At 37.1% G+C, this 72,089-nt stretch overlaps 4 protein-coding genes across 5 annotated transcripts in view; 2 read left to right on the plus strand and 2 right to left on the minus strand.

Annotated features, from left to right (window-relative positions):
• The window catches only part of LOC136232459 (protein STICHEL-like 3), a 6,603-nt gene extending 2,817 nt beyond the window's left edge, over positions 1–3,786 (minus strand). The window contains exons 1-2 of the mRNA XM_066021639.1: positions 508–3,786; positions 176–395 (exon numbers count right to left, since the gene is read on the minus strand). Of these exons, the coding sequence (XP_065877711.1) occupies positions 176–395; positions 508–2,595 (2,308 nt within the window). The 5' untranslated portion in view covers positions 2,596–3,786. The remainder of the gene's footprint in view (positions 1–175; positions 396–507) is intronic.
• Positions 3,787–21,622: 17,836 nt separating this feature from the next.
• LOC136233563 (ER lumen protein-retaining receptor A-like) lies at positions 21,623–26,319 on the plus strand. The gene is made up of 6 exons (XM_066023267.1): positions 21,623–21,880; positions 22,183–22,448; positions 22,972–23,087; positions 25,627–25,700; positions 25,791–25,854; positions 25,948–26,319. The coding sequence occupies exons 1-6, from the start codon at positions 21,790–21,792 to the stop codon at positions 25,982–25,984; spliced, it is 648 nt and encodes a 215-aa protein (XP_065879339.1). The 5' UTR covers positions 21,623–21,789; the 3' UTR covers positions 25,985–26,319.
• Positions 26,320–28,151: 1,832 nt separating this feature from the next.
• On the plus strand, positions 28,152–30,932 carry LOC136233444 (uncharacterized). Its single transcript, XM_066023101.1, has 7 exons — positions 28,152–28,293; positions 28,653–29,024; positions 29,188–29,415; positions 29,534–29,888; positions 29,970–30,097; positions 30,245–30,380; positions 30,486–30,932. The coding sequence occupies exons 2-7, from the start codon at positions 28,681–28,683 to the stop codon at positions 30,723–30,725; spliced, it is 1,431 nt and encodes a 476-aa protein (XP_065879173.1). The 5' UTR covers positions 28,152–28,293; positions 28,653–28,680; the 3' UTR covers positions 30,726–30,932.
• Positions 30,933–35,628: 4,696 nt separating this feature from the next.
• LOC136232777 (ubiquinone biosynthesis O-methyltransferase, mitochondrial) lies at positions 35,629–47,472 on the minus strand. 2 transcript variants are annotated; one of them, XM_066022174.1, is made up of 9 exons: positions 47,210–47,472; positions 46,789–46,878; positions 46,040–46,118; positions 44,907–44,984; positions 43,845–43,893; positions 37,215–37,264; positions 36,924–37,073; positions 36,171–36,251; positions 35,629–36,091 (listed from the first exon to the last, which is right to left on the minus strand). In XM_066022174.1, the coding sequence occupies exons 1-9, from the start codon at positions 47,431–47,433 to the stop codon at positions 35,984–35,986; spliced, it is 909 nt and encodes a 302-aa protein (XP_065878246.1). In that variant the 5' UTR covers positions 47,434–47,472; the 3' UTR covers positions 35,629–35,983. The 2 variants fall into 2 exon arrangements, with proteins under 2 accessions (XP_065878246.1, XP_065878247.1); XM_066022175.1 differs by lacking the exon at positions 37,215–37,264 and having other exon boundaries at positions 36,924–37,024.
• Between the last annotated feature and the right edge of the window lie 24,617 nt (positions 47,473–72,089).

Here is a 72,089-nt window from a genome sequence, read left to right on the forward strand (position 1 = left end):
TTGTTATTGAAGTTTTATATAAAAAAATAAGATACTGAAATACACAGATTCAACTTTATATCAGTCAATACACCTAATATACCAATAACAATTAACTAAGCCGAATTTAAGATGCACATAGATTACTCAACCGGTTCTCACCGACATAAGAACAACAACAAACTTTCAAACTCACATGGTTGTCTTCTAAAGAACTTCCTTCTATTCCTGTCTTTTGTGAAATCATAACTACCAGCCAATATATCAGTGATCACTGTAGCAAGTTGCGACATTAAAGCTAATGGCTCAACGCCAGTTTCCATTATCACTCTCAAATTCTTCACAGTGTTTACCGTGTCTGCAGATAATGCTAAATCAAGAAGATCTACCAACTTTTCATCAGAGATAAGCCCAACCTGTATCGTACATGCACGGTAGGAATTATTAGGCAGCATAGTAAAAATGCCAAAAAAAAAAAAAGTAACACAAATGAACTGAAATTCTGGTTGAAAAATGAGAAATTCTTACCAATTCCTGAACTAAAGGAACGAATATCTTTAGGCCTAACAAACTCAATTGTTCTAGTGTCATCTCTGCATCCCTCAACGAACCATCTGATCGGGATGCAATAAGCTTAAGAGCATCCTTCTCAATATCTATAAATTCTTTGGACGCAATCCACTGTAAAGTGTAGATAATATCTGCATCTTTCAGCTTTGGAAAAAAGAATTTCTGACACCTGGATATAATTATATGAGGCAAAACATCAAGACTTGAGCTGACTAGGACAAAAACTACACGTCTGGGTGCTCGATCAATGACCTTTGTTATGGCACTCCAGCAATCAGGGGAAAGAGTATCACAGTCATCAAAAATAAAAACTCTGTACTGTGAAGGGAGGTGGGAAATAATCATATTGTCAAGCAGATCCATAATGCTCTCAAAATCAAAATTACTGACGGGACCAATTTCCCTTACATTTCGACTCTTGCCCATATCATGTGCAACACAAGAATTACAATAGCCACAAGGTTTGGGATGTTCAGTAGACTGACAATTCAAAGCCCTGGCAAATATGCGAGCACACGAGGTTTTTCCAGTACCATGAGGCCCATAAAACACATATAGCAACCCAATCTTTCTTCTCATGACCGCATTGGAAAGAGCTTGTGCTACCAGATTTTGGCCAACCAGATCTCTGAAAGTTTTAGGCATGTATTTTTGAGTCAAATTTTGATGCCTGCGAGTGTGATGACGCCGAAGGTTCCGTTGCCCACCAGACCTAGCTTCGGAGGCAAGGTCAGAATCGACATCGTTCTTCAGTAAATGATCAGCATATATACCAAGCTCACCGGAATAGTCATGCACCCAACCAGCATTGTCCGCGCTTTCTAGGGATCCAGAAGCATCAACTAATAGAGGCAGAGCCTCAGCATCAGATTTGGTAGATGAACCAGAATAATTAGAAGCCACAGGCATATTCCGACCATCTCTCTCTTGGGAACCTATGCCACCTCTCCTTAGCCTTGATTCTGACAGACCGCAAGACAAACTCCTACCGGCCATGTCGAGAAATGTTTTACCTCGGTTATGAATCCTTGACCAATTCCAGGGAATCCCACATCCATTTTTAGGGATTCTTGTGACATTATGATCCCCTAATTCTTCTTCTTCCTCCTCCAGGTGATACCTTGGTCTGGCTGATCCTTGAGCCAGTGAATTAGAAGCCACAGACATTTCATTCTGAGCTCCAACGTCTCGAGAAGATGGTGTAGCCCTAGTTCTTCTGGCACCTCGAAACTTCCGCCTTTTAACCCTTCTGGGTCCAGTATAACCACGAACACTAGTCTCTGGCTCTTCGCCAATATGTTCCTGTTGGGACAGCCTTCCATGCCGATGAATATTTGAAGAAGCTACATCACTATCCAATATAACCTCATTCAGCTGCTCCGAAAGGGTCTTAATATGAAAATCCTGACTATGCTTCCCCTTTTGTTTGCTTTTTCTAGATTTAGATTCTGAATTCCTCGAAACAACATCATTAACCAAACCATTAACATCATGATCTTGCACAAGTTCCTCATTACTACCTAAAAGTTCAGCCCTGTTGCTCTTCCGGCTGGATTCTTCTCTTTTACTTCTCCTGTTATCCCAAGATCCGCTCTTGCTACTATGGTCACTCAAAATAGCTGCTACCCCATCATTTCCACCACCAAGTTCACCAGGAACAACCTTTGATGGTGCTAGACTGAAGGATGGCGAGCCACCGGACAATCGCCTACCTTCCCTTCGACGATCACTGCCAACTGACCTTCTACCCTCAACTGACCTTCTACCCTCAACAACTGTGGAATCCACGTCGCCTTTCTTTGGAAGCAAATCAACAACGGAAGGCGAGTGCCATGAAGGAGGACTCGCAGAAGGGTCCCTTAAAGATCGGGACCTCTGAAGAACTATGAGGTCTCTCATTAACGACCTATCAGTCAGCATTGGACTTTGTTTATGCATATGATTTTTCAGATGAATGCAATTAGTTAAATGGATGTGGTTGCGAAGATGATCACTGATATGACCATTTGCATCCTTCAGAATCCTATTACGGACAGCCTTGGTCATGATCAGAAAGTTAATGCATATTATAGCAGAGCCTCTTGTAATTTAACAAAACAATCAAATAATATGGCAATTCCCCCCAAATCTTCAAAATTAAGCAACTTACCATTAACTGGAAAAGCCCTTAAAAATGCCAAAGTTCCAGCAATTAGAGATCGTTCATAGCATTTATTGGCAAGAGTGATATCCTCTTCTGTAATGATTACTCCAGAAGTCCACAAGCATCGCCCTAAGAACCAAAAATTCTTCGCAATCACCGTCATTTCCTTCGGATGAAAAACTAGAGGAAAGGCAGAAAGACCCCAAACCCATGGAACTAAATTTTTGATCTTAAGCTTTTACCTAATCCCCAACTTGTATATATCACTACTCATCAGAATCTCATGCTACTCCAATGTATAAGATTCAAGAAAGAAAACCCTTCATCTAACCACACAAATCATGTATGCTAAGCAGCTACAACATACCCAACAAGCAAAAACTCGATCTTTCCATCAAAAGAGCAAACTTTCTAACAGAATGGGGAGAGAAGAAGCATAAAAAGAAAGAAGCAAGAATCACACTTCATTCACCTGAAAATTCCCAAAAAGCAAAAACGACCCGTTTGGATCATTAAAGCCACCAGATTAGATCTCTCTCTCTACTCTCTGCTTGAACAACCAACTTCACATGCACTTCACGAGAAGAAAGAGTTCCTTTTCACAGAAAACAATCACTTCAGAAACCCACAAAGCCCTAGAAAGAGAAACTAGAGAGTGAAAAAGAGAGCACAGTATGTTTTAGTGAGAGAAATGAGATCTATTAGAGAGAGAAAGTCTGGGCACACTCCCACAGAGCCACTAAAGCGGTGTGTCTTCTTGTTTGAGCATGCAGGTGCAGAAATTGGTTAAATATTCATTAAATTAAATAAATGCAATTTTATATTTATGTATTTGGCATTGCCATAAAAGAGAAAAAGATAGAAAATTTTGAAAACTGAGATTTTGAAAAGGGGGCAGAACAGAAGAGTTCCGTTCTGTTTTTATCTCTGGCTGGGGGTATTGTATATAGCCGTTTTTTTGTTGGGTCTACAGTTTATATATAAATAATTTAGGATTAAACTGCTGATGATGGAGATGGAGATGGAGATGGGGACCTCAAGAAGTTTCAAAGATATGTTCTTTTTCTTTCCCTTTTGGTTTACTACTCTGCTTTAATTTTTTACTGAACAACTTTTATAAAACTGAAACAAGAGTCTGTTTCTATATTTGCTCACATTTATTCAAACATTCCAATATAAATTTGAAAACTTTACCATTAAAGAGAAATAGAATTAGAGAAGTAAGTAAGTTATTGAAAACAGGAAAAAAGATAAGCAGGAATCTTCTTGACTTGGTTTCATTCTTTTTAACAAGTTTTATTATAATAAGCTCCTTTGTTGAAGGTGAAGACAAAAAGAGTTACAGCCTGTTGCCACCATAAGAATACATAGTTCTATTTTTATCTTTTTACATATCAATAATTTATGCCTCTATGATTAAGCTAATTACACTTGTATCTTTTATGTTTTTTTAACTGTAATTTATATGTTCTTACATTTTGATTATGATATAATCTTCCTTCAAAATGACGGAGACAGAAACACCACATAAGGCTACATTAGGTCGCTAAACATTTCGGAAGAACGACTCTCATGTAATCTTCTTTTGGAATGACTTGAATGACATCAACCGTTTGCGGAAGGACCGTAACTCCCATTTGCCTATCATGTGCAATCCTCGCCAAGTAGTCGGCACATTTATTTTCTCTCGAACTTCCTCAAACTTATGTAAAAGCAGTTGAATATTACGAATCAAATATGTAGATGGATGATGAATTGAGCATTTATGATTAATAATATTAACCACTTCTAAGCAATTAGATTCAACAATTAATTGAGAAACATGTTGCTTAACTGCCACCCTCAAACATGAGTAAATGCCTCACAACCTAATAAAAGCAGCCGATTTCAATATCATGCAGAAAATCATAAACCTATTTCCCTCCACCATCACGGATAACCCCCCCTGCAACTATCTTGCCACTAATCTCCTTTCTATATCCATTTTTATTAAGCTTAAACAAATGTTTGTTCGTTTTAATCCACCCAAACCACAACTACTGCTTCTCAGAGCAATTAACAACATCAGACAAAAGGGACCAGCTACAAATGATTTCTGCCACACGCGTGTTGACAACAACTCCTTTCTCTCTGGGATAGTAAAATCCAATAGCTTTAAGAACCATTTATTCCCAATAGGTTTGCGTCCTCTTGGTAGATCAACGAGTTGCGAAACTTAGTTTGATCTTGTAGAAGTCATCTCTTCTTCCATTTTCGTAATCTGTTTGTCCGTATCCGGGCATGAGAGAGCCTCTTTGATGTTACTAGGCTCCACATCATCCTGAGGAGTAACTAAAAGAGTCGTGCCTTTGATATTGAATCGTCGACATTCAAATGTTTTCATTTGAGTACAACATGGCTTTAAATCTTGACAAACATCTTGTATATATTTATCATATTCGAAATACTCCCGCTCGAACCAAGTTTAATATTCTCATAAGAACTATGAAGCACGCTCCCACTTAAGGTAAGATCTAAATCATTCGTAATGTATTGAGGTGTTGGATCATAATATTGTTTCTCAATATTCCTCCCACATGAATGGAGAAATCTGTTAGAATCTAATTCCTTATTTAAAGTGAGATCTTGGTCCACTTCCATTATCTTATGAAGCTCATTCTCTAAGATAATGATATCTCGTGATTCAATTTATGTTACTTGTCTTTCTTCATTTTCTCCCACTAGGACGTATCCCTTTGATACGTCTAGGTATCTTATGAAGATACACATTTTGCCTCTCGCGTCTAGTTTTCCAAACTTTCTCGAGGTGTCGTGGGCGAAAATAGTACAATCCAATGGTTTAAGCATACTCAAATCGGAGCTGCAACATGTTCATAGCTTGTGTGAAGTGGAGGTAACAGTTTTAGAGGTTGCTCGGCTTAGCATATAGGTGATTGTTAGAAAGACATCTCCCTAACATGAACTGGGTAAATTTGTCGGTCCTTTGTATTGTTAGAGTTAAATTACAAGTTTTGTTCCCTTGTATTGCAACCCCTTGAGTTGTTTCCTAGATAGATCCACTTTTATCCGATTGGAATTCGTCGAAAATCAACAAAGGCCTCTCTATCCTTTGTCATGTGGTTTGTTGCACTTAAATCAACAACCTATATAGGATTGAATTTTGTTTAAAGAACATTACTAGATTCATTTATTTCACTCGCATATGAGTTAGTTATTTGTACCTTAGGGGTAGTGCAATATTTTGCATAGTGCCCTTTCAATTGACAGTTGAATGATATGTTCACTTTCTTCTTTTTCATATGCCTTTTGTTATTTTCTATTCCGACTTCTTTATTTCCTTAGCTTGCACACTACCTTTGCCATTGTAACGCTCAATTAATCTGAAAATTTGGAATTATTTCCCATTGAGTGTGAACCAACATAGTTTGCCTCAAGATTAATCTAAATTGATACAAGGTGTTCCTCCTCAAGTTCTAGGTGGAGAATGACAACATCGAAGATTTCATCCCATTCGGAGTGTGTCAGATGCATCTTCATATGCCCCCAATTATTCAGTAGAGAGCGGATAACAACTTGAGCCTTTAACTCATCTGCCAACTGGTGACTTGCATTATTGAGCTCCTAATCATGTTCGACATCTCTCTTAGATGCTTCACTTTAGTGATATCTACCTATTTATTGTTTTTTTTGTTTATTGTTCCCTTTCTGTTCAGATTTTTCATTCTGATTGTCTTTACCGTTGCCCTTGCCCTTGCTAAAAATATGTCTATGTGTTCTTACCTTGTTTAGTTGGAGAGGAGACAATATAGTTTATTTCAGTAGTTATCGTATTTGCGAGTAAACGGTCCTCTTCCAATTCGAGATGTTTTCTACCATAATCAAAGGTTCTTATGGTAGTAGAATGGGTTAAGTGCATTTTCATATACTCTCAAGTATTAGGCAAAGAGCAGATAATTGCCTGGACTTTCTGCTCATCAGTCATCATACGTCTTGTTTGAGTTAAGCTGCATGATCATGTTGGACATTTGTTCGAGATGTTTCTTCATGTCATGATCAGGTCATTTCTTATAATTATCAAACTTGATGGTCAGAAATCTAAGTTTTATCATGGGAAAACCTTCAAAATCTTGTTCTAGGGTTTGCCAGAGATCCCTATCAATTTGATGAACACAGTATTGTTGTGTCAAGTCATCTTCCATAGCACTAAGTATGATAAGAAAAGCAGTAGTTATTCCCATTCATTTTGAGATCTTTGTTCAATTCAGCAATGATTGAGGATGCAGTTGCCATTGTAATAAATTGATCAACATTTAATCGCACATATTAATAGGAAGTTATCTTTGTCAATATGTTTACGTTCTCTATGCAACTTATACTTAATCAACAAATTTGCTCACTAGATTTAAATTCGAAAAAAAAGACCTAACTAGACTCTAATCACCTTCCATTTTCTAATGACCACCTTTACTAATAAGATACAATTATGCATTGAGAATGATGTTTTATGGATTAACATGCATCATATACAAGATGGATACTAATTCTATTGTTCTATGCTTAGTTATCTAAGTTATAATTTCTGGATATAACTAGTATTTAATATCTAAATAATAAATAATTTCATATTTAATATCGTCAAACTTTATTAAGAAAAATGAAACAAGAACAATAATTAATATCTATATCCATAAACTAATAGAAACTATCTCAAAGCTTCTAATTAACTCTTATTGTACCTAACCAATCAAACTAAGTTATAAAAAAGTTTGATTTTTGGTCACGTGACCATATCTTTCTAACTGGGATAGCGTTTCGAAGTTTCTCAGTTAGTTCATTCGGGACTCGACCAAACTTTCTCTTGTAACACGAAGTTGCAATTTTTTTTTCCAGATCTTAGTTCCATGTAGGAATTAGCTTTAGGCATAGTTACTCCTAGGAAGATTAAACATTCCATGAAAGTCACTATAGTTGGCTTATAGCTCATTCTGATGAACCTTCAACATTCAGCTAATAAATTTCTCAAATTTGGAGCTAAAAGTGACTTTCTTAAAGTTCTAAACAACAGTCTTTGGTCTAACCTAGGTGCTAAACCTCCTGCCATTATTTCCCTTTGCATCATGATGATATGGGATGATATTTCCTGAATATCATCGCGTCAAGCAAACTGACTCATCTTGCAACGTTTGATTTCCTTCACCAAATTATTTAGCATGTAATCTGAACATGATAGTGAGCGATAATGGAAACTATGATAGTAAAAGTCGTATCTGCTAAAAAAAATAGAATCAGTAACTAAAAATTTCTTAACCTTTATTATCACGAACGAATTTTGAACAATTCTATATGGTCCAAAATATTTTTTTTTGGAATTATTCAAATTTTTCTTAAATATTCTATAATTTCTATGAATTTTAAAAGTATTTCTATAATTTTAAAATGATTTTTTAATCCACTTTAATTCAAAAATAAATATTCTATTCATCAAAAAATTAAACAAAATATCCCAAAAAATAAAATAAAAAATATTTAAATAAGGTCTAAAAAAATGGAGATAAAAACACCTTCATAAGATATTGCACACGCTAAATAACGCATAAGCATCTGCGATTCATGCGCTGCCAGGTGGCACCCTATGATTGGGCACGTGGTGCCCGCGAACCAATCATGAAGCGCCACAAAGACAACGAGGTGGTCCGAGTGGCCCATGTGATGCCTTTTCGCCTCTTATTCGTCACCGAGTTTGTCCCGTCCTAGGATTCTTGGGGTCTCTAGTCACGTTGGTGAGGTCACATTTTCGAAACGATAAGTCGAGTTTTAGATATAGACATCATATGCTTTGTCTGAGACTGAGATAGTGTTTTAAAGTAAAAAAAAAAACAGATTCCCTACTGCAGGAACACCGTATATTGCGATTTATAGTATATTTTAATGTAAAAACTACAAAACGCGTTCCAATTATATAAAAATTAATCCTAACATATTAATTTTTTATATGGATATATTTATCGTTTCGACTATTAATCCTAAATTAATTAACTAGAACACAAGTTCTAGCGCTCTGATACTAATAAAGGATTTTTACTATCCAAATAATCAAATGAATTCAAATACGAGTTTGAGGCTTTCCTTTTAGAGCTTTGATTAATCTTGAGTAGGTAGCAGAATAATCTTTTAGAACCACGAACTTGTATTACCAGTCATGTATTTCCCATGCCAAAATTATTTGGGAGGAAGAATGATAATTAATCCACGATCTATGTATTTCCCATCTGATTTTTTTATTATTTATTATGTCCGACTTAACCTTCTATTTATAGGTTAGGCTTCCTTATCCTTCAAGAATTAGACAATAATTAATTCATGTTCAAATAATGATTCTAATTCCTGACTAGATTAGTATTCTTAATTAATTAACCAATTAGCTAGAATTAATTCAAGTAGGATTCTTAATTATCTAATTTCTTAATTAGATAAATATTTGAATCCAATAAGAATTTCACCCGAACTCGACTTTAATCCGGGTGGAAATTCTTATATTTATCTGTTTTGTATATATGAAATTACACATGAAAAAATTTATATTTTGTTAATGGGGTTTAAAATTGCTCCGCATACCGAAAAATATTATGGAAGAAAATATTTTTCCGTTTTTTCGATTTTTGTTTACTTAAGAAAATAAGTCAATGAAAAAATTTAAAGTAGTCAATATAAAAATATATGAAAAAAGTGAGGAAAATATTTTACTTTTTACAAAGAGTAAAACATTTTCTTAAGTTTTTGTATTTATTTCATTCATTCTTACTCTTTTGAAAATGGTAATCATCCACTACTTTTTCACGTTTTCTGATATTATAGTTAAATATTGAAAAATATTTTATTTCCAACACACAAAAAATCATTACCTAATATTTCCTAAAAAAAACAATATTTTTCTGATAAACAAACAGACCCAAATTGCAATATTTTATAAGTAGATCTTTTCGGAGGTGCCAACCTGGTTGGGATGTCCGCTGGGTTAGGTCCGTATTTCAATAAAAAAAAATAAGTAGATACTAAATTTATATTTTTTTTCAATAATTATAGATTAAATATACTTTATCCCACTATAGTATATAGATGTTGGATTCAGATCCTCTCCCATTCAACTTAAACGGGAGAGGTTCTGTTTAATAGATTCTGGTCCTTCATTTAAGATGAAGGGCCAAGATCAAAACCCTATGTGATTATTAGATATTTTCAACGGAAAATTCATTTTTTTCTTTAATCTCTTCTTTTCTTTTACTCTATTTAATTTTTTCCTTTTTCTACCATTCCTCCTCTTCTTCTCCACTTTCTCTCAGTTTCTGTAAATTGAACAAGTTAATTAATGATAAGAGAATATAAAAACACCAAATTCATTACCAACTAAACATGTGTCCTGCCTCATTTTAAATTCTTTTGGCACTTTTTATTAAGTTAAAACTCAACAATTAATTGGGACCAAAAAAAATAAAAAGCATCATTAGGATTTTGGTTTTTTATTTTTTGGTTTATTAAACATTTAATTTTTAATTTTAATTTTAATTTATATACATTAAGTTCCTGATCATTTATTTTTTTTATCTTATTAAATCATTGATTATCAAATTAGTAAGTTGTGAACATCTAATTCTGTTAAAAACACGTTATTAATTTCATCCGTATTTAAAATTAAAATATATAATGTTTACGGTTTGAATTAGGATTCGTACAGTTTACCATAGCTACATTACACATCCAAAACTGTTTTCAAACAGTAAAAGAATACAAATTTTGAATGCAGTGAAATGAATAAGACTGTGTTAACCGAATTTTATGTTCAAAATTAATTTTAAGGGTTTGAGATAAAAAAATAAATAAATGATAAATGACTTGTCAAAATAAAAAATTAAGAGCTTAATGAAAAAAATAAAAAATCAAGGGCCTAAAGATGTTTTTTGCCCAAAAAAAATCAAGAACATGAAATGAAATCTATAAAATACCCCTCCTTCCTGAAACTAAATTGAGAGAGAGAGACAGAATAGAGAAGAAGAGTGATGATAGCTAAAGGAAAGGAGTGGGTTTGATGGAGAGAAAAAATGGATAAAGGAGATTAAAGAAAAAATGGATTTTCGATAAAAAAAAAAAAAACAAGAAAACTAATAATCACATAGGGTTTTGATCTTGGCCCCAGAATCTATTGAACAGGACCTCTCCCGTTTAAGTTGAACGGGAGAGGATCCAAATCCATAGATGTTAACTGTTAACTAGAGGGTGTCTAAAATACTTGAGCCGTACTTGCTTGTAGATAATTTAAAGTTTCCAATAAACATATATATCTAAATCTAATTGATATTACATAAATACAGATTAAAATATGGTTTGATTCAAAAAAAAAAAAAAACAGATTAAAATATAGTTTTTTTTTTTTTGATGAAAGATTAAAATATAGTTACATTAATATAACTAACGCCTTTTGTACATTGAATATACAATTAACAGACATATTTTATTAAAAAAAAACAATAAGGTATTAATATTATAATTATAGGGAGTATGAGAGTCACGTGCAAGGATCCAGTAGATGATGAATAATGAGGCATATTGAATGATGTTTTTTCTGATTCTGATGATGCTACTGATTCCTTTTACTATGTACATTGTTTTGTCCTATTCCTCTTCAACTATTCTGACCTTGAAGAGACCTTAGTATGTTTTATGTAACCACCATGCTGATTTTCTTTTTATTCTCTCTTCGTGTAGAGGTATAAATAATCCATGATGTGATAGTAATTTTAATCCCTCCAATATCAAAAATAATTCAGGGATAATCAACAAATTCATCCCTAACATTTTATAGAAATTACGAAGTTAGCCATAATGTATAAATGGTATAAATTTTATCTTAATATTTTTAAACATAATCAATTTTAATTATATGTTACTAAAAAAGTTTAAGAATTTATTTGACTACTATTTAGTTTGCATTTTAGAATAAAACTTTACAAGATCTATAAAGGTATAAAAACGAATATAAAGAGCAAAAATAACCATAAAATGTATTAAAAATATAAAAGAACAATAAAATATATACTTCTCATAAATCCAAATCAGTAGAAAAGCATATGCAATCCAATCATCATTTAAGCCGATCTGAACATTCGGATATGAATCATTTTTTTGTTGCAACCACGTAGATCCATTGATTTACGAACAAGATAAACCGTTTCCGCTCGTGTTAAATTCGAAAAAAATATAATCGAAAGAATAATAGACAACAGATATAATTTAGATGAATAAGGAGATCAGATAAAAATATATGAACACAGACAGAAAAAACACAAAACAATAAAAAAAATACAGAAAATCTAACCAGGTGGGAGGAGGAAGAAGGATGATAAACTTCCCTCTTCCTTTTCAAAATAGATTCACAAAATTAAAAAGGTTGTGTATTTGATATATGATGATGCTCTTAGAAAAAAGGGGAAAGAGATGAGAAGATTTAGCGTGTTATTAATATAATTATAAAACACATGTTAGAATGTTAAAACTAAGTCCGACACATATAAATTAATCATAAATTTTTTTTATCAAAACATTTAAAATATTTACCGTGTTACTAATATAGTTAGAGAAGTTTAGATCTTAAACCTAACGTTTTTAGACAATATCAATTTTACCAAAATTTTGAATAGACTGATTTAATTATTATTTAGTTGTTATATCGGACATTTCAAATATCAATTATGTCTAAAATATTTAATGTGTTACTAACACTGTTATAAAAAAAGTGTTAAAATGCTAACAATTAAGTTTGTCATGTATAAGTTAATCACAACAAAATTTGTCAAAATGTTTAAAATGTTTATGTGTTACTAATATAGTCAAAAATATACAATAAAAAATGTACTAAACTGCTCTAGTTTATCGACAAACTTATTTAAAATGTCTGATCTAACAATTTAATAACAGTGGAACCAGTTTTTTAGAATTTTGGTTAACATATGGCTAAAATTGATCTTGTTTGGAAACATTATGATTAAATTTAAACAATTTCGTACGTTACGATTAAATCGGCACTTCATCAGAAACGTTAGGGTCAAATTTGGACCTTATCCCAATATAGTTACAAATAAGCAATTAAAAAAATTAAGAAATTGCTTGAGTTTATCGACACACTTGTTTGATTAGAATGTTTGATGTGACAATTAAATACAACCAAACCAATATTTTCAAATTTTGATAACGTATGGCTAAAATTAATCTTGCTTTGAAATGTTAGGGCTAAATTTGTACAATTTCATACATTAAAGCTAAATCTACACTTCTCCTAAACTGTTAGGATCGGGGTCGACCCTGATAATTTACGGGTCCTAGGCGGAATAATAAATAAATGCCCCTTTAATAAAAATATTTTACATAAAAAATTAAAATATATTTTAATCCATGATAAATAAATTAAGAATTTTATTAGTAATTATACGGTACGTATTATTTCGTTCACTAAATACAATTGTTTATCCAAAATAAAAAAGATGTTTCACAATTTCTTTAAACTATGGATTAAAACTCCTATTTGACCCATGTGATATCCAAAATTTTATCTTTTGGCTAATGTGGTATTAAAAAAAGGACGGGTCCGGAGAGGGGTCCCACCACAAGGGTGTACTGGGAGCAAGTCTTCCCCTGCCAATTTATTTGGCAAGAGGCCGCTCCTAAGACTCGAATCCGTGACCTCTTGGTCACACGACAATAAAAGACGGCCCGGTGCATTACGCGTCCCCGCTAAGCGAGGGTCCGGGGAGGGGTCCCACCATAAGGGTGTACTGGGGGCAAACCTTCCCTTGCCCATTTTTTTGGCAAGAGACCGCTCCTAAAACTCGAACCTGTGACCTTCGGTCACACGACAATAACGTTTTACCGTTAAGGCTCGCCCTCTGGCTAATGTGGTATTATTTGATAACATTTTCCCCTTAGAGTATTTTCATAAGGGACATTTAACTCATTTTGGATTAAAAAAAAGCTAACCGATTTGTTAATATTTTTTTGCCAATAATTTTTTTATTCTATTTTTCTATATAGACTTAATATGTGGATAAATAAGAAAAATAATAATTCCTTATTTATCTACATATTAAATCTATATGGTAAAAAATTAAATCAAATTTCCGCATGTATGTATCGCATGTCAAAAATTGTGTGACAAATTTTTTTTAGCAAATTGATTAATTTTCCATCCAAAATGGGATAAATGACACTTGTGGAAAATACTTCAACGAGAAAATGTTACCAAATGATATGACAAAATTTTAGATATCACAAAGGCCAAATATAAAAGTAAATTTTAAATTAACCATCAATCTATATTCAAAAAATCAATTGAGCCTCTTTTGAGTTTAAAATATTAATTATTTGAAACTTTTAAAACCTAAACAGATCTGGGTAGTTTAGGTTTCATTTAAAACCCTCAATCTTTATTTAAAACCCTTAATCGATCGGGGACCCTTGTTACCGATCGAGGATCACCCCAGATCAGTAACAGGGAACAGACAGGCAGACTCATGTTTTTCAGTCTGGATAGTTTAAGTTTCATTTTTGGTAAGTTTGTTATTTCTCTTTATGAATGAGGATAAAAGCAATTCCGGGTATAAAGGTATTTTAGTCATTTCTATTAAAATATATTAGATGAATGGATTAGGCTTCAGAATAATTGCATGTTGACGTGTTAGATCTTAGGAATAAATGAGTCTTACTTGATTGAGTCCGACATCGTAGTTAAATCCGAAAGACGAGTCCCAATGTTCCACAACTAACGTTTATTATCTTGCAAGTTTAATAGATTTATTTTCATAGGGCTAGATTTGACGTATTAGGACAAAATGGTGCTATGTAATAATTTTACATTCCAGTATTTATTTATTGCTTTTGAACGATTAAAATGATATCTAATTAATCTGGAATAAAAATATAATGGTATTTTAACAAAGACAAGTCTACGTGTTTGTTAATCAAGCCTTTGAACCGTTTAAGTCACGAACCTAACTCTGAAGAGATGACATGTTGTGGGCCCGTATGTCATCTAATTATTTAACATGTTCCTGAGCATTAAAAATCGGGTGGAAAATCCGATCTAAATATTCTAATCTTCAAAACATGATAAAAGGTTAGAATATACTTAAAAGAATGCATGTACCGGAAGGGGACACGCTAAGCTTCGTCCTTAAAAATGGTAAGTGATGGTGACATGTAAAAACAGAACTCTATTTACCGAAATTGCCTCCTTGTAAGAGTAGGGTAGTCGGGTTCCACGGCCGCTCACAACAGCCAACTGTCTACAATCTTCAGTATCATGCCCTTTGCTCTTGTGAAACTCACAATGCAAACCACTGCACCTTCGACCTGAAGACTTTAACTTTGGGAGGATACTGAATATGTTGTTTGTTAGACTCTACCCAATACAGAATCTCCTTCCTAGGGGCATTTAGAGGTACATAAATGTGATCTACATTTTCTTTAAAAAAAATTATGTTCCTCTTTACCCCTATCGCTATTCCCCTCATTCGGTTGATGCACGGAACTCAACCTCTCCTTTAGTAGTGGGTTCAAACGATGGCTATCCTATTTAACAAAGTCTATATCCCTCCTCATCAAATCTGGAAATGTATGAGGTCTTCTTATTGTCAACTCCTTAGATACATCCTTACTCCGGCAATTACATACCATGGCCTCCATCATTGCATTGACATTTAGATTCTTAATTTGAATTTCCACCCTCTGAAACCTTTCCATCCATTCCTTTAATGATTCACTCGGATCTTGAACCAGATAGTTCAAATCTTGCATTGTTTTACTTTTAGGAACGAAAGTGATAAAGTGATCACAAAACTCCTGAGACATTTGCCTAAAAGATCGAATAGACCCATGTAGCAATTGATCATACCAGTAGGAAACCGAATCTCATAATGTTCTTGAAAATAATCTAAACATGACCGCATCCGTTGCCGTAGTGGTTTGTAGAGCCCTTTGATTTTTTTTACATGAAGAGTGGGAACGGTCATCCCATTGTAATCCTTCAGCACTGGATACTTAAATCCTCTAGGCATTGGCTGGCCCATGATTTCTGCACTTAAAAGAGTTTCAGTCTCAATAGCTACTGAACCTTTAGTTTGAAAACCTTAATCTTTCAATACTTGCCGAAGCTCTCATTTGATGAGATTCAATATTTCCTCTTTTAGTGATAGCTCTTTCGGTTTCTGTCTCGTAAGCTCCAAATCACAACGATTAGGGGACTTAGATGTACCAAAACTTCTCTTATAAGGATCATAATGTCTAACCAATGATTCAGGGGAATCATAATGATCATATCTTCGTCTCTTCGGGCATCTTGAATTTATTCCCTGTTGAAATACATTTCCACATGATTTTGATTTGACAAAATTTTTTAAGTACAATTAAATATATTCTAAACACACTAAGTTTAAATGCTTTGATTTATTATACTAATGTGTTTGTTCAATGTTGAGTTATATTGTTTATAAGACATAAAGACTAAAAGGCTTTAAGCCCAATACGGAAGTCAAAGCCCAAGTCAAACAGATCAAGACCACTCGGCCCGCGTGTGCAAAACGCTGCCATTGTGTACAAAACGCAGCTCAGCGAGAGAAGGTTCGAGAAGACCTTCGTTGAACAACTTCGGAATGAAGCTGCTGAGTTGTATCGATAAAGAGTACAAGAAAGCAGCTGAGCAAGAACAACTTCCAGACAAAGTATTTCTACTTTGGGTAAAGTTCAGAAGACACAGAAAGTTGTCTAGTTGACCTTACCATAAATGGAGAGACATTCTGCAGGACTGACTAAAAGCTGCTCAACACTGAACGAAGATAGAAGATACTTGAATCTGATTGGCCGAGAGCACTGAGCAGGACTGAGTGACAATGACAGGAAGCCGTTTCCCTCCAACGGTTATTTCGAAATTCGAAATGACTGATGCCTCAGACGTCTCTATAAATAGGGCCTTTCAGTTGCTTCATTCAACACAGAAATTTATCAAGCCATTACGCTGACCAAAATTCTACTCAAAGTTCTGTGAGAAAAAGCAAAGCAAATACTTATACCAAATTCTATATCTTTCGTGTAAAAGTCTAGAGTGATTATTCAATCATCTAAGGTGTCTTAGCAATTGTTGTTTAGGACAAATCTTTATCATTTCTAGAGATTAGAAAGGAGAGGCTGAGTACTCGGTTATAGTACTCAGCGAGAGATTAGGAGTGAGTAGAGGTATAGAGGAAGGTACTCTTTTTATACACAGCTTCTAAGTTGTAAAAGGTTTGATGTTCTACCGTTAAAGAGCTCAGTAGAGAATTCGAAAGCTCGGAACGTGTTCCGGGGACAGGACGTAGGCTTAAAGGCCGAACCTGGATAAATCTGCTGAGTAACATCTTTCTAACCTTAAACTCCTTAATATATATATTGCTTGCTTAAACAAAACTGACCAAGTAAAGAGGTCACGCTGAGTTGTGTTGTATTGAGTATCTGAGTTCAGGAATAGACTCAAGTGCTATCTCCTGACTCAAAGAAAGAAGCTGACTTAGTCACCAGTTAACTAAGCTAGTGTCTTAATTTACTCAGCGCGCTGTGTAATCTTTTTTCAAAGAAAAAGAAGTCAGCCTTAACGTACTAAAATTTTAAATAGTTCTTATCCCCCCTTGGAACTAACTTGTTACGTTATAAGGGACCAACATTCCCCTCACTGTTGGTCGTGGCTTCATTGAAGAAGGTGAATGGCGATACCTATGATATTGAGGGCTAACAGACCTTTCCCTAGATCTCCCCCTTGCTTTCACAGGTTGAGACTCTGCCGAACGATCCTTCCTCCTAGGACATGTCTTTATGGTGTGATGTCATGTAGAGCAAGCAACAGAACTTCCTCCCTCTTCATTTTTACCACTCCTTCTCTCCTCTAGTAACTCCAAACGCATTGCCTCCATCTGAGAGGCATGCTCAGCCCTCAAAATATTCATAGATTCTTGAACAGAGCCCGTGTTGTATATCAGTTGTTTCGTAAGATTATCCATGAAGCATCGTTGTTCTGGCTCCAAAGACCCCAGACAAGCTATAATTTGCTTATTGAGCACTGGTGTGACAAAGAGAGGAGGAATAAGTTTATTATGAGAATCTAACAAGTCATGATTGGCAGTAGCTGAAGAACTGGGAATACCTTCTACTCTCTGACTAAGTGGAACTAGAGAATGAGCAATTGATTGAACAATTTGCGGAGTAACTTGTTGAAGAACATGCTCAATTGTGGGATGCACCACAAATGACTGAACATAAACCATCATGTAACAAAGTAAGATCCACATTCACCGCACCAAAATATTATTGTACTTTTGTGTAGTGCATCTCTGATTAGAACTCCGATCAGCTAAAAACACAATATCAAAGTCAATTGATAATCGAGAGAATATCAAAGACTAAGTGAACGAAATGTATTAAAGTGATTAAGAATTAGATACCTGGATTCTAGGAAGACTTCTACTATTTATAGATAATCATAACTGTTCCTTTGAACACGTGACGGTTTATGATAGGTCAATGCACCCTATCTTTGCGTGCCAACGTGATTATGAGAGTGATGAGCGTATATTTGGAGTCCAATATTTTGATTGGTCCATGTGTCCCTTGCAAATATACTCTCAAAGCTGCCTTCGGCCATATGAAGATGACCGAAGGTCAATGCTTCGGTTGATGTCGTTATTCTTCTTTTCCTTGCACTGTCCAAGGCCCATCTGAATTCCTTAAGTTGTATTGGACCTTCTTGAGGCCAGCCCAAATAACTTAATACAATAACAGAAAAAAAAACAATTGTTTCTAAACCTTCCATTGAGGCTGAATACAGAGCCATGTTTGCTGTAACTAGTGAGTTACAATAGATGCTTTACATCTTTCAAGCTCTTCAAATTCCACATCCACAACTTATTCCACTCTTTTGTGATAACTCCTCTGCCCTTCACATCATCAAAAAAAAAACTCAACCTTTCATGAGAGGACTAAACATATAGAGTTAGATTGTCATTTTGTTAGAGAGAAGTTTTTAGAAGTAAAAATTAAACCATTGTCCATTTCTACTCGAATGCAAACTACGCATGTTCACCAAAACTTTACCATTTTCATAATTTTTTTTCTTTACTTCACAAACTGAGTGTTTTCTCTATTTACATACCAGTTTGAGGAGGGGTAATATGGATATAATTGTAAAGTTCTATTAATAGAAGGGATACAAATATAATGTGTTATTAATAGAAAGACTAGTTAGGATATTTACCATTTTCCGTTATTATAGCTGTTGTAATTGCTCTTTATAAAGAAACCTTGTATTATGTTTATGTTTAATGAAAGTCCAAAGATTTCTTCTTTCTTTACCTCTCAATCACTAATAACTGTCGAAATATCTCGTCGGGATCCAACCAAGGTTTCTTTTGTAGAACATTGATACAAGGAAGACAAATTGCTCCGAACATCTAATTGCCCACCCCTCTTTGCTCGTACAATATATATCTAGATCTTATCTTTTAGGTCTCGTTTGTTTGTTGGAAAATTATTTAGTTGAAGAACATATATTTGGATCTTATCTCTTATGGGCGACAAAATTACTTAGTAGGGACAATAGTTTGTGTTCTTCCGCAACACAAGGTTTTTCCTTCACCGATGTATTTTCTATTTCTTTTTAATACAAGAGCTTCTTTTATATATATAAAGATAAAAAACTAAACACAAATTATCTGAGCACAATTATAAGTTAGGTTAATTTAAATTTGATTATGAAAGTACAAATGCAATCCAAGCGGTGACCCAACTTTAAATTAAAATAATTAATAGCTTTTAAAGAGAGAAGAATTAATATAACAATAAAATAGAATCTCTTTTTATTTTTCTTGAATGGAGTTTGAAAGGTAGAAAAACTTTGATTAGCATAATCCAAAGTTGTCAATGAATTAAAAGTGTCAAAATGAAGGTGATTGTTTGACCTTTTGAACAGAGAGGGTGGAGGGCATCATTTTAATTCATTGGAATCTTTTAAGCATGTCTAGTTCCCAAGGGACAAAAGCTTGGTTAATTGCCCCAATCTCTAGTTTTAAAATCTCTTCTTTATTTTAAGAAAAGTTAATTCACATTTAAGCACTTAGCAGGAGATTACTACTCACATGCCTATCTTCATCTTTGAATTGCATCCAAGAATTCCATCCCTTTACTGCTGCTAGGTATAGATAGGGAAGTAAACGGAGCTGAGAGAGAATTGAAAAAAAACCCATATACAGTAAAACGTCTAAAACATTACTCTATATAGGAATAACCTCTATTTTGTTATAAAAAAATTCGGTCTCAATTTGGTAATAAACTCTATTATCAAACTCTATTTAGTAATAACATCCCAATTGTTATACAAATAGCACAGTACCAAATATATTCCTATATAGAGATTGATAAAACTTTTTATCCAAATTGTATTCAAATTCTTTCCAACCCTAAACAGTTAGGATGAACTCTGAACACATTTCTGATAAGGTTAAAAAACTGAAATCATTTAGAATTGAAAAGAACTTTGGAGTGAGGTTTTTTTTTTGTCGATTTTTATATGTTATTTTTATTAAGATAAATATGTCATTGTTAACAATTTATGGTTAGTAGATGTCATCACCAAATACAAATTAATGGCGTTATTTTAAATAATTGTTACAAACTTTTAAATCACGACTTGCTTTTGCAAATAAGGCAAATTATAAACACTTTTTTTTTACTGTCTATTTTTTTTTAAAGAATAGTCTTTCAATTAAAAAATAATGTCGTTACAAAATACTCTATCTAGTCGATGCGGTAAAATAAATGAAATCAAATGACTAGCATTGAAAAGAGTGTTGCGTGCAATATGATAAACAACTTCATTTGCTAATCGAGGAACATAAAAACCATAAAATCCATTATATTGCTACTTTTATTTGAGATTTTTTGTATACATAAATCTTTATTATTAAATTAGATTTTTTACTTTACTTACCTTTATTAAATTAGATTTTTTACTTTACATAAATCTTTATTATTAAATTAGATTTTTTACTTTACTTACCTTATTTTTACTTTTACATAAATCTTTTTTAAGGGTGATAATTTTTAGGTTAGTGTCATATTCGTAAAGTGAATCAATCTTAATCTAGTATTAAACAAATTCATGCTATAATCGTGTCAACCTAATCAGATTAGTTTCAATTTTATACCGTGTTTTCGAATCATATATAATTTTACTATACATCTATTTCAATTTTAATACATCTATTTTAATTGTAATATTTAAAAATATAGATGAATACAATAACATTTCTAAATATTTTATGTCATTTTTAGATTAGCATGTTAATTCTAACCATCCAAAAACCTACTGATATAATATTAGTTCGTATAATGTATTAAGTGATATGTAATTTTACTATCTCTATTAAAGCTACATATAAAAATATGGAAGGTTAGAGTTATGTTCACACATGGTAATAATGATAACTTTATCACCTTTATTAATTCACATGAGATGTAAATAGATGAGACAATATGATCATAATTTTAAATATTTGTAACATTTTATCTACTAAGTTGAATCTTATTGTGTGCCGATTTCATATTATGTAATAAAATTGTATGTAGTTTTTACCATTTTTAATAAATTCTTGGCTCCGGCACTCTGAATGTCGATAGGGATACCATCGACAATCCTACTCAACTCAACTCAACTCAACCCCAACGGTTGGACTTGGACATGGGCCTATATATGGGTACAAAAGGGAACTCCGATACCTACAGCCCACAAAGTACAAGCCCATCTACGTCCGTGGAGGTGGAAAGCAAACAAGGCAAATGCCATTTCCAAGTGCCACGTCAGCTTTTTTGTTTTCCTTTTCGCTCCTGTCACGAAAATTGAATCCAGAAAAGAAGAGAAACCCATATTTCAATTCCTTCGATTCAATTTTTTTATGAGCTATCCTCTTCTTCCTCATATCTAATTAATCCAATAAATTAGGGCGCCAACGATCTACTTTGCTACCATTTCCAAAATGAATATCTTCAGATTGCTCGGAGATATGACTCATTTGATCAGTATTTTGATTCTGCTTCTTAAAATCTACGCCACCAAATCTTGCTCCGGTAACCCCCACCGCGCCGCCGCTTCTCAATTATCATTTCTAGTTTCAATTCGTAACGTACAGTTGAATTTATTTGCGCATTGAGTATTTTCCTGTTTTCATTTTTTATTTATTTTTGGAATACTGGTCTTTGTGGAGGTATATATTTTTCTTTTTATTTTGTGAGGACTTTATACATTGGTTGCAATTGCTATCGTATTTTTGGTTGATTTTATCTCCGTGAAAGCAAGATGAGAATTGCATTTTTATCAAAAGCATATTCAAATTCAATTGAATGGTTGGATTTTTATTGACAACATTTAGGGATTTCGCTGAAGACGCAGGAGCTGTATGCGCTGGTGTTTGTGACGCGATACTTAGATCTATTCACAGACTTTATCTCTGTGTATAACTCTGTAATGAAGGTGGTGTTCATTGTGAGCTCGCTTGCAATTGTATGGTGTATGAGGCGCCATCGTATGGTGAAACGCACTTATGACAAACAGCTCGACACGTTTCGGCATTACTTCCTTATTGCTGCGTGCTTGGGGTTGGCTATTTTCCTGCACGAGAAGTTAACTATTCGAGAGGTGACTTCTTTTATTAGGCCTAGCTATTCTCTTAAATCAATGTGAAGATAGAGATGTATGTATGTGATTAATAGAAGCCGACTCAGGAAGAGGCCAAAGAAACTAATCCATTGCAAAGGAGTTTGTATGAGAAAATATGATCAAATATTTGTTCATTGGTAACGACTGAAACATTTTGAGTTCATAATTTAGAAAAAACTACCTCTTTTTTACTGTCAAGGTTCAAGAGGCACTTAAATTTCTGAGTAGATGATGAACAAGTTTAGGTTTGTGCACTTGCAATAGCATGATCATTTACCGTGTTGATAGGAAGTGAGTACACATTGGTTTTTTCTGTATACTTGCACTCGCATACCCTCCTCTCAATTGCCCTCCACAGCAAGAACTTGTAAATTAATGTTGTCATGATTTGCTAAAAAATTGTATGCAAAGTTGCAATAAGTGGTTGGCTGTATTGTTGCACTGCCCTTTGTTATTGAACTTTATCAATTTCGTTCCTTAAAATTTGTATAACTTCTCGCAGATTTTCTGGGCATTTTCGATATACATGGAGGCAGTAGCAATTCTTCCTCAGTTAGTATTACTTCAACGAAGTGGGAATGTGGATAATTTGACAGGGCAATATGTTTTCTTGCTGGGGTATGTACATGCATGTTCTGGTACATTAGTTGTATAAAAAATTAAGTCATAGAAGAAATTTAATATATGAATGTTGTCTTCTTTAGATTCATGTTTCCATTTGGGAATCTAAATTATCTGAGATGTTTGGTTTCATAACCTTGTTGTCTGGCATCTTTGTCCATGGACAATCATACAAGAAGAAAGTAATCATGTCCAAACCATCATAAATGCATATTACTTCCTTGATTTTTTTTGGCATGTTGTAGTCATACAAAGGTGGGTTTGTCCATGTAAGGATCGGGTGAGTAATGAAATAATTAGGACAAAAGTAGGGGTTACATCTATTGAGAATAAAATGAGTGAAAACCGACTAAGGTGGTTTGGCCATGTAAGACGAAGAGAGCTTGATGCGCCGGTTAGGAGGACTGAAGAGTGGCAAAGGGATGTAATGGTGATGGGTAGGGGAAGACCTAAGCAAACTTGGAAGAGGGTGATCGAGAGTGATATGAGTTTATTGGGGATTGAGGGAAAATATGGCTGTGGATAGGGCAGAGTGTAGGGAGAGAATTTTATGTCGCTGACACGACTTGATTTCACGGTTTTATATGATGGTTCATGTTAGCCGACCCCGAATCATTTTGGGACTAAGGCTTTGTTGTTGTTGTTGTTGTAGTCATACTAAGTATTGTTGTGTTTGATGCTTTTATGTCTTTGAATATAAGATGCATGTTTGAGTTTTTACTTTCACTCTCTTCAAATTTTTCGCCCCAACATGAACATGTCTTTAGTCACTAATAAGGCCTTCTCCTGAAGTTATTTATTACTACATTGCATAATTGAATTCTCTGCCATCCTGGATGAATCTGCAAAGCATATTCACGTCAATTAGCTTAAATTTCATAAGTGAAACTATGCTTTCGGTATGATGTATTGAATTGTGCTTGGTGCATGAGAGATTATGTATTATGCTGGGAAGCACCTCTTATGTTTTGTTCATGGTGAGGATAGGTGGGATAGCAAACTAATCCCCTTGAACTATAGAAGGAGCTTCTTCTATTATTTTGATATTTCTGCAGATGTATGATCTTTGGCTTTATGCGCATCAATTTGTGGTCGCTCCCAATTTTAGATAAGAGGGTTTTGGTAATTCGTTGGCAAACGTTACAGTGCATCTACATCTTTTGGACAGAAGTTTCAGGAAAAAGAATGTGAATGGAACAAAGTAATGAAGATGTTGTACTTCTGAAGGCCAGTGTGGAATAATTAATGTTTGTTCTGAGGAAAGCAATCAATTAGGTATAGCCTTAACTAAAGTAGATATTTTTGTACTAACACTCTATTTAAAAGAATGGATGGCTGTTTGATGGAAAAATATGGATAGTCACAAAAGGACATCATTGATATGGAGAAAGCTTATGACAGATCACAAGAGATGTTATATGGTGGGTATTGAGAGAAAAAGGGAGTTCCCAATCACCATTGTATTACATCAAGGATCTGCTTTGTTTCTTTAGCTGTAGATGAGTCGACCAAGCATATCCAAGATGAGGTACCTTGGTACATCTTATTCATGGATAACATTATTTTTATAGGCAAGACTGATAAACTATTGAGGAACCAAGTAGAAAAAGTCTGAACTTTGGCTAAGTACTTTAAAGGGAGAGAGTACAAGTTGAGTAGAACAAAGATAGAGTATAGACATTATACCTTTAGAAATAGAAAGACTAATGTAGTTATCAAGTATTTTGTGGGCATATACCTTCATGTAACTAGTTTTCCTATGTAGGATCTCTTACTCATAGTATGAGAGAGATAGGAGAGAATGTCAGTACTATGATTGGAGCAGGACAGATGAATGGAGAAATGCAACATAGATGTTATGTGATAGAATTATAGAAACATGCCTACTACAACTGAAATAAAAGTTTAAAGAAGAATTCTCCAACCATAATGCTTATGGAAGCAAGTGTTCGGCAGTAAGAAGACAAAATATTGACAAGAAGTGTAGTGGAGATGAGGATGTTGAGATGGATGAGTGGGGATACATACACGTATCTATAAGATTAGAATAAATATATTTGCAAAATCTTAGTATGTGAAACAGAAAACAAAATAAGTTAAGAGCGGTTAAATTTGTTTGGGCACATTCAATTTTGACTAAAAATAGGATTAGATATAGTAAAGTAAGGAAGAGGAAGAGGAAGATTGGATTTTTTATTATTAGATCTCTCAGAGAATTTTATTTTAAGCAGAAATGAGTTGAAAAGAGTAATAGATATAGCCAACCGCAACTAGTTGGGATTAAGACATAGTTGTTGGTGTTGTAACACTATATTTATGTGTGAAAATTGCATGGAAACGGAAGTGGAAGCTTTTCAAAACCAAAGTTTCTGTGCAAGTGCTTTATGCATCGCCTCCATTGGTACTGAATTTCTTTTGGGATATCTTGAATTTACATTAATATATATTTTTTTTTAAATGCGTCTGCATATGAACATTTATCTGTTGTTTTGATCTATAATGTAATGCACTTATTAGCAATATATTGAATCTGCAGAGCTTATCGAGCTTTCTACATCCTGAACTGGATCTACCGCTATCTTACAGAGACACATTTCAATCGATGGATCTGTAAGCCTATTAAGAATTAGACATAAATGCTTATTTGCAAGAATTATGTGTAGCTATGTTTTGACCTCCATCTCTTTTTTTATACCTCAGCTTGCGTTTCTGGTCTTGTCCAGACAGCTCTTTATGCAGATTTCTTCTACTACTACTTTATCAGGTATGAAAAAGTTAATTTTAAATTTTCTGTGTTAATCATTCTTTCCTGTTAGTAATGTGACATATAATAATCCCTGGTCTTTTTTCCCCACAGTTGGAAAAATAATGCCAAGCTTCAACTGCCAGCTTGAATCAGGTATCAGCTTGTTGAAGTTGTACACTTTGAAGTTGTACACTTCTAGTGCTGAATCACTGCTAACGTTCTTGAGATTTTATGGGATGCAAAGGCGCTATGTTACAATTGTTTCGAGTTTGTATCAATCCCGTGTGTACCAAATGTTGACAAGGTGGGTGAGTCTGTTTGGATTTACCCGTAGATTAGGTTTATATACCAGTCCTGATATAAGTTGCTAATTTTATTCTACAAGCAGCTTCTACTTCCTTTTTATGTATTGGATATCGGAGGGAAAATGAAGATGCTACTAACGTTACTGTTCAATCTAGTAGTACTAATAGAGTTAAACAAGTTGCAAATGTTCGTAGAATTGCTTGTTGCATGCTTTGCTTTTGCTCTAGTTTCGTTTATTGCTGCTGTTGAGAGAAATGATGTTTAAGTTTAGTCATTCCTAGTTACTTCTGTCCATATTGTGCAATTTGTTTTCTCATAAGCAGGGACAGATCTGGGGGGTTTAGGGGGCTTGAGCATCCTATTACAAACTCTCCTAACAAGAACACTAAAAAAAATTCAATTCATAAATCACGATAAGTATCATCTCTTAGTAAATTCTAGATCCGTTACTTTTCGATAAGAATACAACGAAGAAGAAGATTTGTTCGTGGCTATGATGGAACAAATTTCGTGGCCATGATGGAACAAATTTCATTTACTATCTTTTAAGTTATTTAAACACTTGAAATTTCATTTACTATTTTTAAGATTATTTAAATACTTGGAAGTTGTGTTAGTGTGACCAAATACAGCATATATGCTTTAAACAAATTTCCTTAACAATGTCCTAGGATGTTGATTTAGCTTATTTCCATTGTAAAGTTCAACTCTGGGATCTTTAGGTCAAGAGATTAGTCTTTTAATTACTTAAATTAAACTTAACTTTTTTTCAAAAATGAAATTCTAATATAACTAGAAATGGTTGTATAGTAAGTGTTGATTGGATAAAATCCCAATCTACTTTGTACTTCCAATTTTCATTAAAGGTAAATAATGATGATAATCGGCAGTGGCGGATCCAGAATTTTATACATGTGGGATTAATTTTAGGTTTGCGGCTGGTGTCGGAGTTAGATTTATAGAGATGGAGAAAATTTCTAAACTACAGCCCACAATATTTCAACAAATTTTTTTTAGTCTCTAGCATCCTGAATTTTCGTCGTTTCGGTGTGTTGAATAACAAAAAAAATTAAACATAACCGGTCTAAAAGAAGTTGATATATGTAATATTTTATAAATAGAAAACTAATTTTTTAAAATTAATAGTTTTTAGTCTCAAAAGTGTAAAAATTGATTTAGGAAAAAAAAGTACGAAGATATAGAAAGTGATTAATAAAAATAAAAGAAAAATACAAAAATAAATCTCAATCATAAATCACCTGGTTTAAAAATTTACAAACAAGTACCTTGTGTTATGTTCTGTTAGCAGACACAGTCCAAACTGACTAGCGGTGTTAAAAAAAGTCAAATGGCAAATAGTTATTTTTGTCATTATATTTATTTATATTATAAATTAAACCTTGTATTATCTAATTATTACACACAAACTCCAAAACAAAAACAAAAAAAATTAAATCCACCGTCTATTTCTTCTTTCACATCTCTCTTTAATATATTTTTTCCTCTCTAAACATTTCTTTCTCAAAATCTCTTATGGCGAAATATGTTTCTTAATAATTGAACAATTGAACGTATTTTTTCATCAAATATATTAACTTATATTTGCATAAACATGGTTTTACCGAAAAAAATGTTGTTTAGAATTTTAGAATTGGAGAATGAAAATCCTTATGAAAATCTTAAATCCTACGACGATAAGAAAAAGTAGATTATATTTTTTTTATTTTCTATAAACGGAAATTTTATATCTAGACGGATACGGAGACAAGAAAATAGTCCCATCCCTACCATAATTACCCCATTTACTTACAATCCTACTCATACTCTATTTACATTTCATACTTTAGCAAACTACCCAACCCTTTTGGTGGGTCCTAACGTCGTTCTCTTCCGAATCCAAATTGAGCATGGACGTGAAGTTACACGTGTCAAATTCTAAATGGAGTAAGCATCGTGGCAGGGACGGCTACGCCATTGCACGACACAACAAAGTAAGAGGCAAAGTTTCAAAAATAAAATCTACTATATATATAGTCGTCTATACGCTTTAATTTTAAATGTGAGGTTTTTCTTCCTTTCCTTCTACTCGATCTCTCCGCCCGCTAAGAAAATTAAGCTTTGGATCTCCTAATCCTCACACCCTATCAACTTGTAAGTTTCACTTTTTCCTTTTTCCTCTTCTTCATTGTATCGATCTCAGGTTTTCTTTTGAACTTTGTTTACAGCATTATTTGGATTCTTTGGATATCAACTTTTCCTTGTGCTTATCAAGTTGGATTCCTTTTGAATTAAACACTAGTAGCTCAATTATGTGAATGCTGTATCAATGAGTTCGAGTTTTTATGTGTTATTGTTGAATTTTGTTGTTTTGTGATTGTGGATTAAGCTGCAATTTCCTTTCTATTTTTGTACTTTGATTTGATATCATCTAGCTTAATTTCTGTTGAGTGTGTGTGATTGATATCTTTTATCTGATCTTGAGCTGTAAAAACTTGTCGAAATTGGATTAGGTTGGTTTGGTGCATTTGATCATTCGAGATGGGTGGAGGATTTAGAGTTCTGCATCTTGTGAAACCTTTCCTTTCTTTTCTGCCTGAAGTTCAGAGCGCTGATCGGAAGATTCCTTTCAGAGAGAAGGTCATCTATACTGTCATATCTCTCTTCATCTTCCTTGTCTGCAGTCAACTGCCGCTTTATGGCATACACTCGACGACGGGTGCTGATCCGTTTTATTGGATGCGTGTTATTCTTGCATCAAACCGAGGAACGGTCATGGAGCTCGGCATTACCCCGATTGTGACTTCTGGATTGGTGATGCAATTGTTGGCTGGGTCGAAGATCATTGAAGTGGATAACAATGTGCGTGAGGATCGTGCACTCCTGTAAGTGACTTGATTTTGTTCAGTTCCTGTTCTGGAATAGTCACTATGTAGAAGAAACTTGTTGCAAACAATGGTTATGTTGCAGTTTCTTGCTTAAATTTGCATTTTGTGTCTGATATTCGGTTAGGATTTATGTGACAAATACTTGTATCTACTTTTGCAGTAATGGAGCACAGAAACTGTTGGGCATTTTGATTGCTGTAGGTGAGGCAGTTGCCTATGTGCTATCAGGAATGTATGGAAGTGTCAGCCAACTTGGTGCCGGGAATGCAATCCTTATTATTGTCCAACTCTGTTTTGCTGGAATAATTGTTATATGCCTTGATGAGCTTCTCCAGAAAGGATACGGCCTTGGCTCTGGGATCTCTCTTTTCATAGCAACCAATATCTGGTAGATAACTCTCTTTTCTTTTACCATTTTATCTGGTCTCATCTTAACTTCTTTTCTTTAAGCGTTTGCATGTGTAGATTTTGTTGCCGCATAACTGTTTCTCTTGTTATGAATGCAGTGAAAATATCATATGGAAAGCATTTAGCCCCACAACAATTAACAGTGGTAGGGGAGCAGAATTTGAAGGTGCTGTCATTGCTTTGTTCCATTTACTCATCACAAGGAGTGATAAAGTTCGTGCACTTCGAGAGGCTTTCTACAGGCAGAATCTTCCAAATGTTACCAATTTGCTTGCCACTGTGTTGATCTTCCTTATTGTCATCTATTTCCAAGGTTTTCGTGTGGTTTTACCTGTGAGGTCAAAGAATGCCCGTGGACAACAAGGATCCTATCCAATTAAGCTTTTCTACACCTCTAATATGCCAATTATTCTACAATCTGCACTTGTTTCCAATCTCTATTTTATCTCTCAGGTATATGAGTTGCTTGTGCAATTGGTTTAATGCTTGATTTTGATGTTGATAAAAAATATAACAAGATGCATTGCTTTACAGTTGCTTTATAGGAAGTATGGTGGAAACTTCTTTGTCAATCTGCTGGGGAAATGGAAAGAATCTGAATATTCAGGTGGCCAGTATGTTCCGGTTGATGGTCTTGCTTACTATGTGACTGCACCAGCGAGGTGAAGCAACATATATAATGTCTTTGCCATTTTATATTGTACAGTATTTATTTTAGTATTTTTCGAGGTTATGCTTTTTGGTATTCATTGATTCTTTTCAATTCCCTTTGTACTTGCACTGACACCTTTAGTGATTTTTTAACGCAGTTTGGCAGATATGGCAGCCAATCCCTTCCATGCTCTGTTCTATTTGATATTTATGCTTTCTGCTTGTGCACTCTTCTCAAAAACATGGATTGAGGTTTCAGGATCCTCTGCCAGAGATGTTGCCAAACAGCTCAAGGTATGATGAGCATGTGCCCTCGTCTATGAATTACCTTAATTAATCTGTATTTTAATCAGAAAGTCCATTGTTCATATAAATGACTGATTAGAATTGGTTGTGCAGGAACAACAAATGGTGATGCCAGGGCACCGCGATTCAAACTTGCAGAAAGAATTGAACCGCTATATACCAACAGCAGCTGCGTTCGGAGGAATGTGCATTGGTGCACTTACAGTACTGGCAGATTTCATGGGAGCAATTGGGTCAGGAACTGGAATATTGCTTGCTGTTACCATTATATATCAGTATTTCGAGACATTTGAGAAGGAACGAGCAAGTGAACTTGGCTTCTTCGGCTTCTAAATCTGAATCTAAATCTAATACCCTGTTTTAGGAAATGGCAGGTGGGCACCTCCTTCATTAGTAGCAGTTTTTGTGAAAGATTTGAGGTGCCACCTTAACATATGTAGACTTAAGTAAGATGTTAGAAAGAACACCGAGCCAAATGAATGACAGTTTTGCGTAGTCCAAAATGCAACTTTTTATCCATAGGTTCTAATTTTATTTTAATGTGTTACAATTGCCATTTAAATTTTACCAAAGCAGCTGAACTGGCATTCATACTACCGCTGCAATAACCTGAAGTGGGGATGGGTTTCCAGACTATACAACTTGAGCAGTTCATCTGGAAATCTTATAAAATACTTTAAATTTTCTGCTAAAGTTCAAAAAAGGATTTTAGCTCATTTTAGGTATGATGTTGGCAATGCTTGACAAATACTTTTTAGATTTTATAAATATTAAAACCGATTGTACTTTGAAGAAAATGAAAATATATTAAATATATTAATCAAGGAGGATTAAAAATTTTAGACGTTGATCAGGTAACCAAATAGGAGGCAACCAAAAGAGGTACTCCTAACAACACTATATAAGCAACCCTATTCGTTAAACTAGGATACAATGACACCTCAATATCAAGACAGTGCTAACAGTCTTGAATCAATCTTCCAAACTTGGAAAGATCTTGCTTCTTCGAATTAAAACTGTCCACCATCACTTTAACATCCATTTCACGAATAACATTCTGCAAATTAAGCTCAAGGATCCAATATATACTGTTCCGTAGGGCCAACGTTTTCGTGATCTTGGACTCCAATAGACCCCACCAGCAGGAGCTCTTGATAGCAATGAGTCTAAGCTATCATGGTGATTTTACGGAGTGCATCAATCAACCATTTTCCACAGCATTGCAGAAAAAAGTCCCTAAAATCAACCACAACATCCGCTGGATAAGTGATCCCAACCGCCTCCCAACACTTCCTCGCATAAGGGCAATCCACAAACAAGTGCCATCCGTGATCGCAAGTGATTTCGACTTCCACTCTTCTATTCCTCAAAAACACATTCAGAGGGAGGCAAAAAGAGCGAAAATTTCATATGAAAATTTTAATTTTTGAAGGGAGCCACAAATTCCAAAGTTGGTACCACCCCTTTGAGCGCTCACTAACACGAACCCTATCCTTCAAACTTCTATAGACCGATTTAGAGCTATACTCACCATCTTTGCTAAAGCTCCATATCATCCTATCAAAATTTTAATTTTTGAAGGGAGCCAAAAATTCCAAAGCTGGTACCACCCCTTTGAGCGCTTACTAACACTAACCCTATCCTTCAAACTTCTATTGAACGATTTTAGAGCTATACTCACCATCTTTGCTAAAGCTCCATATCATCCTATCAACACAATCCGAATGGGAGAGAACTAAGTCTGAAATAATAATAATTGCCACAACATTTTCAAGGGAAAGAGAAATAAGTTTACTTCTGTCTCAAGCTTTCTCTCCGCTTTAAAATGAGTGCAGCCTATGGTGTTGTAATCATCATGATTCCCACTATGCAAAGCTTTGAAGTCATTGTCCTTCACAAGTCAAGGGTCCTTCCATATTCAGATAGTTTCACCATTACCAACACGACATTGCATACCAAGATTGAACACGTCTATTGAATGCTAGACGCACCTCTAAGCAAAACTAGAATTTGTGCCCAATTCAGAGAAAAAGAAATCATTCTTAGAAAAAATATTTAGCTTTGAACATACGACTAACTAATGTGCACCTTACAAATGAAGTTACAGGAAGAGAAAGATTAAAGTGATGGAAATCCCTAAACTTTAACCCTCCATGGTTCTTTTTGTAACACAATCTTCCCGAGTCAAACTAGTGAATATTTCTTTGGCCATCTCCTTTCATACCCCACCAACAATAATTCATCATGTGTTAGAGCTCATCATAAATAATGCGGGGAATGAGAAAAGTAGACATACAAAATGTCGGTAAAGCTTGCTCTACAGATTTAATAAGCACATTCTTGTCATCATTAAATAGAAACTTGATACCCCAACTGATAAATCTCCTACGCAATCTATCTTTAAGAAAGCCAAAGATTGCACGCTTACTCCGGCCTATCAAAGAAGGAAGGCTCAAATAGCGCCCCGTACCAAAGCGGACGAAACATTCAACACAGCAATATGCAAATCATAATGAACAATAGAACGAAAAAAGTTACCCAATTTGTTCAAATAGACATCATTACCCAAAGCCTCATATTTTGCAAAATATCAACAACCACCCTATGCTTTGCTACCGAAGCATTAAAGAACAGAAAGTTGTCATCAGCAAAAGGATGATGAAACACGGTAGGGTCACCCCTGTAGATACAACAACCATGTAGCAAACCGAAATTCTTTGCTTGATAAACCAGTTGGAAAAGCACCTTAAGGAAGAGAATAAAAAGATAGCGAGACAAAGGATTCCCTTGACGAAGCCTTCTTCTAGGATTAATAAGCCCCATCAAATCACCATTCACATTGGCCTTATAAGAGATGTCATACAAAGCATGATCCAGTTCACCCATATATTGTGAAAACCCATTTTCTGCATAACAAGTTTTAAAAAACTTCAATCCACTTTGTCATAAACTTTAGTGATATCAATCTTTAACGCCATATTTCCAGATTTTCCCCTATTTTTACGCTTCGTATAGTGCAAGAAATCAAAAGCAATCAGAACATTATCACTGATAGACCTACTAGGTATAAACAGAGACCGACTCTTAGAAATAACATCAAAGACCCCTTACTTCAAACAGTTAGCCAATACCTTAGCAACAAGCTTATACAAAAACATTACACAATGAAATAGTCCAGAGACCTTTCATATTATCATGATTATCATATTTTGGAATTAACACAATAATAGAGTCATTCATATTAGCTGGGAATTCGTATATTCAACCATCTAGAGCAAGCCTGAAAAATATCTTGCCCTAACACATCCAAAAATGCTGATAGAAACCAGGATTTAGGACATCCGGCTCAGAGATTTATCCTCTAGCACATTGAAACACCTTGTTTATTTGTGGGGCAATCAAATTGTAATTCATATCCTTAGTAACCAGTGTATACAAACATTAACAGATTCATAACTAGTTATAGAAGACGGGGCAAAAAGATTATAAAAATAACCTTTGACATGATGTTCAATACTAGTAGGATTATCAATAATAAAACCATGACAGCTAAACTTTTATTTTGTCAATTTTAGAGGTCATTTTAACTATCCAATGCAATATCAGATTATCTAGCTGGAGAATTATAACTTCGGATAAACAATTGTGAGATCTGCCCCTTGTAATTACCAAAAATTTAATTATTTCACTTTAACATAAAATTACTTTTTGGGTAGATGAAGAACTAAATAAAATTTCTGGAATCAATTTTTTTGTTTGTGTTTGTTTTCTTTCAAAGTCATGCTTAGGGTCAATTGCACCTTACATCGAGTCAAAGGTTGTTAATGGGATAAGAATTTGCATCCCTGCTGGGAATCCATCCCAACGGACACAAATATTCTCCTAAAAGATTTCCTTACAAGAAGATAAATGATTTTTTTTTGGCTTAAATACTAGCTCCCTGAACTTGTCTAAAATAGTAGATTGGCTCCCTGAACTTTGTAAGCGTCCCACCAACTCCTTAAACTTGCTTATTTCGTATCACTAGCTCCCTAAACTTGTTCATAAAAATAGATTAGCGCTCTCAACTTTGCAAGTGTCTCACCAACTCCCTAAACTTGTTTATTTAGTAACAACTAAATACAAAAACTTATTAAACCTAAATTCTAAAAATACGTCTTCATCTATTCGAGAGGTAATTTTTCGATTCTCCTACCTTTCAACCTATTATAAAAGTTAGTGTTGCAGGTTTGAGATATCGAATGGATGAGGATCAGAAGTTAGTATTATGGTTTTTGTATTTAGTTGTTACAGAACAAGCAAGTTTGGGGAGTTAGTGAGACACTTGCATAGTTTAGGGAGCTAATCTACTTTTATGGATAAGTTCAGAGAGCAGGTGATACGAAATAAGCAAGTTCAGAGAGTTGGTGAGACATTTGCAAAGTTCAGGAAGTCAATCTACTATTTTGGACAACTTCAGGTTCAAGGAGCTGGTGATGTATTAGGTTTTTTTTTTTTTTTTTTGTATTCCTAAGCTTGTGATGGAGACCATAATGAAAAATATCCTCCCTGACCCTGTGGGAGTTCTCATCCTTGCCTTAATGTTGCCAGCTAAGAACAATTTTATCCTAACGTTAACAATCAAAAGTAATTTTACTCGTAACATTAACAACTTGAGTCACTTTGAGAAATAATATTCATTAAACAGTATCTCCTCAATAATAAATCTTGCCATCTCCATATTCATGACATCTCTATTGTATATGTACATCATCTTACCACTTATTAGTAACAGATCACAACACGTGAAAAAAATTAAAAAATTATAATGTATTCTATGCTAGTTTGGACAAAAAAAAAATCCAAATATTTTATAAAATTGAAGAATACTAATCAATAATTTTATTATGAAATTACAAAAACTTTAAAAAAAACTAATTTATATGCAACTAATACAGAATACAGGAACAAATTATCTAATATTAACTCAACTTGCAAACTTTAAGAATAAAATTAATTATCTATATTTTTGAAGATATCAAAAATTAACTCAACTTACAAACTTTAAGAATAAAATTGCTCTCTTTCAAAAAAAAAAAAAAAAAAAAGTTACTCTTAGTTAGCAATATTAAAGAGTCAAATTACATTTTAAACATTAAGAATAAAATTGTTATTCAATATCAATGTTAGAAGTATTTTTTGCACTTTATGCATATACATAATCTAATTATAACATATCATTTGTATTTAATTAAAATATTAAATTATTATAATTATATTTTATTAATTTAATGTTTTATTTTATACAACTTAATTTTTAATTAATACTTAAAATAAAAATATAAAACAACAAAGTCCCACAGTATTGGGAACTGAAAGATTTTTTCTCAATCCATATTACGGATACGGAAGAACCATTCCCCGTTCCTGTCCACCGTTCAGTTTACATTGCAACCCTGATGGCGTCCTATGGCTCTGTAGCAGGCTATCTTTTCTTTCTATAAGCTTGAACTTGTGAAATTTTAGCACCCACTCACCCAAAATTATCATAGCAGGACAAAACATTTGAGCATAACTTTCCATTTTAAGGACAAAAAACTTGTACACAAGTGTTAATGGCCGTTTTTGGTACCAAAGGCGATGTAGTTAACACTAACATCATCTGATAGAGACCATAGTCCAGTCAAAGGGTTATACACAAACCCAGCCATTTCTTTAACCTGGAAATAATGAATACAGACCGAAATTAATAAACCGAAGTAGAGATACAGAACTAGATAAGGGGGGAAAATGTCTCACATCAATGGATGCACGCTTTAGGATCAGAACCAGCTCTTCTGGAGTGATAAAACTTGACCATTCATGTGTACCCTTTGGAAGCTGTATGATATCTATTATCAGCACTCCTCTACTATTCAGTCTTACATCAAATGCATGCAAATGAAGAGTAACAGGCCCTCAAAATTAACACAAAAGCATTGTAATCCACGACACTTTCATGAAACTTGGGTATTGATAACCTCTGGTATAGATTTTTGTTTCCCCTAGAAAAAGAATACGGAAGCGAAAATTGAAGCGTGGAAACTATCATATAATTCCAAGGTGCACGTTTCTGAAGGTTTATGTTTTATACATCTTCATGTCAAAATTCATTCTGATGCATTTTCTAAGGCATGCATGTTTTTAAAAATATTCAGTTCAAGTTAGGTTAATTAGTAATGCATGTCATAATAATCGCGTTCAAGTCAAACTAAATATGAAGCGATAAGGACCAAAAAAAAATTTGAAAACTGTGTCAAAATTTTGAGACAAGCAAATAAGAAACATGAATGAGTATTGGTAATTCAATTTGAGAATAGCAAATTAAGAGGAAGACTGGAGTAGACGTCAAGATATTCAGGAGAGTTTAAAACAACTAGGTAATCATGTGCTCTAAAAGACTAAAACCACATCAGATATAATAACATAAAAGATTTATAGATGAGTCTAAAACCTAAATATATATATATATATATAGGTATAAAATTGTAGAATCAAATGAAGCATTCATACCCATTGAAGAAGATACTCTGCTACAACAATGGTAGTTGCAAATGCTCTCATGGATCGATTGATGGTTGAAACTACTGTAGCTCCACCAGAATGAGTTAGTGCTGCCAGAGACTTGCAAAATTCAGCAGGATTCGCTACATGCTCAATCACCTTACATGGAAAGTTTTGAATTTATAAATAAATCTAATGCACTCTAAATCAAGGATAAAGTTATACAGCAATCGCTCATTGCAAATTTCACAATTATTAATGCACAATCGTACACACAAATAAAAGAGAGAGAGAGAGCACCTCTAATGAAATCACAGCATCAAACTTCCTCTGCTCCTCAACTAGCTTTTCTGTCCATAAAATTGCATCCAACTATGCTTATTTTCGAGCATATTTTTTTTTATCACACAGATAAATAAGAGTTCCAAATATCCAAGAAGCACGAACACAGGGAGGCAAAATATAGATTATTTCAAGATAAATGTCAGGTTAGTGACCTGAGAGTGAGGGATTTGAGAATAGGAAGAGATAGGGGAGATTGAGAGAGAGAGAGAGAGGAGAAGAAATTAGAGGGAATAATTCTGATATTTCATTCATGATAATGACCATGGCCATGAGCTCAGCTCTAAATAGAGTGAGTACAGACAGGTACAAGGGACAGCTGTGGTAGTACATAGCTGTATAACAACCTAGCTTACAAACAAAATAGAATAACAAATTCTCTAGGGATTCACATAACCCTAAACGGCTACAATCCACCTAATGCAGCTAAAAAAAGGAATACATATAATGAACAAACAAACAGAATAACTAAATAACAGATAACTGACTTGAATGGCAAATAACCAATTCAACCCTTCTTATTCTTTCTCTGATATTAACAATACCTCCCCCTTCAGCATATTCTTGACCCCAAGAATGAATGAAGGCGGAGAAATGAGCAGCTAAATGGTCTTCATCTTCCCAAGTGGCATCCAGCGAGGACATTCCTTCCCACAAAATCAAGAGTTGGTGCACCGATTTACCATTAACAAGAACATATCATGTATTGATGACTTTCAGAGGGGTAGTAGCTATTAGGCCATCCTCAATAGGGGGCAGTGTAGTCAAGGGTGTCTGTAGGGGGTCTGGTGATTTTCTGGGTTGGTTTGATTTGTTTTGACTAACTTAGCCAAGGTGGCCGGAGTCTGATGCATTTTGTCTTCCAAGGGCACCTCATCTTCCCAACTTGTCACTCCCTAACCTTACCATGTCAACAGAAACACCCCTGCCTATGGCACTCACCAGACCAGAGGCATTCTGGGAAGTGGACCACAAGGTTCAGCCATGGATGAGCCTTTCTCTACTCAAAAGCCACCCTACTTCAACAAACTACTCCCTAAGTGTGAGCTTCCCTCCTTTAATGGAGCAGAAGTTGAGAACTGGATCAGCAAATGCACAAAATACTTCCAGTTATTCAAAGTAGTGGAAGAAAAGAAGGTGGAACTTGCTGGCTTGGCTTGTATATGCAAGGCAGGACTGAACGTTGGTTCAAGAACTAGATCCCTTCTCATCAAGGAATCACATGGGACAGGTTCATTGAGAGGAGCGCTTTCAGGACACTGAAGTCACAGAAGTGGTGGAGCAACTATTCCAGCTGAGGCAGAATACTACGGTAGCATATTACCAGGACAAGTTTGAAGAACTTAAGTTGAAATTGGAGAAAGAGCATCCTGAGTTGACAGAATCCTTTTTCATGAAGAGCTTTGTAGCAGGGCTCAAATCTGCAGTAAGAACACATGAGCCCAAAGAAGTTTACACTGCCATTAAGCAAGCTAAATACCAAGAAAATCATCTAAAGGATATCTTGGAGGTTGTCAAACCCAAACCTAGCTTCAGGCCACCTGTTCCTAGTAAACCCTGGTCAACTTCTAGCCTTCAAACCACCAAACCTAACCCCACTTCAGCAACACTCACTAAACCCAGTGAGCCCAAAACCACTACCCAGTTTACTAATCAAAAAAGGGTTCCAGGGGCTTGTTGGAAGTGTGGTGACAGATATCACCCTGGGCACCAATGCAAGAAACTTCTTGCCCTGACCATGCTATGGATGGAGGCTTGACTGACAATACAATGAAGCTTAAAGGTACTCTAAACCAAAAACCTATAATGATTCTCATTGATAGTGGTAGTACCCATAGTTTTTTGGATGCTAGAATTGCTAAGGAAGTCAGGGTGCCCTTAGTGGAGATAAAACCTGTGCCTGTCACTGTAGCTGATGCAGACAACTTATAGTGACCTCAAAATGCAATAGTTGTGGGTGGACTATGCAGAATGCTAAGTTCAATTTCACCCTGAGAGTGCTAGACCTAGGAGATTATGACATGATCCTAGGAGTTGACTGGATGAGAAGTCACACACCTGAAAATAGACTTTTGGTGCATAAGGAGGGAAAACAGGTTGAGCTGAAAGGGATGAAGGAGGAAATGACTTTGAAAATGATGACTGTAAAGTCAGTGAACAAATTGATGACTAGGGGATGGAAGGGAATCCCCTCTAGATTGTTTCTTATGTTGACCAAAAGTGACCAAGAGCCAGAAACAAATCATGTAGGAACCCTTGGCAATCAAACACAAATCCCTATTCCCATTCAGACCCTAATGACTCAAAATGACCACCTATTTCAACCACCAGTCACCTTACCACCTCAGAGAACCTATGACCATACCATACCCTTAAAAATGCCACAAAACCAATTAACATAAGACCCTACAGGTATTCTCATCACTAGAAGAACAAGATGGAAAGATTATATGCTAGACAGTGGAGTGATAAGGCCTAGCAACAGCCCTTATGCCTCCCCAGTTCTTTTGGTGAAGAAGAAAGATGGGAGTCGGAGATTCTGTGTGGACTTTAGAGAGTTGAATAAATCTACTGTTAAAGACAAATTTCCTATTCCTGTTATTCAGAATCTGATTGATGAATTACAAGGGGCAACCATCTTCTCCAAGATTGATCTTAGAGCTGGGTATCACCAAATACGGATGAAGGAAGAAGACATCTATAAAATAGCCTTTCGTACCCTTTCTGGGCACTATGGGTTTGTAGTGATGCCTTTTGGCCTCACTAATGCCCCTGCTACTTTCCAATCCCTCATGAATTCCATTTTTAAGCCTTACCCATCTTGAACATTTGACCCTTGTGTTCAACTTACTAACTCAGCATCAGTTGTATGCTAAAGCTTCCAAGTGTGAATTTGGGGTGCAACAGATTGCATACTTGGGACACATTATCTCAAAGGAAGGAGTAGCAATGGATCCAGAAAAGATCTCAGCAATGGTGGACTGGCCTCTTCCTTCTACCCTAAAAGGATTAAGGGGTTTCCTGGGCTTAACAGGGTACTATAGAAGGTTTGTAAAGGGATATGGAGTAGTAAGCAGGCCTCTGACAGACTTGCTTAAGGACCAATTCAAATGGGAACCAGAAGCTACTGAGGCCTTCAATCATCTCAAACAGCTCATGACACAGGTCCCTGTGCTAGCCTTACCAGACTTCACCAGACCATTCATCCTTGAATGTGATGCCAGTGGCACAGGCATAGGAGCAGTGTTGATGCAACAACAAAGGCCTATATGCTATCTGTCTAAATCCCTATGTCCTCGAAATCAGAAACTTTCAGCATATGAAAGGGAGCTCCTAGCTATTGTGCAAGCAGTGACAACCTGGAGACCCTACTTGGAAAACACTCCTTTAGTGATCAAGAACTTACTAGAACAGAGGCTACTTCAACATAAAGGAATTTCTAAGCTCTTGGGTCTGGACTATTCCATACAGTATAAGAAGGGAATAGAGAACAAGGTGGCGGATGCCCTGTCCAGGAAAAATGAACCCAGAGAATCTCAGGCCTTGGCTCTCTCCATGGTGGTTCCAACCTAGTTAAATGAAGTACATGAGACTTATCAACATGACCCAGAGGCAACTAAACTGGTGCAACAACATGCCATCCAGACAGATCCTAATGGAAATTATTCCTATGTTAATGGGTCTTGTATTACAAAGGAAGAATCTACATTGGTAACCAATCCCAATTAAGGGAAAAGTTGGTTCAAATTTGTCACAGTTCCCCTATGGGAGGCCATTCAAGCATTAAGGGCACACTGACCAGGCTCTAGCAACATTTCTACTGGCCTAAAATGTCAGAAACTGTCACAGCTTGGGTAATAGCTTGTGACACTTGCTTTCGCTGCAAAGCTGATCATGCCCCTTATCCAAGCTTGCTTCAGCCTTTGCCTGTGCCAGACTCTGCTTGGAGAGACATAGCACTCGACTTCATTGAAGGCTTACCCAAGTCCACTGGTTTTGACTCAATTCTAGTGGTGGTGGACAGATTTATTAAGTCAGGACACTTCATTCCCTTGACTCATCCTTTCTTTGCAGCAACAGTTGCTAAGGCTTTCCTGCAGCATATCTTCAAGCTACATGGCATGCCAAGAACTATAGTTTCAGACAGAGACAAAATCTTTACTGGCTTGTTCTGGAGGGAGTTGATGAAACTATTAGGCACATAGTTGCTCTATAGCAGTGCTTACCATCCTCAGATTGATGGTTAGACTGAGAGGCTCAACCAGTGTTTGGAAGGCTACCTCAGAAGTATGTGTTTTTTGGTTCCAAAGAAGTGGGCTCAGTGGATAAGTTTGGCTGAGTATTGGTACAATTGTACCTACCACAGCTCCTTAAAGATGACCCCTATGAAGCACTTTATGGGGTCAAGCCACAACTACCTATTCTTCACCCACAACCCTACTTATTCTTCAGCCACAACCCTCCACAGTAGCTGTTGTGGACGATGTCCCAAGAGATGAACTTGGCCTTGAAGGAATGCCTCACTCAAGCAAATGAAGCAATATGCAAATAGGCACAGGTCAGATAGGGAATTCAAGGTGGGAGATTGGATGTACTTAAAACTGCAGCCTTACCGACAGACTTCAATTGCAGTCAGGAGTTCTCAAAAACTTTCAGCAAAATTCTATGGGCCTTTTAAAGTCATAGCCGAGGTGGGAAAAGTTGCTTACAAACTCCATCGTCCCCTCTCTTGCAAGGTTCATCCTGTGTTCCATGTCTCTCTATTAAAGAAGAAACTGGACCCCCTACAGGCACCCTTGACTACACTGCCCCGTATTGAGGATGGCCTAATAGCTACTACCCCTCTGAAAGTCATCAATACACGATATGTTCTTGTTAATGGTAAATCAGTGCACCAACTCTTGATTTTGTGGGAAGGAATGTCTTGACTGGATGCCACTTGGGAAGATGAAGACCATTTAGCAACTCAGTTCCCAGCTTTCATTCATTCTTGGGGTCAAGAATGTGCTAAAGGGGATGTATTGTCACATATCAGAGAAAGAATAAGAAGAAGGATTGAATCGGTTATTTGGCATTCAAGTTAGTTATCTGGTATTTAGTTATTCTATTTGTTTGCTGATTATATGTGTTCCTTAATTAGCTACATTAGGTGGATTATAGCCGTTTAGGGTTATGTGAATCCCTAGAGAATTTGTTATGCTATTGATTCTGCTCCAAACGCAGATTGTTAATCTGTGTTGTGTGCAGCCTGCATCTCTACAAGTTGGGCCTGCATTTTCTCCATCTTCTCTGCAGAAACCTCAAACTTGTTATTGAACTGCTCAGTTAAATGCCGTAACTGTTGCTCGAGAGCTTCCATGGTTGCTTGGGCTCGTCTGGCTGCTGCTCGAGTTCTTCTTTTAACGAAGTTGTTGACCATAAACGTTGGCTAAAGGAAAGGAATCTCTGGTTAGTGACATGAGAGTGAGGGATTTGAGAATAGGAAGAAATAGGGAAGAGATAGGGGAGGTTGAGAGAGAGAGAAGAAATTAGAGGGAATAATTCTCATATTGCATTCATGATAATGACCATGGCATGAGCTCAGCTCTAAATAGGTACAGACAGGTAGTGAGCTCCTTCAACTGGAGTTCTAAAGCTTCCATGGCTGCTTGAGCTCATTTTGCTGCTCTGGTTTTAGCGTTTACCACACAAGTTGGCCGGAGAAACGAGTATCTCTGATACCAATGTCAGGATTAATGGTTCAGATGTAGAGAATCAGTTTAGAATTTAGAAAGAGAGAAGGAGAAGAGAGAAAGAGAGAATACAGAATAAGAGAGAAAGTAGAAGGAATTAGAAATAATATTCTTCATTGATGCCTAGCCTCTCAAAAGGCATGACCCATATAAAGCAGTGTAGTACAATGATGAGGGTACAACTGGTATGACAGCTAGCCTAACTTTTATGAATACATCCAAAATAGCAAAAGCAATCATCTAATAATGCATAACAAACTCAAATGCAAGAGAACAACACAACCCTAGGCCACTAAAAGGCATAAAGGACCTAGCTAACTGGTTAATAACCATTTTAGTCCTTCTTCTTCCTATTGTAAGTGACATAAAGCAACCTACTTAGTCATATCATATGATCATATCATATCCTTAAGGAGCTACAAATTGAATAGCCCCTCCTTGCAAAAAAGTATGGAACTAAATCACCACAAGGAAATTCTAAGAAATCTATGCTATATATTAACTACAAATGCAGCTTCCATCCACATAAAGTAATGGATAAAGATAATCACAAATCCAATCTGAGGACTCCAAGAAGAAACACAGTTCCAGAAGGATCACAAGATGCAACATGTAGAGATAGGTCAAATGAAAAAAAAAATGCAGTATGTGGTGCATGTTAGTTTGATCTCTCTAAAGCAAACTCAATACTCACGAGAAGCAAAGGAGATTAGAATAGTTAGTCTCCATGTTAACATTTTTGTTCAGTGTACTGATTAAGCAAATATACAAGATCAAATGACATTTTAAACTTATAATAGGAACAAGAGACTAGAAATTTTGACATACGCAATAGATGAAAGAAATTGTGATGTACCAGCTGTTGTGCAATGGTATTCAATTGCTGATGTGGATGGGTCCAAATCCTGAAGCAAATAGATAAGAGTTCATCAATTTCCAAGTCAAATCTAAAACAGGACCTGAAGTTACAAACAACATTTACCATACACTTAAAACTTCTATCGTTAGCCTGCTTGACAGCATAATTTATTTGAAGTAAATAAATGGAATGGCAAACTTGGACTTCAGAAATGATTAGCAGAACTGATAATTCATCATTTTATGACTAGAATTACCAAATGCTGTTCCAGAAATTGCTCTAATGTCTGTCTAGGATGTGTTCAGAGCATAGCTGTTAAAGGCGCAATGCACACTGAAGCCCTAGGGGGTCTTGGAGCCTAGGTGCAAGGCTCAGACGTGCGTCTGATGAACAAAAGGCGCAGAAAATGAAAAAAATAAATAGATACAAAATCCAATTATCAATATTTGATACTAATGTCACTAATACTCTATTAGTAGTTAAGGCACAGGTTATGATGAACCAAAAAACACACTTATAATCACACAAACAAAACAAAGCCACATAAAAACATAATATTAAAAGTCAAAAACACCAAGTCAACAGAGACTACGATACTAGAAATGCAGCAGACCTCTGCTGGTTTCTTGCATCGCACTGTAGAAGGAGATCCTCTCCTTTACGTTTCTTCTTATTCTTTTTTACTAATCTTATTCTTTTTTACTAATCAACCTTTTATTTAATGAGAGAAGTACAGAAAAATTAAAAACCTAATCATTAATCACAACGAAGAAGAGGTGCACCTGAGAAGCCCAGGCAAGAGACTTTTATGTAGAGCCTTGCCTAGGACTTATTAGGCGCAGGACCTTGAGCCTTGCCTGAGGCGCACCTTTAACAACTATGGTTCAGATCCACATTGAGCAGTACAGATGCTAATTAAGCAAGACCCAATTATTTTATTAAGAGAATAATTTCCAAAAAAGAAAAGATAATCTTTTAGAGGTAAGTGATGTAAGCTTAATAAGAACAGTCAATCAGTCATGCAGATTCAAGTAAATTTAACATGTAAAATAATCATACAGCATGGAGACGTGCAATCTTGATATTTTTCTCCACGGCATCAACTCCTGTTACAGTTGCTCCCATTCTAGCTAACGGCTGAAAAAGCAAAACAAGAAAATGAGAAAAAGGATATGTATGACTTGGAAGTAACACATACTTATTTGATACTTTTAGGAACCGCGTTTCTGAAGCTGAAACTGAGACCCTAAATTTCAGAGTTGATTGGGATTCCCCGAACCATTTTGGGACTAAGGCTTTGTGGTCGTTGTTGTTGTTGTATTGGGATTTGATGAAAGTGAAAGAAAGAGAAATTCGAAAGAAAGAAAAAGAGAGGCAGTGACAAACAGGATTCTGTTATTAATCTTCATATACCACCATTTTCAGGAAAATGCTAACTTTTATTTGGCTAGGGTCAAAACTTATTATCAGAATATAAGTTAAAGAATACTTTAATCACAGCCTTTGGACTCAACTATTTGAGCTCATCTAACTAATTGATTTAGCTCAAGCTAAACCTCTGAAGTTACTGACTCTTGGAAGTCTGAATGTATATCAGCATAAATTGACTAGTCAAAAACTTACTGCATGCACCCAGAAGTTCACATAAATAATAACAATTATCAATTCTCAAGCTAGTGAAAGATACATTTTGAAACATTTTATAAGCATTTTTCAATGATACAAATATGCTATGCTGTCGGGTTAATCTTGCTGGACCAACCTTTATAGAGTACCATTGGCAGATCAGATCTTACACCAAATCACAATTTAATAATATTAGAAGTAATTCGAGTTGAAGAGGCAAAACAAGTGTCAACTATGTTGGGATAATCAAGCAATGGTTTATAATTTGAGAATGAAATATGGCCCGGGCCGATGGTATCTTCAAGTTTGGAAAATATAGCAAAAAGAAAATGAAGATGAAGGATCACCAAACATTTTTTTAGGAATAAAGGTAGTTATTTCTGATGTTTCAAATTATTAGGTGTTCAAGTGAGTGTATCTTGCTAGAGAATTGCATCATTCGTTCGTTACTTATGAAACAGTACAAAAGATCACGCATCCAGCATATGAAATCCTTATAATAAATTAAAAGGCTGGCTGCGGTGCGGAATGTAGAAAATGCAAGAATTGCCTGAAAAATTGCATACCTCGGAAAGAATTCCACCTCCACAACCAACATCGGCGATTGTAAGTCCTTCAAAAGGCCTAGCCCAGTTTGGATCCTTCCTGAAAACGATAAAAAAAATTAATTACTATCCATGGATGAGGATATGTTGATGAAACTGAGACAACCAGCATCCAGCACAAGCCCCAGGATTCATATTAAGTTTTACAAACACAGAAGCTGAATATTCTACCAAAAGATGCAATGTTGACAAGTATAGTTTTTCCTCGGACTGGTGTGGACAAATTATAGATACAGCTGATAATTGATAGTTATAAAAATTTGTAATAAGATGGATTTTAGATATAGGTTTATGAAAATAGGATATTATCCAAAAACCAAGCAAGGTGCTGGTAACAAATATGCAGTAGGGATACTGTGCATAGAACAGTTCAAAGCTTCAACAGCTGAAAGATGAATAATATGAGTTGATAGGAAACAGGATGCAGCGCACCAAGTTAGCAATAGTTATGCATAGATGCATAATTGTTTCGTGAATTTTGGATTCTGTGAACTGAAGATATTTTAAGAAAAAGTTCATCAAAAGTTGCTAAACATCTTTTGAAACCCAAACTAAACAGAACTAAAAACCTCAAATCCGTGATAGGAAAACATGCAATAGTTACAAGAAGTACAGTAGGCAAACCACTAAGTAAAGAGAGAGAGAGAGAGAGAGAGAGAGAGAGAGGGAGAGAGGGAGGGAGGGAGTAAAAAATATAAAAACTGACTTGCCTGAAATGTCGACAAAGCGTGGAGCGAATGAAAGCAAGTCTTGTAGGATTCATAGCATGCAATGGCTTAAATGGTCCTTCAGAATCCCACCTGATCATAAGTAAAAAATTAACTAAAACTTGTCTCTGCCTCAACTTGCATTCTTTAATCTGTGATTTGATAGTAAACTTCGAAACATAGGGTCAAAAAATTTCCTTCATCTCCTTTCAGCTATCCTTTATTTGGATAATAACTTAGAATGCCGAATGCAATAAGTAAATAATTATTAAGGCTCAATTGCTAATTATAACAAAAGAATTTAGCAACATTGGATGTTCATTTGAGTCGGAGAAGATCAACTAAAAATAACACGAAAAAAGAAGACAATAATAACGTAGAATTACTGATTTGGCAATGAAATTGAAAAATGAAGCAAACTAACCAAGTGTCAGCGATGGCCGAAAATTTAGCAATCTCGAGGTCGTTCAAAGAAGACGCTATAGGGGGGATTTTGTCAGCACTCTTGCCATTCTCAGGTGGTCGAGGAGCCGAAATTGGCTGGTGAGACAGAAGTCTTCTGGCAGCATTGAGAAATAGAAGGTTAGGGTTTGCTGTGATTTCAGGAACTCGAATTGCTCCAAGTTTGGTAAGCAGCTTCGATGCCATGGCTGTCTGTGCTCGTAGCCAACCGCAAAATGTATTAAGCTACCGCCTGTTGACAAAGAAGAAAACCATGAATTTGGGCCCTGAGTTTTAAACCACATCAAAATTTTCGGCCCATGTTTTAAATTTTGAGTTTTAGTTAGGGAAAATTTACATAAAAAAAATATTTATAATTATATCAAGAGCTTTGGTTCTTGGATGCTTGCCAAAAGGACAACAAGGAGGAAGCCACGTGCTAAAGCTAATACTAGTCACTCTCCGGATATCAATAGTAGGATGACTTCTCTCCAGATTGCCCCGAGATCAGGGTCAAACCTCCGGATACCAAGAAGGGCAAAGAGGTGGGTGTGGATGTAACTTCTGGCTCCGGGTCAAGATTTGAGATTCTGCCTATGGAGGAAGGACAGATCTCGAATCCTCCTGAGGAGCAGTTTGAATTGAGCAGGCCAGGTCTGGTTTCTTCTGAGCCGGGTTCAAATCTGGATAACTCTATTAACCCTCTCTTTGTTGCTAATGTTGAGTCCAAAGGGAGTTCACAGCCCCTTCTCCCTGCAAGGAATGACTTGAGTATTGAGATTGGTAATCTGAATCCTCTTGCTGATGTTCCTATTGGAAAAACTTTAGGAGTGATGAAGTCAAATATTAAGAAACCCAAAGCAAAGCCTAAAAAGAACCCTGGTAGGTTGGATTCTTGGGATAAAAGGGGGCCTTCTGGTTCCTCCTCTAGGCTCTCCGGAGCCCCGAATAAATACCTGATCTAAGGTTTGGGCTTGTGTCAGTTGCTCTCCTTTCTTATGGACTTCTTTGTTTGGAATGTTAGAGGTGCGGCGAGCAAGGCTACCCGCATTCATGTTAATGATCTCATTAAACAGTTTAACCCGTCTTGCTTTGTTCTTTTGGAAACCAAGGTTAGTGGGCCCAAAGCTGATGAGGTAGTTAAGAAATTTAAGAACTGGAAGTGTGTTAGATCGGAGGCTACTGGCCGAGCAGGGGGGATTTGGCTCTTTTGGAAGCCAAATCAAATCAATATTGATATAATAAGTATGGACAGTCAATTCATTCATAGTAAGGTGTGTTACCCTGGTAATAAACCTTTCTTTGTTTCTTTTGTTTATGCCGATCCTGTTTTGACTAATCGAAGAAGGCTGTGGGAGATTCTTCATTCTATTAGTTTAAATATGACCGAGGCTTGGTTGGTGGCCGGGGATTTTAATGATATTGCCCTTTTGAGTGATCAGAGAGGAGGGGGTAATCATTATGTTAACCGGTGCCTTAACCATAAGCATAGTATGGATATCTGCGGCCTTGGCCACAAGTTTACCTGGAAAAGGAATAGTGTGTTTGTCCGGTTGGATAAGGTTTATGCTAATGTTGCTGCTATTTGTAGGTTTCCTGAGGTCAATGTGCTCAACCTCCCTTTCCGTCATTCGGATCACTGCCCCATCCTCATCAAAATGGTCAAAGGGAACCGGCTGAGAAGTAGTAGACCTTTTAGGTATCTGGTAGCTTGGGATTCCCACCTAGATTTTAAGAGTTTTGTTAAAGACAATTGGCATCCTCAGTCTGATGTCCTTCTTGCAGCGGATGAATTCAGAAGGAATGTGGTTGGCTGGAATAAAAATGTTTTTGGCCATATTATCATGAGGAAAAACAAGCTTTTGAGAAGGATGGAAGGCGTTCAACGTTGTTTGGAGACTCGCTTTGACCACAGCCTGAATGGTCATCTTAGATCCCTCCAAAACGAATTAGAAGCTGTCCTTAGACAGGAAGAGCTTCTTTGGTTCCAGAAATCAAGGAAGTCTTGGATTCAATATGGAGACCGGAATACCAGGTTCTTCCACCTCTCAACGATCATCAGGAGGCAGAGGAACAGGATCGATGCTATCAAGGATACCAATGGTGAGTGGATTTTTGAGGAAGAAAACATTCGGCGCCTTGCCCTTGAGTTCTACTAAGATCTTTTCAGAGAAGAAGTGGTGGACTTGGAGAGTGCCCTTTCTAGTACCTCCTTTCCTCGTTTAGGGGAGGGTGCTATTAGAGATGCTTTCCATCCTGTGGACCTTAAGGAAATTGATCTGGCTTTCTCCAGCATTGGTTCCACTAAGGCTCCTGGGATTGATGGTATTCCTGCCAGTTTCTATCATAAACACTGGGACACTGTGAAAGAGGGCATTTATGACTTTGTGTTACGTGTTTTTGGTGGTTCTAAAGATATCAGTTTGATTAATAAAACCCTCCTTGTTCTGATTCCTAAGGTCGAGAAGCCTTCCTCCTTCCTTCAGATGAGGCCAATCAGTCTTTGTAATGTGTTGTATAAAGCTATTACTAAGATTGTGGCTAATAGAATCCGGAAGATCCTTCCTGATATTATCAGCCAAAACCAAGGGAGCTTTGTTCCTGGTAGACAAATGATGGATAACATTGTTATTGCCTAGGAGGTTGTCCATTCTATGAAGATTAAGAAGGGTAAGAAAGGGATCGTGGCTCTTAAACTAAACCTGGAGAAAGCCTATGATAGACTGAACTGGAGCTTTCTTCTGGATAGCTTAGGTAAAGCGGGTATCCCGGATAACTGGAGGAATTTGATAGAGAGGTGCATTTCCTCTCCGGTCTTCCAGGTGATGATCAATGGGGATATGTCTGATGAGTTCTCTCTCTCTAGGGGTATTCGTCAAGGGGATCCTATGAGCCTTTTCCTGTTTGTGATTGCCATGGAAAGATTGTCTCACATGATCCAGGAGGCGGTGAGTAAGGGGACTTTCCATCCTGTTTCCATCAACAAACATTGTCCGTCTATTACCCACCTGTTCTTTGCTGACGACGTAATGCTTTTCGTGGAGGGTAATGAGGAGCAAATTCAGGTGGTGATGGATATCCTTAATGGCTTTTGTGAGGCTTCTGGTCAGAAGATTAACATCCAAAAATCCCGCATGCTTTGCTCTAAGAATATGAACAATAGCTTATGCAGAAGACTGAGTGAGCTCTCTGGCATCCCCCTGACTCACTCGTTGGGAAAGTATCTTGGGGTCCCTCTTCACAGTGATAGGGTTTCCAAAGCTTCTTTTAAAGACATTTTGGATAAAACTAACGGTTTGTGTGCTAGCTGGAAAGCTAATTCTCTTTCCCTTGCAGGTCGCCTTACTTTAATCCAATCTGTTAATTGTGCTGCTCCGAACCATATTATGCAGGCCTGTAAGCTTCATGAACCTGTTCTTAATGACCTTGATAAGATTAATCATCGATTCCTGTGGGGGGAGTCTGGAAATGGAAGGAAGGTTCACCTGGTTCCTTGGAAGGAGACCTGTCATCCTAAATGCAGGGGGGGTCTTGGAATCAGGCAAGCTAAGGACAATAATAAAGTCCTTTTGATGAAGCTTCTTTGGAGAATGTGGCAAAATCCCTCCTCTCTTTGGGTTCGTCTCCTTTGTGGCAAATATCGGAAGGATAGAATTTTCGGAGGTCCGAAGGAGAGGGTTGTCAACTGTTCCTTCCTCTGGAAAGGGATTAGCGCGGTGTTTGATGAGTTCTGTTCGAGGGTTGGTCTGGAGGTGGGTAATGGTAAATCCACCAGTTTTTGGTATGATACCTGGGTTGGTGACAAACCTCTGATTGAAGTTTGCAGAAACCCTCCGCCTTGTGATTTCCGTCCCTGGAAGGTTGCTGATGTGGTGGACTCGGAGGGTGACTAGATCTGGTCTAAGTTCGCCTCTTTCTTCAACCTGGAGACCCTTCTGAACATTAGGGGAGTGAAGGTTAGCAACCAAGAGGAGGACAAGGACAGACATTGCTGGGCCTTAACGAATAATGGCATTTTCTCTTGTAAATCAGCCTATGAAGCTCTTTCCTCCTATAGGGCTGACCCCCCGGTGGAGATTTGGAAGTCCATTTGGGCCCTCAAAATCCCTTATCGTATCAGAAGTTTCCTGTGGCTGGGAGTTAAGGACAGGCTGCTTACTAATGCGGATAGACACAGAAGGCATTTGGCTGAGTCTGGAGCCTGTAGTAGATGCAGTGGTCATGTGGAAACCTTGTGCCATGCTTTGAGGGATTTCCCTAAGAGTAAGAAGATTTGGGAGGGGATTCTCCCTCGCCACACCCTACCCTCTTTTATGGCTCATGTGGATGCTGACTGGTTCTCTGATGGAGCCAATGGGAAGTTGTTGGCTAATATGGAGCACGGTGACATTTTCTTCGCCATTATCTGTCACCAAATCTGGAAATGGAGGAACGGAGAGTTATTTTCTGAGAAGACTGTCCTTATTCCTGATTTACTTGGTTACTTCTCGGAAAAACTCTCTGTTATTACAAAGAGCTTTGAAGGGGAGCCCCTGGTTAGACCTGTCCCGGATAAAGTGGTCCAGTTAGTTGGTTGGATTAAGCCTAGAGAAGGGTTTGTGAAGTTGAACTCGGATGGCTCTTGCCTTAGCAATGGAAGAATTGCTGCTGGGAGAGTTCTTCGGGATGCTGGCGGCGCTTGGCTGGCTGGGTTCATCCATAACTTGGGGACGGGCTCTTCCTTTTCTGCGGAGCTCTGGGGAATCCTGTCGGGAGTTAAATTGGCCATTCGCATGGGTGTTAAAAGGCTTTTGATGGATTCTGATAATTTGGAGGCGATCAACAGGATTTCTGATTGCCAGGCTGTTGGTCTGAAGAACCAGAATCTTATCAAGGCTATTTTGAGGCTTCGTCCTGCCTTTGAGGTTCTTAGCTTCTCCCATATCTTTAGGGAGCAAAACCGCGTGGCGGATCGCTTGGCAGTTGCTGGGCATGGGGGGATTTTAGGTGTTTCTACCCTTTCTGTTACCCATCCTTCTCGAGGATAGGGTTGGGGTCAGCCATCCTAGACTGATCTCGGGTTAGGTTTTTGTTTTGTTTGTTTTCTTTTCCTTTCTACCAAAAAAAATATCAAGTCCTAATTAGAACTATATCAAACTAATAAAATTATTATTTTTTAATCTATTTTAAGAATTAGAGTTTATAAATTTGGGATCTAAAATATATTATTTAAAGTTTAGAATTTATGAATTGGAATTTAAAATTTTTAAATTAGGATGTAAAAACATATTTTATTTATTATATATAGAAAATAATAACATATTCAAAATTAAGTTTTATAATCTTATAAAATTATAATTAATTATGATATTCATGTAACTAACCCGTTAGTTAATGAGCCTCTAACTTTTCTTAAGAAAAATTTACATAGAAATTCATTTTAAAAAAAAAAATTATCTACAACTATATCTAGTTATAATTTGAATTATGTCAAACTAAGTAATATTTTTAAGGATTAAAGTTTATAAATTATAAATATAGGATATATATTTTTAGAATTTAGTATTTATAAACTGATGTCTAGATTTTTTTAAATTGGGATATAAAATCATAGTATGATATATAAAAAAAAGTGATATATTTAGAATTATTTTTGGTAGTATGATGAAGTTGTAATCTTATACATAATTATGATTTTCATATAAAAACTCTTCTTTTAGGGGGCTTAAAATTTCATTGTTTTACGAATAGAAAAATATGTTTTTATTTTTTAGAAAAGATGACATCTACTTTACACAGTTACCCAAATAAGAAATTTGACTAACATTGTTTGATAAATCATCTACTTAAAATGACACATCATTTGATCAACATAAGTCAAAATTGCATAAATAGTCTTAACTCCGTCTAAGTGGATGACGTGGCCAAAGATAAAATTATCTTAAACAAATTTGATCCTATTCATACCCAACAAAATGTCAAATTACTTATCAATTTCTAAAATCCTCTAAGCCTAAATTCAATTCCCCCCAATTTCTTCAAAAAAAGTGGACTCTAACTATATTGATTTGTTCATAAATTCTGAACCAAAATTGATTACGCTTAATCGAATTCGAATTGAAATCATTTTTTCCAATTCAAATTTGATTCACGTAGCTCAACACATCTCAAAATCGATTTTGTTTCTCCCTAAAATCGAGTTGTTGTCAACCTCTCATACTTTTTTGAAATTTTCGAGTGTTCGGTGGCATGGAGATCACTGTTATTACAAAGTTAGAGCATGTAGAAGAGCAAAACGGAACCTAATTTGTAAAATAATTTGCATATTTAAAATGGTTACTATATTCAGTTTGGAACTTAATTTGTATCAATTAACTTATCAAAAATAAATATATTATTTGACTTGGTATGGATAAAGGAGATTTGGTAAGTTATAATTAAATGATTTGGTGAATGTTGGTCCCGTGTGATTAGTTCCAAAGGGGGGGTTAGGAACTAATATAACTTTTTCGTTTTAATTAAGCTGACTTAATATAATTCTTTGAGCTTTACAACTCAGCTTTGGTCAGCACGGCCGAGTGAGGCGTAAGACAGTTTTAGTCAGATACTGACTAGAGCTGTTTTACTTGCGAGTTGGAAAATGACACTTCTGTGGTCAGCTTCCAACTCAGCACTCTGATTTACTCAGTGTCAGCTTAAGCAATTTATATACTGAGTAAATATAACAAGCAACACATACAGATATATATTGAGGAAGAGTTAGAAATTACTCAGCATGACTTATCCTGGTTCGGCCTCTCCGCCTACGTCCAGTCCCCAGAATCCCTCCGGGCTTTTTAAATCCAATATTGAGCTCTTTAAAGGTAGAGCACAAACCGTTTACAAGGCAGTTGAATATGCAAGAGTACCGTCCTCTATTCGTCTACTCAACTCCTACTAAGTGCTATAACCGAACACCTAGATTTCTCTACCACTGAGTACTTAAAACCGAGTACTCAGCACTACCCTCTCAATTTTACAATTGATACATAATTGTTCTTTTTCAGACAAAGAACACTTTAGATGATTACAAAAATCACTCTAGCTTTTACACAGAAATGGAAATTTGGTGTAAGATCTTTTTCTTGTTTTGGTGTGCTTTTTGTATGTATGCTTTTTTCTCTTGTAATTCGGCAAAAGATCCAAGAAGTGTACTTGTCCTTTTATAGTTGAGGTCTGAAGCAGAAATGATTTGAATCTGGAATTATCTGTTGCATTCAAACGGCTTTTTTTTTGCGACATGTTCTGGTCAGCTTCAGATTTGCAGGCCAATCCTGTCGTCTGAATTCCGCAGGCGCCAGGCTTATCTTCTTCTCACAGGTTTGTCTTCTTGTACAGGTTTCGTCTTTTAGCTAGTGGACAGTTGACCCATGCATCTCGAAATTAACTCTTTGCGTAATTCCAAGGTTTCTATTATTGGTGCAGATAGTTGTCGGATCTTGTCTTTTAGCAAACGGATCATTGGTGCTGTCTTAAAATCATTCAGCATGACTTTGATAGCTGTTGTCTTTGATCATTTGCCAATACCAATACTGAGTTGCCTTTTACTCAGCTTCCACGGTCAGCTTCGTTCTGCACGATATAGTTCCGAAGAAGACTTCTCTTCTTTTATGCTGTGTTTCTTTTCACTCAGCTTCTGTGGTCAACTTCATTTGCAAGCTTCGGTTCTGAAGAAGACTTTCCTTCTTCCGTACTGAGTTATTCTTTACTCAGTCCGTGCTATGTTATCATGTTGACTGAATTCTGTCTTACTTAATTCCTGTGCTTATAAATACTTTTATACTTAACATTGAACAAACGCATTAGTACAATTAAATCAAAGCACTTAAATTTAATTGTCTTAATCATGGATTAACTTAAATAATTTTCTCAAATCAAAATCATGTTGGAAAGGTGTTTCAACAAACTCCCCCATTTTGATGTTGGCAAAATATTTAGTTATGAGACTCAGTTTTGAAATTCCCCATGATTGAATTGTTTTTCGTTCTTCTGAAATTACTCCCCCGTAAGGGTTGCATTTATATGACTTAATTTAACTCTAAATCTTCTAAGATTTAATTGAGAAAAATCAAAGCATGCTTGTACTGACTAAGTTCAATTCTAGACCTTCTAAGATCTAATTCAGATGAGCCTAGGTCAGCTTTCAGAAGAGGTCAATATGTTGGAACATGTGTTTACTCAGTTTGATACATGGTCAGTTTTAGGTATTAGAGAGATTATATCTATGAATTTATGTATTAGAGCAAAATGTATTCATGTATCAGAGTAAATGTGTGTTGAGAGTTTTATGCATGTTCCTTTTCATTGTTTGTTCAATTAAGACAGTTCAGCATATAGCACAGCAATTAAGCATCACAGGTAGATAAGTCAGTTTGAAATAAAAGATGCTTTTAAAATAGATAGATGGTTAGTCAGCATACAAAAAGATAGAAAACGCCAGACAAGTACTACAAGTCAAATTCTAAGATTAACTAATCTATTTCTTCCTGTTGACTTGGGCTTGGTGGGCAGGATTAATTTTGCCTTTTCCCTTGGCATTTCTTTGTTGCTGCTGACTACCAGATGCTTCTCCTGCATCCCTTGATTTATGCTGAGTTCCATCATCTTGTTCTTTCTCCCCCGTTTTGCCAGCATCGGGCGGAGGAGGAATGAAAGTGTCGTTGAGAGCAGCACGAGTTAATCTCACTGAGTATGCCTTAAGCTGTTTTGTGCTCTCCCGGAGACCGTCGAAAATAGGAACGCCATCGTCTATAACTGATCCAGGGACTCGGATGGATGCACTAAACATACTCAGAATATATTCTTGTGACTTCCCAATCCAGGTCAGCGTGTCAGTCAGCCTAGCATAAGCTTGATGATACATTTTGAGCAGGGCCGAATCATAGAACTGACGTTGAGCATTCGTGTGGCGCACATGTTTGAAGGTGGCTTGGGAATACTGCAGGATTTCATTTGTTTTCCCCAAGTCAGTATCCATTTCTTCCTTACTCAAGTTGAGTAGACGGATAGCTTCGCTAATTTGCTCAATCGAACACTAGGAAGAGGAAGAGATTAGCGCACGAGTATCGGTCAGCTCAGAGTGGAGCTTGGTGAAGTGGTGGTCAACCTCGGCAGAAGTAGCATATCCCATGTTTACTGCAGACAGAGCATTTATTTGGCCTTGGAGGGAATCCATGTGATTCACCATCATTAACTGCAGCTCAGCCAGCTTCACTATGGAGTCTTGCTTGGGCTGTTGAGATTGAACAGTTGTCATGACACTCACAAGATCTTTGAGACCCTTGATCTCATTCAGGAGCTGAGTGACAGAAGAAAGTTATGTTGACTCAACATTAACGAACCCAGCAGCATCGGCATAAGAGGGATTCAAATCCTGGAGAATGGATTGAGCTGAGTCAATGATTCGACGCCCAGACTCAGTAGCATTTAGGTAGGCATAAGTTGCCTCAGGTGTTCGCTCAGTGGCCGGTTTTTGAGTAGGTTGCTTTCCAGTACCAGATGGGCCAGCATGATCAACAGCTGGACTTTTGTTTAAGTCAGCACCGGAAACTGACTGTTCAACATTCTGCGTCTTAAGATTAGAAAGAGGTGGATCGGCAGAAATGTTGACCTCCACAGTATCATTCTGAAGTTGAGTTGGTGCAGGAGGAGTTACTTCAGAACTCACATGGACAGGATTTTCCTTTGCTTGCTCACCTTCTTGAGCAGCTTGAACTTCGAGCTCTTGCTCGACAGGGATTGGATTTTCAGGGGTCTTGGCTTGTTCCTCAGTATGAGTAATAGAGGCTTGTTTTTGTGTGAACTGATCCGGAGTTGGCTTTATGATGGAGGAGAAGAATTCGTATTGAAGTCTAGTTAGGTCAGTAATTGGTTCTCTAAGGGGAGAATCGGCCAATAGATCTAGGGATTTGGACTTGTAAGCTCTGCGTTTAAAACGCTTTTCAGAACTGACCGTTTTGGTTTAAGGTGAGGGATCAGCAGCAATTGAGTCAAGAGACTCAGATGAAGAAGTGAGCTCTAGGTCAGCATTATGGCTTCTCTCAGCTTGAACACTTTTTGTTTGGTCAGCTTGTAGTTCAGTTGGCTCAGCATCAACTGACTTGGTGCGCTCAGCAGCACCCTTATCTTGCTCATCATCAACATTGGCTGTTTGCTCAGCATCAAACTGTCCTCCAAAATCTCCCAATTCATTTTCCTGGTCAGAAGGAGTTTTCTCAAGGTCAATCTCTTGGCTTCTCACGAATTGGGAATCGTCGGAGACGACAAAACCAAGAGGGGCATCATCAATTGGACTCAGACCAGAAGGTCTCTTCTTCTTCCTCAGAGGTGTTTCTGGAATTTCCTCACTTTCGACTTCCTCAGGCTCAACTGGCCTTTTCTCTGCCGACTTAGGTACCTGCTGTTCTTGCTCAGCATCCATTTTCTTAGCACCGGAGATTATTCTCAGGTTCTTAGGAACTGTGTTGACATCCTTTATTGACTGATCAGCTTTTCTCTTTTTATCTTGCCTGGTGCGGTCAGTGCGAGGTTGCTCCACAACCTTCTTTCCCTTCTTGGTCGGCATAGCTTGTGCTTCTTCAACCGCCGCTCCTTTTCCTTTCTTTGGTACAATTGGTTGGTCATAAGCCAAGCCGAATAAAATACTTGCAGAGATCTTCGTACCCTAAACTTGAATTTCTTTAACTAAGCTCACTCGGTGATCTTGAAGGATCTTTGTAATAAGGGACCCCAACTTGAGTGTCCCTTGTTGGTCCCGTGTGATTAGTTTCAAGGGGGGGGTTAGGAACTAATATAACTTTTTAGAATTTAATTAAGCTGACTTAATATATTTTCTTGAGTTAGTTAACTCAGCTTTGGTCAGCACGGCCGATTATAGTGTAAGACAGCTTTAGTCAGATGTTTGACTAGAACTATTTTACGTATGAGTTGGGAATTGACACTATTGTGGTCAGCTTCCAACTCGGCACTCTTATTTACTCAGTGTCAGTTTAAGCAATTTATATGTTGAGTAAATATGACAAGCAATACATACAGATATATATATATATTGAGAGAGAGTTAGAGATTACTCAGTACTACTTATCCTGGTTCGGCCTCTCTGCCTACGTCCAGTCCCCAGAATCCCTCCGGGCTTTTTAAATCCAATACTGAGCTCTTTAAGGGTAGAGCACAAACCGTTTACAAGGCAGTTGAATATGTAAGAGTACCTTCCTCTATTCGTCTACTCAACTCCTACTAAGTGCTATAACCAAACACCTAGATTTCTCTACCACTAAGCACTCAACACCGAGTACTCAGCACAACACTCTCAATTTTACAATTGATATAAATTGTTCTTTTCGAATGAAGAACACTTTAGATGATTACAGAAAATCGATCTAGCTTTTACACAAGAATAGAAGTTTGGTGTAAGATCTCTTTTTGGCTTTTGTGTGCTTTGTATGTATACTCTTTTTGTTCATGTTGTAATCGGCTAATGATCCAAGAATGATCATGTCCTTATATAGTTGAGGTCTGAAGCAGGAATGGTTTGAACTTTGGATTTGTCCGTTGATCCAAATGGCTCCTTTTTGAGACAAGTTCTGGTCAGCTTCAGTTTTGCAGGCCAATCCTGTCGTCTGAATTCCGCAGGCGTTAGGTTTGTCTTCTTCTTGCAGATTCCGTCTTCTTGTGCCAGTTCGTCTTTTAGCTAACGAACAGTTGACCCATTCATCTCGAAATTGGCTTTTGCATAATTCCAAGGTTTCTATTATTGGTGCAGACAGTTGTCATAGCTTGTCTTTTAGCAAACGGATCATTCATGCTGTCCTGCAGATCACTCAGCTTGATCTTGATAGTCGTTGTTTGTGATTGTTTGCTAATGCATATGCTGAGTTCTCTTTTACTCAGCTTCCATGGTCAGCTTCGTTCTGCCAGACATAGTTCTCAGAAGACTTTTCTACTTTTGTTACTGAGCTCCGTTCCACTCAGCTTCTTGATCTTTAAGCTTCTATTCTGAAGATGACTTATCTTCTGTCACGCTGAGTTTCACTCTACTCAGCTTGTGCTGTGATCTCATGCTGACTTCGTCCTGTCTTACTTTTTATTTCTATTTGTATTTATTTTTATACTCAACATTGAACAAACATATTAGTACAATTAAATCAAAGCACTTAAATTTAATTGTCCCTTAATCATAGATTAACTTAAATAATTTTGTCAAATCAAAATCATGTGGAAAGGTGTTTCAACAAACTCTCCCATTTTGATGTTGGCAAAATATTTAATTGATGGAACTCAGCATTGAGATTCCCCATGATTGAAATTCTTTTTAAGCTTCTGAAATCACTCCCCCGTAAGGGTTGCATCTATTGACTTGACTTAACTCTAAACCTTCTAAGATTTAATTGAGTAAAGTTAAGGCACGCTTATGCTGACTTAGTTCAGTTCTAGACCTACCAAGATCTAATTCAGATGAGCCTAGGTCAGCTTTCAGAAGGGGTCAATATGTTTTGACTCGGTTTTGATACATGGTTAGGGTGATATCAGAGTTAAGTGAAACCTTTTTAAGAGCAAATGTATCAAGTCTAATGTGTCCTGAGTATATGCCCTTTTTCTTGTTTGTTTGTTCAATTAAGACAGATCAGCATGAAACACAATACTTAAGTAAGCATCACATAAGATCAATCAATAAAAGGTGCATGATTTTATATAGTCAGCAAAGCAAAATACGCCAGATAAGGGAAACATAGAGAAAATACAAGTCAAGAATAAGAACTAGCAAACTAAACTAGCCAGACTATTTATTCCTATTGACTTGGACTTGGGCAGGATTGACTTTGCCTTTTCCCTTTTGTTGCTGCTGACTACCCGATGCTTCTCCTGCGTGCTGAGTTCTATCAGCTTGTTCTTTCTCCCCCGTTTTGCCACCATCGGGCGGAGGAGGGACGAAAGTGTCGTTGAGAGCAGCATGAGTTAATCTCACTGAATAAGCCTTAAGCCTTTTCGTGCTTTCTCTTAGACCATCAAAAACGGGTATACCATCGTCTAAAATATATCGGGGAATTCGGATAGAGGCACTGAACATACTGAGTATATACTCCTGGGATTTCCCAATCCATATGATTGTGTCAGTCAGCTGGGCATCGGCTTGATAATACATTTTAAGCAGACCCGAATCATAAAACTGACGTTGAGCGTTTGTGTGGCACACATGTTTATAGGTGGCTCGAGAGTATTGCAACAGTTCGTTCGTTTTGAGTTGGTCAGTTTCCATTTCCTCCTTACTCAAGTTAAGTAGATGGACAGCTTCGCTAATTTGTTCGACCGAACATTGAGAAGTTGAGGAGATTAGCTCGCGAGTGCCGGTCAGCTCAGAGTTTAACTTGGTAAAATATTGATTCAACTCAGCAGAGGTAGCATAGCCCGAGTTGACTGCAGAAAGAGCATTAATTTGGCCTTGAAGGGAATCCATGTGATTCACCATCATTAACTGCAGTTCGGCCAGCTTGACGATGGATTCTTGCTTGGGTTGCTGTGTTTGGACTGTTGTCATTACACTTACTAAATCTTTGAGACCCTTGATCTCATTGAGGAGCTGAGTGATAGACGAGATTTGTGGGGACTCAACATTTGCATACCCAGCAGCATCGGCATGAGAAGTGTTCAAATCCTGGAGAATAGTTTGAGCGGAGTCAATAATGCGACGTCCGGACTCAGTAGCATGCAGATAAGTATACGTTGCCTCAGGAATGTTCTCAGTTGCTGAAATTCGAGTGGAATTTGAAGGGCCAGCTTGATTAACAGCTGGGCTTTTGTTTGAAGTAGCAGCGGAAACAGGCTGCTCAACATTCTGCGATATTGGATGGGAAGGAGGTGGATCAGCACAGATATTGATCTGCTCAATGTTGGTTTGAATTGGTGAAAGAGGAGTCAACTCAGTTTGAGCAGGATTTTCCTTAGCATGCTTTTCACTTTGAGCAGCTTGGACTTCGAGCTCTTGCTCGGCAGAGATTGGATTTTCCGGAGACTTGGCTTGTTCCTCAGGATGAGTAACAGAGGCTTGCTTTTTCTGTAACTCATTTGGAGAAGGCTCAGTTGGGTTGGAGAAAAAATTGAAACTGCATGTCCGAGAGATCAGTGATGGGATCCCGGAGAGGAGAATCACCCAAAAGATCAATAACTGGCGACTTCTGAGCCTTTTTCTTAAGTCTTCTCAATTTCTTAGCCTTTGGAGGAGAGGGGTCAGCTTGAATAGAATCAAGAGAGTTAGAAAGTGAATGTACCCCTAGGTCAGCATGTTCCTTTGCTGTGGGCTCAGCTTGTTCTTCAACCAACTCATTATTGATTTCCTGTTCATGCTCAGCACCCATTGTTGGCTCAACATCCACGTTCTCATGTTGCTCAACATTTGCTGTCTCCTCAGCATCAAACTGTCCTCCGAGATTGCCCAACTCTTCTTCCTCTTGGTCAGCAGGTGTTTTTTCAAGATCAATTTCTTGACTTTTGGCGAAATGTGAATCATCAGAGATCACGAAACCCAGAGGGGCAGCATCAATAGGACTTAACTCCGAGGATTTCTTTTTCCTTTTCTACAATGGTTGCTCTGGAGTTTCCTCACTTTCTTCTTCAGGCTCATCTTGTCTTTTTCGCTTCTCTGCTGACTTAGGTGTGTCCTGAGTTTGCTCAGCACCAACTTTCTTCCCCTTTGATACAATCCTGAGTTTCTTAGGAACAGCATCAACATCTTTGGAACATGTTAGAATTGCTTTCCTTCTCTTCTCTTTCTTGGTTTGCACCTCCTGTGCAACATCAGCTTCTTCCACCTGTTCCTCAACGGCCTCTTTGCCTTTCTTAGACTTGAGGGGTTGGTCGTATACTAACCCGAACAGCAGAGCTACTGTGATTTCAGTTTTGCAGGACTCAGTTTCATTAATCAGGTCTATTTGATGATCTTCAAGGATTCTGGTAATGAGGGATCCCAACCTGAGTTTCCCAGTACTTCGTTGAAGTGCTCCAATAAGAAATACCGGCATATTGAGTGGTTGATAGGTCAGCATGTGCCAGATGAAGCACTGCTCGAAGTTTGAGGCTGATGATGCTGAGTTGATTTTAGGAAAGATAAAGTTGGTCAGCATGTAGTGAGCCATCTTTTGATTCTGACCCATGCATGTACTAGCTATTTCCCCTTTGTGATCTTCTGGCTTACAGAACGTCACGACGTGGTCAAGTTTCTCCTTTGTGATTCTGAATTCTTTCCCTTTGGCTGGCAGTTTTAGAAGGGTTGCTAGATAGGATGGTGTAATTGTTATCTTTTGGCCTTTGACATGGGTTACCAGATGGTCAGCATCTTCTTCGTCAACACAGAGGTTGGAATAGAATTCCCTTACTAACCTAGGGTTGGCTTTGCCAGGAAGGGAGAAGAGTCCAGCCCATTCATTCTTCGAGATCCATTCACAGAACGGTTGCTCAGCTGTTACGAAGCTCGGAGAAAACCACCGACAGCGAAGTACCTCATGGTTCTTAACACTTTTGTAGACTTTGAGGAAAAACTTTTCTTTGGGCTGTTTGTCCTTCTTTTTCTTCTTCTTTTTCGAAGAGGTTGCGAGGTCAGCTTGAGGGCTCTTGCTTGGAGTTTGGTCATGCTGACCTTGTCCTTTGGTGGGTGTCTCGCTAAACTCCTGCTGAGGAGGAGACTTAGGGTTTTCATCGGAGTGATTCTTGTCATAATCACCACCGGAGAGATTTTGTGAGTCCGACATGATTAGAGATTTTTGAGAGGTTTTGGGATTTGGAGAGTGAGAGAGAAGAAAATCTATTTGCCAAGGATTTTGAGTGTAAAGAGTGATAAGTGGGAATTCTTCCACTATTTATAGAAGTTCGAATCGATCCTAACGTTTGAACTAGCCGTTTTACCTCGAGATGATCAATCGACAAAGATCCTAGCATTTATGACATGTTCGGCGCGTTCGTTTTCTTCATTATTGTGATTACGTGACCCTAGGTGATTATTTATGGCACGTGTGCTAGCATTAATTGGGCAACTGAATTTTACTCAGTTTGTTAGAATACAGAACGTTTTGTGGTACTGAGTGCACAGTTTTACATAAAGGGTTTTCATACTGCTTTAGTAACTCAGCCTAAGATAATCACTCAGCATGTATGTCCTACTCAGTATAGGGTGATTTTCTATAACACATTTTAAGCTCAGCATGTAGAAGTTACTAAATTAGCACAAGTCACTCAGCATGGTAATCACTCATCATTCAATGAAGCACATAGTATTATTGAAGAGGATTAGACATACCGATAGCTTCCCTTAGTATGTTGAATTGTTCACGAGCCGAAGGCTTGGTGAAGATATCCGCAAGCTGTTCATCTGTTGGAACGTAGGTCAGCTTGATCTCACCCTTGAGTACATGATCCCTAATGAAGTGATGCCTTATGCTGACATGCTTCATCCTGCTGTGTTGGATTGGATTTTTAGATAGGTCAATGGCGCTTTTGTTATCGCATTTGACTTCAATAGTTTCCGTTTTGACTCCATAATCCTCAAGCTGTTGCTTAATCCATAGGACTTGTGCAACACAGCTTCCAGCAGCTACGTACTCAGCTTCAGTTGTAGACAGGGCAACTGATGACTGCTTCTTGCTGAACCAAGATACCACACAGCTTCCAAGGAAGTGACATCCTCCCGAAGTACTCTTTCGTTCAAGCTTATCTTGTCCATAGTCAGCATCAGTGTATCCAATGAGTGTGAAGTCATTTGAGGTTGGATACTATAAACCTGCATTAACTGAGCTCTGCAAATATCTAAAGATTCTTTTTACAGCTATAAGGTGAGATTCCCTGGGGTCAGCTTGATATCTTGCACAATAACATACTGAGTACTGAATATCAGGTCTACTAGCGGTAAGGTAAAGTAGAGAGCCAATCACACCTCGATATAACTTGCTATCTACAGATTTACCTTTCTCATCTTTGCATAGGACAGTGTCAGTACCCATTGGGGTTGATATGGGTTTACAATCTTCCATATCAAATTTCTTTAGCATTTCTTTGGCGTATTTGGACTGACTAATGAAGATGTCGTTCTTACCTTGCTTGATTTGAAGTCCAAGGAAGAAGTTGAGTTCTCCCATCATAGACATCTTGAACTCAGTTTGCATCTGTTTACTAAACTCTTTGCACAAGGATTCGTCAGTAGCACTAAAGATTATATCGTCTACGTAAATTTGTGCCAACAGGGTATGTTTACCCTTTTTCTTAATGAACAATGTTGTGTCAGCTTTGCCTCTGACATAATTCCTGGTCAGCAGGAAGTTGGTCAACCTCTCATACCAAGCACGTGGTGCTTGTTTTAGGCCATACAGGGCCTTCTTGAGTTTATAAACGTGGTTTGGAAATTTTGGATCTTCAAACCCTGGAGGCTGACTAACATATACCTCTTCGTTTATAAAGCCATTAAGAAAAGCACTTTTAACATCCATTTGATATAATTTAAAATTCATATAGCTAGCATATGCACGCAATATTCGTATAGCCTCTAACCTAGCAACGGGTGCAAAGGTTTCATCGTAGTCAATGCCCTCTTGCTGACTATAGCCTTGGGCTACAAGTCGGGCTTTGTTTCTGACTACGTTACCTTGCTCATCTAGTTTATTTCTAAAGACCCACTTAGTTCCTATGGTCTTTTGATTCCTAGGTTTTGGTACTAAATCCCATACCTCATTTCTTGTGTATTGATCAAGCTCTTCTTGCATAGCATTGATCCAATATTCATCGTGCTCAGCATCGGCGAAGTTCTTTGGCTCATTTACTGAGACGAATGCAACATTTCCGAGATACTTTCTAAGCTGATCTCTTGTCATCAGCTTGTTGTCAGCGGCATCAAGAATGGACTTCTCCGAATGTCCTCTTGGGATTTTTATTTCTTTAGGTAATGTTGAGTTGTCTGGAATAGGTGTTTCTACAACATCTGCAGGAATAGATTGGTCAGCAAAGGTAATTTCGGGTTCTTGTTTACCTTTGGTCAGCCCTTGTACTGATGACTCAACAGCTCTTGTTTGGTCAGCGGAAGCTGAGCTTGGTTCATCTTCGGTGGACTGAGTTGTCTTTCCTGCAGGGTCAGTTTCATCGAATTCTATATGGACAGACTCTTCAACAACTTGAGTTCGTTTATTATACACTCTATATGCTTTACTGTTAGTTGAGTACCCTAAAAAGATCGCTTCGTCAGCTTTAGCATCAAATTTTGCAAGATTATCTTTTGTATTGAGTATAAAACATTTACACCCAAAGGCACGAAAGTAGCCAATTTTGGGCTTCCGTCCTTTCCAAAGTTCATAAGGAGTTTTCTTGAGTATAGGTCTAACTAAAGCCCTATTCAGTATGTAGCATGCTGTGTGGACAGCTTCACCCCAGAAATACTTTGGAAGCCTATTTTCGCTCAGCATTGTCCTAGCAATTTCGACAATTGTTCTGTTCTTTCTTTCAACAACCCCATTTTGTCGAGGAGTTCTAGGAGCAGAGAAATTGTGGTCAATACCACTGGTTTCACAGAATTCGTCAAACTGTTGGTTTTTGAATTCTCCACCATTGTCGCTTCTAATATGAGCTACTTTTAGGTCTTTGTCATTTTCAAGCTTTTTAATCAATGTTGTGAACATCTCAAAAGTTTCATCCTTGCTACTCAGCAAGATGATCCAAGTATACCGAGAGTAATCATCTACAATGACTAAGGAGAATTTCTTACCGCCCAAGCTGAGTGGCTGGACAGGTCCGAAAAGGTCCAAATGTAGTAATTCCAATGGTCTCTTGGTTGAGACAATGTTCTTACTTTGAAAAGACTTTTTCGTTTGTTTACCTTGCTGACAAGCATTACATAATTGATCTTTTTCAGATCTCAATTTGCGCAGTCCCTCAAGTAATTGCTTTCTAGCTAATTTGGCAAGGATGTTCATGCTTACATGACCAAGTCTCCTATGCCATAGCCAGGAGTTATCCTCTTTAGACACTAAGCATATATTTTTTGAAAACTGTTTTTCTAAACTCAACATATATACATTGTCAACACGAGGGGCAGTTAAAATCAAATTGTTTGTTTTTCCCTCGAGTATCCGACACTGAGTAGCATCAAATATAGCCTGTCTTCCGCTATCTCAATGGTGGGGTTACCTCCGATAGTACCTGATCCTACTATCTTACCCTTCTTATTTTCTCCAAAGCTTACGTTTCCACCTCGTTTAAGCTCAAGTGTGATGAACTGAGTTTCATCACCAGTCATATGCCTCGAGCATGCGCTGTCAATATACCACAGTTTTGACTTCTCTACGCACCTCAGGCTCACCTGCATTTTGAATCATTCATCTTTAGGTACCCAATTCTTTTTGGGTCCTCGTTTGTTAGCATAAACAGATGCAAAGTCATGTTTTAACTTGTGACGGCATACTTTTATTGTGTGGCCAGCTTTACCACAGAAGTCACAGAATGTTACCCTCTTGGGGTGACTTTGTTTTTGGTCAGCACCATTGTGCTGAGCATGCCAACATACCTTAGTGGTATGTCCTTTCTTTCCGCAGAAGTCACATTGGACAATCTGCTTGTTGTACCAACACACATCTGTTGTGTGTCCCCTTTTCCCACAACAGTCACACTGAGTGATCTGTTTATGCTGACCAGTACCTAAGTACTCAGCATGGGATTTGTTTGAACCTTTTATTTGGTTCTGAAGGTTTGTGACATCCTTTCTCAGTTTCTTTGAATCTGATTGGACCACCGAGACAAACTTGTGCATAATTTCCATGTTACTATGCAAAGTTGAGTTGTCTTGGAGAAGATATCGGAGGTTACTAAGTTTGACCTCTTCAATCTCGTCACACCACCTGCTGAGTGCCTTTATTTTCTTGTTACACTTTTTAGTTAGTGTATATAAATCACTCAGTGCATTAATCATTTCTTTTCTAAGCAAATGTAAGGATGTTACCTCATTTGAGTATTCCTCCTGTTCAGATTCTTCAGAGAGGTCAGCATGCTCAGATTGAGTGTGGTCAGCAGCGTCATCGGTCATGAAGCATATGTTTGCCGACTCGGTGGCTTCATCTTCTGACGATGTTGAGTCGTCGCTGTCACTCCATGTGGCCACCATAGCCTTTTTGCTTCCCTTCTTGACTTTCTTTAGATTAGGGCAGCTTGACTTAATGTGCCCAGTTTGATGGCACTCAAAGCACGTGACAGGGTTGGAGCTGTCCTTTTTGTATTTGTCACTGGACTCAGCTTTGTACCTATCACCTCTTCTAAATGGCCTCTTGCTGTTCTTTTCATTCTTTCTGAACTACTTCTTCATCTTTCTCGTGAACATGGCTATTTCCTCATCATCTGATGAGTCAGCTTCAGTTGAGTCAGCTTTCATGACAAGTGATTTTTGTTTCTTGTCTTCTGACTTTTCTTTTGCTTTAAAATTTTTCATAGAGATCTCATGAGTCAGCAGAGATCCGATCAGCTCGTCGTATTTGTATGTGGTCAAGTCTTGAGCTTCCTCTACGATAGTTTTCTTAGCTTGCCAGCTCTTAGGTAAGATTCTCAGAATTTTCTTCACTTGCTCTTCTTCAGTGAAGTTCTTGTCGAGCCTCTTTAGCTCATTTATGATGTTGGTGAATCTGGCATTCATTCCTGAGATGTCCTCATCGTCGTTCATCTCGAACAGCTCGTATAATCTCATATGTTGGTTCACCTTTGACTCATTGACCTTGCTTGTACCTTCGTAGTCAAGCTTTTTCCAAATCTCCTGTGCTGACTTGCAACCTGAAATCTTATTGTATTCTGCAGTATCTAACGCACAGTGAAGCATATTGATACCTGAAGCATTGTTTTGTAATTTTTTAAGGTCATCTTCTGACCATTCAGTTTCACTCTTAACAATTTTCTCATTGTCAACAGTTTTATATGGCACATATGGGCCTTGAACTATTGCAAGCCATGCACTCATGTTTGTGGCTTGAATGAAGTTCTTCATCCTATTCTTCCAGAACCTATAATTAGATCCAAAGAATATGGGAGGCCGACTAATTGATAATCCCTCAGGGAGTATCTGTGTTGTTTGGTTCCCTGGAAGGAAACGAGTGCTGTTCTCAGCCATTTATCGGGATCAACTCAAGATTGTTAAATCTTTGAATAGTGAGCTATTACGCTCTGATACCACTTGTTGGTCCCGTGTGATTAGTTCCAAGGGGGGGTTAGGAACTAATATAACTTTTTAGAATTTAATTAAGCTGACTTAATATATTTTCTTGAGTTAGTTAACTCAGCTTTGGTCAGCACGGCCGATTATAGTGTAAGACAACTTTAGTCAGATGTTTGACTAGAACTATTTTACGTATGAGTTGGGAATTGACACTATTGTGGTCAGCTTCCAACCCGGCACTCTTATTTACTCAGTGTCAGTTTAAGCAATTTATATGCTGAGTAAATATGACAAGCAACACATACAGATATATATATATATTGAGAGAGAGTTAGAGATTACTCAGTACGACTTATCCTGGTTCGGCCTCTCTGCCTACGTCCAGTCCACAGAATCCCTCCGGGCTTTTTAAATCCAATACTGAGCTCTTTAAGGGTAGAGCACAAACCGTTTACAAGGCAGTTGAATATGCAAGAGTACCTTCCTCTATTCGTCTACTCAACTCCTACTAAGTGCTATAACCAAACACCTAGATTTCTCTACCACTAAGCACTCAACACTGAGTACTCAGCACAACACTCTCAATTTTACAATTGATACAAATTGTTCTTTTCGAATGAAGAACACTTTAGATTATTACAGAAAATCGATCTAGCTTTTACACAAGAATAGAAGTTTGGTGTAAGATCTCTTTTTGGCTTTTGTGTGCTTTGTATGTATACTCTTTTTGTTCTTGTTGTAGTCGGCTAATGATCCAAAAATGATCATGTCCTTATATAGTTGAGGTCTGAAGCAGGAATGGTTTGAACTTTGGATTTGTCCGTTGATCCAAACGGCTCCTTTTTGAGACAAGTTCTGGCCAGCTTCAGTTTTGCAGGCCAATCCTGTCGTCTGAATTCCGCAGGCGTCAGGTTTGTCTTCTTCTTGCAGATTTCGTCTTCTTGTGCCAGTTCGTCTTTTAGCTAACGAACAGTTGACCCATTCATCTCGAAATTGGCTTTTGCGTAATTCCAAGGTTTCTATTATTGGTGCAGACAGTTGTCGGAGCTTGTCTTTTAGCAAACGTATCATTCATACTGTCCTGAAGATCACTCAGCTTGATCTTGATAGTCGTTGTTTGTGATTGTTTGCTAATGCATATACTGAGTTCTCTTTTACTTAGCTTCCATGGTCAGCTTCGTTCTACCAGACATAGTTCTCGGAAGACTTTTCTACTTTTGTTACTGAGCTCCGTTCCACTCAACTTCTTGATCTTTAAGCTTCTGTTCTGAAGATGACTTATCTTCTGTCACGCTAAGTTTCACTCTAGTCAGCTTGTGCTGTGATCTCATGCTGACTTCGTCCTGTCTTACTTTTTATTTCTATTTGTATTTATTTTTATACTCAACATTGAACAAACATATTAGTACAATTAAATCAAAGCACTTAAATTTAATTGTCCCTTAATCATAGATTAACTTAAATAATTTTGTCAAATCAAAATCATGTGGAAAGGTGTTTCAACATCCATGTGCTCCGCTTAAATCCGCCGATAAGGAATACAGGCATGTTGAGTGGCTGGTAGGTCAGCATGTGCCATATAAAGCACTGCTCGAAGTTAGATGCAGAGGATTGAGCATTTATCTTGGGGTAGATGAAGTTGGTCAGAATGTAGTGAGCCATCTTTTGATTTTGACCCATACACGTACTAGCTATTTCTCCCTTGTGATCTTTCGGTTTACAAAACTCAACTGGGTAGTCAAGTTTGACGTTTGTGGCTCTAAATTCTTTACCCTTGTTGGGCAGTTTTAGTAAAGTTGCAAGGTAAGACGGAGTTACCGTGATGTCCTTGCCCGTGAGCTTTGTGACTAGATGGTCAGCGTTGTCCTTATCCACCTTTAGATTCGAATAGAATTCCCTTACCAATTGTGGGTAAGCTTTACCGGAGAGAGAGAATAATTCCGACCACCCGTTTTTGGAGATCCATTCACAGAACGGCTTCTCAGCTGTTACAAAACTCGGGGAGAGCCATCGGCAACGAAGTACCTCACAGTTTTTGACATTGTCGTAGACCGTAAGAAATTCCCTTTTCTGAGGTTGCTTATCTTCCTTCTTCTTCTTCTTTTTCGAAGAGGTTGCGAGGTCAGCTTGGGGGCTCTTGCTCGGAGTTTGGTCATGCTGACCTTGTCCTTGAGACTTGATGGGAGTCTCGACATATTCCTGCTGAGCAGGAGATGGAGGGTTTTCATCGGAGTGATTGCCGTCATAATCAGCTCCGGAGATATTTTGGGAATCCGACATGATTTTTAGGGATTCTTTGAGAGTATTTGAGGATTAAGGATTTTAGATAGAAATCAATTTGCTAGAGATTTCAAAGTGTAAAGAGATGTGAGTGGGAATACGTCCACTATTTATAGAGGGTCGAGTTGATCAGGAACGTTGAAGTAGCTGTTTTACCTCGAGATGATCAAACGATAATAATCTGGCATTTATGACATGTTCAGCGCATTTGTTTTCTAATTATTGCGATTACGTCATCCTAGGTGGCTATTTATGGCGCGTGTGCTAGCATTTAATGTTAAATGGATTTTACTCAGTATTTGGAATTCTAAACGTTTGAGATACTGAGTGCTCAGTTTTACGTAGAGGAAATTTTCACACAGAAGTAACTCAGCCTATAGTAATCACTCAGCATGTATGTCTAGTCAGCATAGGGTGATTCTATGTTATTTAGTTTAGCTCAGTTTGAGTAAGGTACTTAGCATGCAATAACTACTCGGCATATAGTATAATCACTCAACATTTGATGAAGAATTTTTTAAACAGGATTACATATACTGATAGCTTCCCTTAGTATGCTGAATTGCACACGAGCCAGAGGCTTAGTGAAGATATCCGCAAGCTGTTCATCTGTTGGTACGTAGGTCAGCTTGATCTCACCCTTGAGTACATGATCCCTGATGAAGTGATGCCTTATGCTGACATGCTTTATCCTGTTGTGTTGGATTGGATTCTTAGATAGGTCAATAGCGCTTTTGTTATCACATTTGACTTCAATTGTTTCTGTTTTAACTCCGTAATCCTCCAGCTGTTGCTTAATCCATAGGACTTGGGCCACACAGCTTCCAGCAGCTATGTACTCAGCTTTAGTTGTAGACAGGGCAACTGATGACTGCTTCTTGCTGAACCAAGACACTAGACAGCTTTCAAGGAAGTGACATCCTCCAGAAGTGCTCTTACGCTCTAGCTTGTCCCGTCCATAGTCAGCATGAGTGTGAGGTCATTTGAGTTTAGATACCACAAACCTGCATTAACTGAGCTCTGCAAATATCTAAAAATTCTTTTTACAGCTATAAGGTGTGATTCCATTGGGTCAGCTTGATATCTAGTGCAATAGCATACTGAGTACTGAATATCAGGTCTACTAGCAGTAAGATAGAGTATAGAGCCAATCATACCTCGATATAACTTGCTGTCTACAGACTTACCTTTCTAGTCAGCACAAAGGATAGTATCAGTACCCATTGGGGTTGATATGGGCTTACATTCTTCCATATCAAACTTCTTTAACATTTCTTTGGCGTATTTAGACTGACTAATGAAGATGCCGTTCTTCCCTTGCATGATTTGAAGTCCAAGGAAGAAGTTGAGTTCGCCCATCATAGACATTTCGAACTCAGTTTGCATCTGTTTACTAAATTCTTTG

Source organism: Euphorbia lathyris, chromosome 6, assembly GCF_963576675.1.
Source record: "Euphorbia lathyris chromosome 6, ddEupLath1.1, whole genome shotgun sequence".
NCBI lineage: Eukaryota > Viridiplantae > Streptophyta > Magnoliopsida > Malpighiales > Euphorbiaceae > Euphorbia > Euphorbia lathyris.

Coding starts and splice junctions, on each gene's coding strand:
- LOC136233563 (XM_066023267.1), top strand. CDS start 21,790: ATGAATATCTTCAGATTGCTCGGAGATATGACTCATTTGATCAGTATT. Junction 21,881..22,182: donor CGCCACCAAATCTTGCTCCG/GTAACCCCCACC, acceptor GACAACATTTAG/GGATTTCGCTGAAGACGCAG. Junction 22,449..22,971: donor AGAAGTTAACTATTCGAGAG/GTGACTTCTTTT, acceptor AACTTCTCGCAG/ATTTTCTGGGCATTTTCGAT.
- LOC136233444 (XM_066023101.1), top strand. CDS start 28,681: ATGGGTGGAGGATTTAGAGTTCTGCATCTTGTGAAACCTTTCCTTTCT. Junction 29,416..29,533: donor TTCATAGCAACCAATATCTG/GTAGATAACTCT, acceptor TTATGAATGCAG/TGAAAATATCATATGGAAAG. Junction 30,381..30,485: donor ATGTTGCCAAACAGCTCAAG/GTATGATGAGCA, acceptor TTGGTTGTGCAG/GAACAACAAATGGTGATGCC.
- LOC136232777 (XM_066022174.1), bottom strand. CDS start 47,433: ATGGCATCGAAGCTGCTTACCAAACTTGGAGCAATTCGAGTTCCTGAA. Junction 44,985..46,039: donor GAGGTGGAATTCTTTCCGAG/GTATGCAATTTT, acceptor TTGCTTTTTCAG/CCGTTAGCTAGAATGGGAGC. Junction 36,252..36,923: donor CAGAGTATCTTCTTCAATGG/GTATGAATGCTT, acceptor GATATCATACAG/CTTCCAAAGGGTACACATGA.